The following is a 60,975-nucleotide window of genomic DNA, read 5'->3' as shown; positions in this document are numbered from 1 at the left end:
ATTACATCTTCAATTGTCGACAACTTTGATTCCAATTGCAACAAATTTTATGCAGTTTCAGCATTTTAGGTTCCACAATTTTGAGTTCCATAACCTGATCGAAGATGATTATGCCTCTTTGAGCTCTATAATTTTCATCTGATTTCAAATTGCAGATGACATGGCAACTGATTCAATTATCATTTTGGATTTGGATGTTTTTCCAGTAGCTGAGCAATTACAAGTTGTTGACGTTTAATTTTCTCTGTTTTCAACAATTATTGGTTGATTTTGTTAGGTTCTATCTTTCTTTGATTAGAACTTGTTCAGTTGAGTATGTTCCGATTTGTGTTGAAATTACATGTTATTTGCTATGAATTGAGTTTGTTTTATTTATAAACCTACTGATTATTGTTAAAATTTATTTTGATTCGCTTTCGATTAAGTTCTTATGGCCATAATTTGTTTTTTACCAGATTGCTGCATTATGAGGTACATGTTGCAGTCCACCATATGGTCTATTGCAGGATCGCAAAGCAGTTCTGCAAGCTGATTGGTGTCCATGAAGGAGAAAGACCATGAAGTTGATGACCAAACCATTGCGTTGGTGTGGAAATTGCGGATAAATGTGTCCTCGTGACTCTATAAATTTGGCACACAAAAGGAATAAGAGAGCACTTAGTTCGTTTTGAAGTACTTGAAGATTGTAATCATATTTGTTTTTACCTTCTCAGATTGCAATTTAAAGTAATGAATATTGCATTGTTACCACATAGTGTTTGCAGTTGACATATTACTTTATTGAATTTGTTCATGATAGAGTTCATTGAAACAATTGCATATTTGTTCTCACAGGATTGCTTACTATTGCTTTGTGGTGTGTAGTCTTCAGTGAATTACATTATTACTTGCACAATACAATACAACTGACTGATAATTTTATATGATTGGTCCGAGATTGCATTCTCATTAATTGGTTATTGCTTCCTAATGAGTTCAATTTTGCAAGCGTCGTAATTGCAGCGCAATGTTTCACATATTGCAGTACAAAACATAAAATATTGATGTTTATTCCCTCATTCATCTTAAGCATGCAAAAATTATAGAATTTATAGGTCATCAAACAAGTACGCAACAAAGAACATTCAAATTACGTCACCATCATTGGCTGCACCAAAATAAAACCGTCTTGTTTTAAGTACGAGTAGTCATCAAATCAAAACATCAGTCATCATCTATACAAAAAACCAATACAGAAACCAAACTTTATATTTGAAGACAGCAAAAGTTCAATAATCGATCACAGTTTGTGGTAGTATTTGAACATCTTCTCAACATCTATTGCCTATCGGTCTTTTCTTTTTCCGCCCCTCAAAGTGCTTTGACGTAATAATTATGAGAGTAATTTCCAAGATTGTTGTTGTTGTACAACATTGTTGTATAATATTCGCTACAAAGTAGCTGGAATGACTTGGATTTCTTGTTTGTTAGATCGCATTTCTATTCGCTGACCTTCATGCCAATATATGTCTCCATATGATGCGAAATGCAAATTCTGTAACACAAAACTGCAAGATTTAGTTTAGTAGAATGTATTGCACAAGGTAGACACTTGAATAAACTTGTAATGTTATGTAGTTCATTTTGAAGTTGAGTAGGGCACCGAAGCCAATTTCTATAATACTGCAATATTTGGTAATAAACAATACTGCAATGTTGTAAATGAAGTACTGCAATATATAACCAGCAATAATGCAATATCCGTATCACATATATAAATAGCTCAACTCAGTATAGTATAGGCGTGCAACTAAACAAATTTGTAACAACACTATTTATGAAACTAGAATTCCAAGATGCACATCACAATACATATGAATGCAAGATATGGTACAATGATGCACTATACAATATTTGGTGATAAACAATACTGCAATATTATAAATGATGCGCTGCAATATATAATCAACAAAACTGCAATATCAGTATCACATATATAACCAGCACAACTCAGTATGGTTTAGGCGTGCAACTATACAAATTCGTAAAAGATGAAATATATTAAACTAGAATTCCAAGATACACATCACAATACACATGAATGCAAGATAGGGTACAATGATGCACTGTTATCTTTGGTGATAAACAATACTGCAATATTGTAAATGATGCACTGCAATATATAACTAGCAAAACTGCAATATCAGTATCACATATATAACCAGCACAACTCAGTACAGTTTGGGCTTGCAACTATACAAATTCGTAAAAGATGAAATATATGAAACTGGAATTCCAAGATACACATCACAATACACATGAATGCAAGATAGGGTATAATGATGCACTGCAATATTTGGTGATAAACAATATTACAATATTATAAATGATGCACTGCAATATATAAACAACAAAACTGCAAACATTGAGAAAGTAAACAATTGAGTCATGAATCGAAATTGAGAAACCAAACATTCAAAGAATAAAAATTCTCAAAAAATATGCATGTTCAAAATTCATTACACATGATACCAACCACAAACATGGATTATATAATGCATTAGTATGCAATCGCTTAATGTAAGACTTGCGATTTTTCAAAACAAACATGAACGACACAAAATAGATTAACAAACCAACCAAAATGAACATAACATAAACAAACATCATCTAAATCAAAGTAATTAGCAGTCAGAAAAAACAGAAAAGAAGAAGAAGAATCAAGCACAAAATGCACAAAACATATAACCAGAAAAAAGCATAGAGCAAGCAACATAATTCATATTCATCAATGTTTAGTTATACTAAACAGATTACATAACCCGAATTCAACAATAGTTTGAAAAACAAGCAATTGAGTCATGAATCAGAATTGAGAAAGCATACATAATCAGAAACCAATCAAAATTAGAATTGAGAAGCAGAAACCCTCCAATGTTGTCGCTAAGCAGAGTAACTCAGAAAATTACCTAGGTGTAGTCGGAGAAACAAGCAGCTAAAGTCAGTTCACAATCGCCAACAAAATTCTTTCGTTTCACCAAGCAAATCCCTTCTAATCGTCGGTAAAATTCCTTGGTTACATCTGGGGTTTCATAACTGAGCTTCATCCACAAATCATCCATAATCAACCAAAAAACGACCAAATCATCCACAAATCAACCAAATCATCCACAAATCATCTTAATCAACCAAAAAAAGATCTCACATGGCTTGGTTACACTGATCTAGGGTTTCATAATTGAGCTTCATCTAGGTTTCCAAAAAATCAGCCAAAATGTCGGAAAAACCTCAGATCCAAACAATGGAATCTCTCAATAAAAAACAAATCAACATTAAACAAGACATAGATTGAAGGAATATTACTTAAATCTCTCAACATCAAGTAAACATAAACAAAAATCGATAAACAAACGACTAATCTGCATAAACAAACCAGCAATATTCTCGGAAACGTATTCCGATCAACATACCTTGTCGACGGTGGACTATTTTCGGCGATTACTGGTTGAGCGCTGTAGAGGCTGGAAATTCCTGAAATCGCCGCTGGAAATCACCTATTCACGGTTTAGAGGCAGAGGCGGCGAGGTTTTGGTCGAGATTTTCAGAAGCAGCGGCGATTTTCTGAAGCAGCGGTGAAAGAGAGAATGAGAGAAAATAGAGGAAGGGTCGCACGATTTTGTTAGGACTATCCCTAATCTGATTCCTTTTTAAAATTTATGAAATGACTATAATACCCCCGACTGCAATTTCTAATACCTTAGGCAGCAATATGTATTCTGTTTGTGAGATTAAATATCAGCCCTAGGATTTCCAGATCCAAGGGCTGATATTGGTGGTATGATGTCATTATATCTATGGTGTCACCATAGTGTTCCCTTATATATATATATATATATATATAGAGTCCTATTATCCACAAATCCACTCTTAAAGACCGAACCACCGAACCCTACCAAATTAGGGCTTTTAGATCAAGTTTTTTATGGATAAGATACAAAAATTTATAAATTATTTTCGTCTTCATCACGAGCCTATTTTAATTCATCCGAAGGTAAATAAGTCATACTAACATGTTACGAAGATTTAACTTCATTCCAGAATATATTACTTCATTCTAGTAGGTTTTTACTTCATTCTAGTAGGTGTTTACTTCATTCCAGTAGGTTTTTACTTCATTCCAGTACGTAAATGTGGTTTCACCGTCGGGTGCCGTTCTTTCTCTCTACAATATCTATCACCAACGCCATGACGCTAATATGGTTTAATAAACACATGGAATAATGTAATAAATTATTGGAATGAAGTATGTGTAGAAGTATTTGAAGTACAGAATGAAGTAATAAACCTATATAATGAAGTAAAATGGGTTTGTAATGAAGCCGAAAAAATTTTCACAGCAGCACATCTCATCAAAAAAACTAGATCTAATGGCCCAGATTTGGTCTCTAGTTCGGTCTTGAAAATTGGTTCGACATTGATCACAACTCTATATATATATATATATATATATACCTATAGAGTCCCATTATCCACAAATCCACTCTTAAAGCCCGAACCACCGAACCCTACCAAATTAGGGCTTTTAGATCTAGTTTTTTATGGATAAGATACATAAATTTATAAATTATTTTCGCCTTCATCACGAGCCTATTTTAATTCATTCGAAGGTAAATAAGTCATACTAACATGTTACAAAGATTTAACTTCGTTCCAGAATATACTACTTTATTCTAGTAGGTTTTTACTTCATTCCAGTACGTAAATGTGGTTTTGCCGTCGTGTGCCATTCTTTCTCTCTACAATATCTATCACCACCGCCATGACGCTAATATGGTTTAATAAACATATGGAATAATGAAATAAATTATTGGAATGAAGTATGTGTAGAAGCATTTGAAGTCCTACTGGAATGAAGTAAAAATCTTATCCAATGAAGTAATAACGTTTCTGAATGAAGTAATAAGCTCACTTGAATAAATTGCCTTTTTAAATGTTAATCAAGCAAAAACCCACGTCAATGATCTGAATGAAGCATATGTTGAATCATTTCAAAACCTACTAGAAGCAAGTAAAAACATGTTGTAGTTTTAAGGTATTACGTACAGAATGAAGTAATAAACCTATATCATGAAGTAAAATGAGCTTGTAATGAAGCCGAAAAATTTTTCATAGCAGCACATCTCATCAAAAAAATTAGATCTAATGGCCCAGATTTGGTCTCTAGTTCGTTCTTTTAAATTGGTTCGACATTGATCACAACTCTATACCTATATATATATATATATATATATATATATATATATATATAGTCTCATTATCCACAAATCTACTCTTAAAGACCGAACCACCGAACCCTACCAAATTAGAGCTTTTAGATCTAGTTTTTTATGGATAAGATACATAAATTTATAAATTATTTTCGCCTTCATCACAAGCCTATTTTAATTCATCCGAAGGTAAATAAGTCATACTAACATGTTACGAAGATTTAACTTCGTTCCAGAATATATTACTTCATTCTAGTAGGTTTTTACTTCATTCCAGTAGGTTTTTACTTCATTCCAGTACGTAAATGTGGTTTCGTCGCGTGCCGTTCTTTCTCTCTACAATATATATCACCACCGCCATGGCGCTAATATTGGTTTAATAACCACATGGAATAATGTAATAAATTTTTCATAGCAGCACATCTCATCAAAAAAATTAGATCTAATGGCCAAGATTTGGTCTCTAGTTCGTTCTTTTAAATTGGTTCGACATTGATCACAACTCTATACCTATATATATATATATATAGTCTCATTATCCACAAATCTACTCTTAAAGACCGAACCACCGAACCCTACCAAATTAGGGCTTTTAGATCTAGTTTTTTATGGATAAGATACAGAAATTTATAAATTATTTTCGCCTTCATCACAAGCCTATTTTAATTCATCCGAAGGTAAATATGTCATACTAACATGTTACGAAGATTTAACTTCGTTCCAGAATATATTACTTCATTCTAGTAGGTTTTTACTTCATTCCAGTAGGTTTTTACTTCATTCCAGTACGTAAATGTGGTTTCGTCGCGTGCCGTTCTTTCTCTCTACAATATATATCACCACCGCCATGGCGCTAATATTGATTTAATAACCACATGGAATAATGTAATAAATTATAGGAATGAAGTATGTGTAGAAGCATTTGAAGTCCTACTGGAATGAAGTAAAAATCTTATCCAATGAAGTAATAACGTTTCTGAATGAAGTAATAAACTCACTTGAATAAATTGCATTTTTAAATGTTAATCAAGCAAAAACCCACGTCAATGAATTTGAATGAAACATATGTTGAATCATTTCAAAACCTACTGGAAGCAAGTAAAAACATGTTGTAGTTTCAAGGTATTAGGTATAGAATGAAGTAATAAACCTATATAATGAAATAAAATGGGCTAGTAATGAAGCAGAAAAAATTTTCACAGCAGCACATCTCATCAAAAAAACTAGATCTAATGGCCCAGATTTGGTCTCTAGTTCGGTCTTTAAAATTGGTTCGACATTGATCACAACTCTCTCTCTCTCTCTATATATATATATAGGGTCTTGTTAGGTTGAGATTTATCAACCTAATTGAGAATTGAGATGCAATCTCAGCCACTGATCCAGAATATTTGTGAAATATCAACAGCATGTAGTTTATGTCAACAGAGGGGCATAATTGTGATTTTATTAATTTTATTTATTTTTTTAATGTTTTAAAATTTTTTATTATTTTTTTAATTTTTTAATTTTTTTTTAAAATTTTTTAATTTTATTTTTATTTATTTTTATTTTTTTTCGATTTTTTTTTATTTTTTATTTTAAATTTTTTTTTTCAACTACAAATACATTTCATGTCAACTACACATCAAATGTCAACAACTTTATTCAATAAATACTATTTGACATGAATTGTACATGTAGTTGACATTATATTGTGTAGTTAACATGAATTGTATATGTAGTTGACATGGATTGTACACATAGTTGACATTATATGTGTGTGGTTGACATGGATTGTACACATAGTTGACATTATATGTGTGTAGTTGACATGAATTGTGTGTATGGTTGACATGGATTGTACACATAGTTAACATTATATGTGTGTAGTTGACATGAATTGTATATGTAGTTGAAAAATAAAAATAAAAAAATAAAAAAAAATTAAAAAAAAAAAAAAAAAATTTTAAAAAAAAAATAAAACAAGATTTGAAAAAAAATTAAAAAAATTAAAAAAAAATATTTATTGAATAAAATTTACTATGATATTACCATTCTGCCATTTCATAATTAATTAATCTAAAGATATTTTCCATGTGGAAAAATCTGGACCACTCATTTAATAAAAATGAGTGGCTGATATTGCATCTCATTTCTCAATTAACATAAAAAATCTCAATTGATCACAATCCTATATATATATAGGGTCCTATTAGGTTGAGATTGAGAATTGAGAATTGAGATGCAATCTCAGCCACTCATCCATAATATTTATGAAATGTCAACAACATGTAGTTTATGTCAATAAGGGGGTATTATTGTCATTTCAGTTCTAAATGTTTAAATTATATTCAAAACCCCTCTAAAACTCTCGAACGTTTCTCTCCCAAGTTTCTCTCCGAAACAATTCTGCAAATCTTCAAAAATCACTTATACAATTATGCAAATCTTCAAAAATCAATCAAACATTGTTATTCATCTCCTAATCCTAGATCTACGAAGTCAATTTCCTACATCAATAATTTCCAAAAATGAGGATCGAAGAACTAAATGTAAGCGAATCGGATGGAGCTGAAGCGCCGATTGTTGCCGGAAAAAGGCATCCAAATCGGCGATCGTTGAAGCGACTTCTACAGGTTAAGAAATTTATTCAAATTTTAAGTATATTGCTTCGATTTTAGTGTGTTAAAACACATCTGGATTTGTTTTCTTATGAATTCGATTTCTGCTGATTTTTTTTTGTTGATTAGCTATGGTAAAACCGGAAGAGATGGAATTGAATATTGCTGCTGGTAAAAAAGGAAGAGAACAAACATCTCCTTCAAGTTAAGGATTTGTTTAAATTTTTAAGATTATTAACATTTTATACAATAGCTATTGACATGATATTGTATACTGTTGACATATGTAAGTGGCATCTTTCTGCCAACTGTTTGATGAAAGTTCTTAATGAAGTTGGCTACTGAAAGTTTGTCAAAGTGTTTTTATTTTTTTATTTTTATGATTTTGATATCAATTAATTTCGTCCCGCTGTAAAAACATGTTTCTCAGTATGAAATATCGGAATAATGTTTTTGATGCATGACTAAATTTAACAAATTTACTAAGTTCATTTGATATTCAACAGTAGTAAATGAATTATAGTTGAGGTCATGAACTGCTAGTAATCATGGAGAGTAAAAACTACCAATCAGACCACTATGCCACCTAGGGCGACGAGCAGACGTTGCTCCAGTGCCTGCATTAGGAGCTTTACAATCTCAAGTTTCTAATCGTTGATAGCCTTCCTTTTTGGTTCTTTCCCTAGTTTTTCGTTTGTAATTTGGAGTGTGTCCAACTGATCAGGAAGAGATTCCCGACCCAGCTGAGTCATTGGTACGACAACCGGGACCTGGCTTCAAACAAGTTTCCTCAACCCATTTCTACTGATTAGTATAATGGAGGTAAGGGTCGAATCCCACGAGGATGGACACGTTTTGACAACTGCGGTGACTTTCCTGGGTGTTTTGGTTAGCTACCACGCTTGGGTTGAGATTTTACCTAGACAAGAAATAAAGGTGGCACTCTACTGACTAGTAGGCGTGAAAATAACAGGCATGTGGTGGTGTTCGTGACAGTAGGGGACAAGGCGTCTCGAGACATATGGAAAGTAGACAGTTACTAAAAGAGACAAATTAGACAACAAGGTGTATCTGGTGGCTGGGGGCTCTCTGACAGGTCTGGATAGTACAACTGAAAAGTAGGGAACAAAAACAAAAGTAACTTAAAAGTAAAAGAGGTCCAACTAAAGTTGATTTTGACGTTTTCTTCTTCACCAAGTATTGACAAAAATCATATGAACACAAACACCATGACTAACTTCATATTCATAAATTCAAACTCAAGATCCATCGATTAAAATGCTCAAACTTAAATTAAACGGTGAAACTGCAACTTTACTTCTACTGACTGACATGCAAGGTGGTAATCACGGCGTAGAAAAGAAACTCATGCACAGAAATTTGACTAAACGTAACTGCAACTTCAAATCAACAACTCCAGAAAAGAAAGCACTCAGAAATTAAAAGCAATAACTAGATCTAACTTTCCTAGGCAGAATGAAGCAAACTCAAACCAAAGCGACATGCGAAATAGAAACTTCATAACGTAAATGTTGGAAAATAACAAAGTACTTCAAAAGAGCAACATCGATGAGTGTTTGCAACAAACCAACGATAAAAACAAGTAAATATTAAACTAGGAAGCAAGGTAACGATTGTTTTGCCACTCCGGGCGATGATACTACTATACTACTGCGATAACTGGCTGGAACGGCGGACTGATGACTTCTCCGGCAGACTCTTGGACGTCAAGTGACCATGGCTGTGGCGAGGAACGAGAGATTGGATAATGCTGAAGGAACTGATCTTCTAGAGAGAATTCTAAGTAAGTGTGGTAGCTAGACTCAAGGGCGAACTCCTTTCTCTCTCTCTCCAAGTGGCTTCTTTTATAGGGAGGCTTGCCCTTGCTTTTAGGGTAGACTTCCTTCAAGTTTTAACTTTTATGCCCTTGTTAATGATCATCCCAACTATCCTTCTCCATCTCGAGCCTTTCTCTCCGGCATGCATCCTGGTCAATATTGCACCCTTCTAGCGCCTTTTTCACTTGAGTCACCTGAATCGTCTCCTACTGACTTGGATCCTTTAATCCTGCACACTTGAGCAACTGTTTTGCAGATAATGCATGCATTTCACGACATACTCGACCAGTAACCAAGGCTTAGAATACGACTTATCAAACTGCTCACACTTACCACATGCTTGTCCTCAAGCGTGAAGACAATCAAAAAGAAATAAGTCGAATACGAGCCTGGTTACTCCCCCTGACCGACTCTACCTAACTAGACTCAAGACTCTGACGCAAAGGAAAAGAAAACAAACAACGACACAAACACATAAAACATATAGTTAACTTAAACACATCGAACATGCTATATTTTCAACCACCCTTCCCCTCGAGATCAGGTGCAATCCGGCCTTAGGCAACCTTGAACTTCCGCCTCTCCCCTTTTCTTCCCCAGTCAGTATATCTGCTTGTCAGGATCACCCAATCCTAGGCCAAACACTGGGTTCACTCAGTCACTCATTCCTCACAGGGGATGTTAGGACTGTTTTCTCTCAATGCTAAACCACAGATGTTTCGGACTCAGATCTCACATGCAGCTCCTGAAGGTCTTTAAGGTTTGTAATGGGGCTAGTGGTTTGTAATGTTTGGGGTAGTTGTCCCTAAGGCTCTAGGGTTCAAAAACTAACTACTTATTTGATGAGGGAGAACTGTGTGCATTCGGGCTTCTGGCTAGGGCTTCTTCTTCGGCTGGACAATTTCTGATATTGGCTTCCAACTGGTCAGTAGCTTCTTTGTGGCTTCGCCACCCTTATTCCTTCTTCCTCATTTCTCTTTTTGTGGTCAAGTATCTGCGACCATTTTCTTCAATTTTCTTTTCTGTGGCTTTGCCACCCTTATTCCTTCTTCTATTTTTCTTTGGATCTGGAAATTTCAGATCGATTTTCTCCTTCTTTCTTTGCTTTTCTTTTCTTCAGCTGGTTCCTTTTGTATGTCCTCCTGGGCAGTTGCTTCCTTGCCTCATGCCTTGCACGCACACAGTTCTAGTGGCTGATGGGTTATTTCGGGGTATAAGTCAGGCTAGAAAATGGGGTTCTAAGGGTAAGTTTTTTTTTTTTTTTTTGGGGGGGGGGTTTCCTACTGCCTTCAGGGTTTGCTACACGTGGTCACCTTGCCCTAGACATCATGTGGTAGCCTCTCTTCTTTTTTCAGTATTTAGTGGAAAGTAGTTCCACTTTGGGGTTTCTAACTCACCTTTTAAGAGGACTTTCGTGTCTGACCTAAGGGATGAGTTTTTCCTTCATACTTGCATCATCTATACTGACTAGGGGTTACTGGAGGGGTGGTTTCTGTTTTCCGGCATGCCTTATCTCCCTCAATTCCCCTCACCGTCAGTTCGAGGCAGTTGAGTTTTAAGCCCATTCATAAAAAAAACATGACACATAATTCCTAGACCTAACAAACCCTAAAAAAAAAAACTAACATGCACTGACTCAAATAACACATATATACATGTCATACTGGCCATTTGCTCCCCCCTCTCACTTCACAAGTGTCTGCCCCAGATACGGGCTGTGAAGTGAAAATTGGGAATGGCTAGTATGACAGACACACATTTATAAGAAATACATATTATATCTCAAAACTTCTCACACTTAGACTATGCAATAGGCTAAGTGGGAGAGTTTCAAATATATACCTAGATTTATAAACAAAGCAGAGCAAAATATTTACCAACATGAAATATAAACATATAAACTCCTCACACTTAGATTACGCAGTAGGCTAAGTGTGAGGTAACATGCCCACGATAAAACACAAAGATAAACATACTAAAATACATTCACCAAAGGAGCAAACCCTTTACTTCTCACACTTAGACTATTGCATAGGCTAAATGTTACGAATGAGGTTTGCTCACAATTAAAACACATAATTCTAACTATTTAATAAAAGTATGAAAACATAAACAAAAGAGAAAAAAACTTAAAAATTAAAAAGAAAACTAACTGGTCAGTTGGGGGTGGTTCGATCAGATGTTCCTCCTGCTCCTTCTTGGTGCAGGGTTCTGTGTAGGTGGGTCCGTTGGTTCTTCTTCAGTAGGTTCGGGTTGGTTGTCATCATCCTCCTGTTGTCCATCGCCTTCTTTTTCCTCAGGTCCGGTGGGTTCTTCCTCCTGTCCTCCACGTCCGCTTGTTCCAGCTCCACTGCTTGCTTTCCCTCTTGCCAACTCCTTTAAGATGCTCTCCATTAGGGTTGTCAGCTTTGCCATCTCTGCCCGCGATTGTCTATTCTCCTCAGCCAGCTCAGTCACTGCCCTCTCCAGGTTTTCTTGCCTCAGCCTCTGCGCTTGGTCGATCTGGACAGCTTGCACCTCCTGGCCTTGTTGTGCCCTTCCTCCAGGGGCTTCTCCCATTTGGTAGAACTGGGGTACTCCTTCTCTGTAGTATACTAAGTTGGCGCGGACGAAGAAGGGTATATCAAATAGGCCAGGAGCGTCGACCATGTACATTGGAGACATGTCTTCGGCCTCTGTTGTGATGATGTTGTTGCGCACGAAGGCTCCTAGTATGTGGCAGAGCGACAAGTTTCTAGCTGGGTAGGTGGCTATCAGGTGGCATTGGTAGGCTGTCCAAAATCCCAAGTGCAGTTTTCTTCCATGCTTAGCGCACCATACCATGTACAATTCGGTCATGGACGTTCTTGCAGCGGAGTTGCTCTGCCCCAGTAGGTTATAGCCTAAGTAGAGTTGCACCAATCGCAGTATGGAATTGTTGAAGTGGGTGGATCTGGATTTAGTGGAGGCGAACTGGCCAGCATCGGGGTGGGTTAGCTCCTCCCAGGCTTCCTGGGGCTCAAATTCTATATGTCGCCTCGGTACCCCCCTCTCACGGCTTCTCCAGTCCGGTCCTATAGCCTCCTCCAGGCTACACATACCCAGTCGCACAGTCCACTCTATCAGACTCATGGACAGTTCTCCACCGAATATCCTAAAGGAAATTGACACCTCGTCTAGGTCCGTAGTGAGTTGGAACCTAAACGTGGTGATGAACTCCTTCGCTAATCACACAGATATTTCCGGGTCTCTATTCTCTAACAGCCATTCAAAACCCAATGCTTCCATACTGGCCAGGAAGGAATCACGAAAAGACAACACATCCAAAGAGGGTATGTGGAATACCTTTCCGCACTTGACTTGCTTGCTACTGTCGTCCTTGTCGTCAAATGCGTCTTGAAGCTTTTTGGTGTCGTAGTGCTTCATGTCCTCCATAAGCTCATCAGTGAGCGTTACCCTCCACCGCCGGTACACGATCCTCTCTACCGGAGGATGGACTAGTTCAAGGTGGTTGTCGGGGAGCTGCTGCTCATGATATTCTTCTCCTTCCAGAGAGATATCACTCTCCGAGTTAGACTCCTCGCTGGAAGTGTAGTCGCTGTCGCTTGATCTCCCTTTCTCTTCCGGCTCTCTGATCACTATGCTGGCATTGGCAGTGCGCTGTTTCTTCATGACTTGTTTCTTCTTGACAGGGGCCTTCCCCTTTCTCTTCCTTTCTTGAATGTACTTGGTGTCTTCGATTTCCATTGCCTCTATGTCTCCGTCGGCTTGTGTTGAAACGTCCTCCTGGGTGGTAGGCTTGGTCACCACGCGGGTACTAGTATCACTTCTTGCTGCCTCTTCCCGACCTACTGACTCGATGCGAGGTCCGGACCCTCAGCCACCTTGTCAGTATTCTCCTCCTGGTCAGTCGGCCTTGCTGATACTGTCCTTGTTGCCATTTGGGTGTCCTCCTGGCTAGCTTTCGAGGGCTCCTCCCCAGGTTTTGTAGGAGTAGTCTTCTCGTCTTCACTCGAAACCTCCACTGCATCTGCTGCTGTGTTTGCTCCTGCCTTGTTGGACTTCCACTTTCCTAAGCATCTCTGTGACACTCTTTGGGGTTTCTGCCTTTCTACCTTGGGGTCGTTTTTCAACACTAGCCTCCTCTTTACTGGTTCCGGTTTAGTTACTACTGAGGCTTCCTCTTGATGTGTTTCTGGCTCTTGCTTCTCCTCTTCAAGTTGTTCGGCCTTTTCTGGTTGTACGTCTGTCTTCTCCTCCACTGATTGGCGGACTACCCCTTCCGACCTTTCTGCTTCCTTTGTTGCTTCCCCCTTCCCTACTGCCTGGGATGCGAGGTCCAGTACCTCAGCCACCCCTTCAGGGTTTACCACGATCCTATCCCCCTTGCCCAAAACCGCTTGGAATTTATCTTCCGTCATTAACCCTTGCCTCCTGGCCATTGCGTTCAGATCTATCTCCTCCCTCTCTGCTTCATCGATTTTGGCCTCAGTGGCCATTATCTCCTCTGCTTCCTCTTTTTCGCTCGCGCTTGCTCTCTCCCCACTCTCCTTTTCTTCTGTTTCTCCCCAGTTGGGATCTTGATAGGCGGAAAGAGGGCTGACGTCGAGCGGCTCTGTTTGTTGGTGTATGGGAGAAGGGTGGGAGGGTTCTGATTGTGCAGTTACTGTTGTGGAAATCTGTTCGGATGTCGGAATTGAGGTTCTTGGGGTGGTGGTGGGTGGGTTTTCTGTGGTTGCAGTTGGGGTAGGGTTTGATGTCGCCGGCATTCCTCCGGTTAGGCTAAATCCGGCTAGGGTTGTTGTCCAGTCTCTGTTGGGGTCTTGTTGCCTTAGAAACGCCGCCAGTGCGTCTAAAGGAACCATCGCCGGAATTTGTGTCGTCGGCGGTGGCTGTGATCGTTGTGGGCTTGGCGGCTGCGACTCGGCTGTTGCTTGGACTTCTGACGGGGCTTCGCCGGTGGTAGATGCTGGGTTGTTTGTTGCCTTTCTCTTTGCCATGACTGTACCGGTGGTGGTTCGCGGTGGTTTCTGTAGTGGGTGGTGGTTTTCGGAGTGGGGTGGTGGTTGTGGGTGAGAGAATGCAGGTAAGGGTTTGTAAAGTGAAGGGGAGTAGGCGGTTTGGTGTTTTATAGAGGGGTGGGTAGTTGAGGGTTTTGACCGGTTGTAGGCGGTCGCCCGGTTGAGACGCTTCGTGTGGAAGGCGGTTGCGCTTTCTGGCAGCTGATTGGACGTTGCCTGTCACGTCCTTGCTCCACGCGCCTCCCAGCCTCTGCACTCGCCTGCAAAGCTGCAACACCCCAAAATTTCAAACTTTACTCATCCCCCCTCTTCCAATTAGCTAGAAATAGTAGTAAAGCAAATAAATGGCTCTTTAATACAATTCAGAGTTTCACCCAAGTGGTATCCTCGTGGTCAGTACGAACTCCGAATTAATATTTAAGATCCGAAAAATCTTTTTGTTGTTTTTCCTTCTTAACTTAAGTTAAATTACTAAATATCTACAATATTTACATCATTACTAAGGGTATTTGAAGTTTTACCCGGTCAGTAAGTACAAATCATATGACATCAACCAGGTGGAACTCCAAATCCCTTTCCTACTGGTCATTTAGACGCTATTAAAGTGTAGTGGAATTTCTTCCACTACACACACCTCTTCATTTTCCCTATATATTTTCAATCTATGTCCATTAACGACAAAAGGTTCGGAGTTAGGGATACTCCCTGAAATCTCGACCGCTCCATTAGCACGTAATGCAGTGATAATGTAAGGTCCTGCCCATTTGGACTTGAGCTTCCCAGGCATTAGCTTCAATCTTGACTGGAAGAGTAGTACTTTCTGACCAACTTGGAGATCCTTGGTTCTCAGATTTTTGTCGTGCCACATCTTTGTTTTCTCCTTGTACCACATGGCTGAGTCGAACGACTCCAATCTGAGTTCTTCCAGCTCCTGTAGTTGTAGCTTCCTTTCCTCTTCACAGGCCTTAGCATCCACATTAACCTGTTGTACTGCCCAGTATGCTCGGTGTTCAATTCCTACTGGCAAGTGACACATCTTCCCAAAGACGATGCGATAGGGGGACATCCCGATAGGAGTTTTGTAGGCTGTGCGATATGCCCACAGAGCATCTTCCAACCTTGTGCTCCAATCTTTTCTGGAGGGGTTGACTGTCTTCTCTAAAATGCTCTTTATTTCCCTGTTTGAGATCTCTGCTTGCCCGTTGGCTTGAGGGTGGTAAGGACTGGATAGGCGGTGATGAACTCCGTACTTCTTCATCAATGCTTCGACCGTTCGGTTGCAGAAGTGAGTGCCTTGATCGGAGATGATTGCCCTTGGTATTCCAAATCGGCTGAATATATGACTCTTGAGGAACTTGGTGACTTCCTTAGATTCACAAGTGCTTGTGGCTTTGGCTTCTATCCATTTTGATACGTAGTCAACTGCCACCAGGATGTAGGAGTTCCCATAAGATGAGGGAAAAGGACCCATGAAGTCCATACCCCAGATATCGAACACCTCACAAACTATTACTGGAACTTGCGGCATTTCATCCCTCGCGGAGATCCCACCGGTCAGTTGGCAACGGTCACAGCCCTTGCAGAACTCGTATGCATCTCTATTCAGGGGATGCACTTTTTATTTGCACTATAAATACCTGCAAGTATACAGAGTAGGTATAGTATAGCAAAAGGTTAGTACCGGGTATCGAACACGGGGAAGATGTACACAAAGTGTCTATCTTCTACTAGAACTCAATTACTATCTGGAGAAGCAAGAATTATTGGAAACTTTTTGAAAACAGTAAATATTAAAAACAGTAAACAACTAAAAACAAGCAAATCACGGAGAGAAAAGTATAGAGATAAGGGGAATTCCAGGGATGTGCTTTCGCTTTTATGGTTATACAAATTCCAAACTACAATACCCTAGCACAGTTAATACTTTGAAAGGACGAGTCACCTAGCTTATGCTCATGCGATACAAACGTTGATTACTAACATTAGGGTTGTCAATCCTAACACGTAACTCCAAAAAGCTCCTAAGACCCTTGAAAAGTCCTCACTCTCAATTAACAGTGCCGTTTTAAAGGAAGCTAACTGTAGTGTCTACTAAGTGGATCTAACTCGCTAGAACTCTGTCACAGTTATGAAGCAAGTTGTATTGAATCATACATAATTGTGTCACTCAATTATGAAGCATCATGATTAACTTAGGGAAGAAACAAAGTAAAAACAAAACGGATATTAAATAGAAAACGGAATTGTATAACCAAAGTTGCTACTAACACATCCCTAGAATCCTATGAGTTTAGTTACACATGACTGAATAAACTAAAAACATAGATTGAAGGGAAAGCAATTTGAACATAAAACTAAAGCAAATAAAACCCGTAGGTTGAATCCTTGTCGTTCTTGATGTTCTTGAAATCCTTCTTCAACTCCTTGCACAATTGAAGTACTCTAGCTTTTGATCTCTATGAATGTGTTCTTGTTGTGTGTCGGAAAAAAAACTCTCTTTTGATGAAGCTTGAGGTCCTATTTATAGGGGAAGATTATTCCTCATCATAGAAGGAAAAGATCTTCAAAATTTGGTAAATCTTGGAGCAAATCTAGGGCTGGTCGGATTCGCCGCCTTTCTCCGGCGGGCCGCCGCACCTTGGCCGGCGGTCGCCGCGTTGGAGTCCAGAGACTCTGACCCTTCGGTGGCGGACCGCCACATGTCCTCCGGCGGTCGCCGGGCGAGACTCTTCTCCTAGCGTAAATTTCCGAGGCGGGCCGCCACATAGCTCTGACCGCCGGGCGCCGGCGGTCGCCGTACAACTTCGCGGCGGTCGCCGGTCGCCGTCTGACTCCAGATTTCCAGACTATGCGTTTTTACTCCCCTTTTCGGCTCAAATATGCACATTTCTCACAAAACACGTCAAAATACCAAAATGTATAGAATATGCAAATAATGGACATGTAGAGTGATTTTGATAACAAAAACGGACCAAATAATGGCCTTAAAACAGTGCAAAATCCGAGCGTATCAACTCCCCCAAACTTACATTTTTGTTTGTCCTCGAACAAAACACTAAAGACACAAGAATAGACGCACGGAATGCACAAGGACTAGACGTCATAATTGCCTCAAAAGATGAAAGAATAGATTAAGCATGGATTAACACAATCAAATCAAGCAAGGCTTAATAGTGCACTTTCATTACTAACTCGTGGAACACCTTGAATTCAAGCACTCACATGTGGCAAACTTCCAAAGATGGGAAGTGTTCTTTCTCTCACTCTCAAAGTGTATAAAGGTAAAGTGTAAATCACTCAAATCATGCATCATGCAAAGTTTACCATAGGCTTGCTCAAAGTCTAATCCCTCCTCTACTCAATGTGATTAAGCATCAAAAGTCCGAAAGGTCTTTCTTTTCGGTTGTAACGTAGGCTCTTTGGTAGGTGAGGAATATTTGGCTAAAAAGTGACTCAAATATAAAAATATCCCAAGTAGAGTTAAGATGACTCCACTTTTCTAAAACTTAAGGCACTTCTAACACTTTATTTTTCTCCTTCAATTTACTTTCAATCCTTTGATTTTATTTTCTTTTCACAACCTTTCACACATTTTTTTTTTTTTTTTTTTTTTTTTTTTTTTTTTTTTTTTTTTTTTACATCCTTTCTCTTTTTTTCTAAGATCAAGCACATATTTGGAATTTTTCTCAATTTCACAACTTGTACTTTCTTAATATTAAGCACACTACTTTTTATACTTTCCTCCTTATCTCTCCAATTCCTTTACAAAAGAAGATAACAAAAACTATACTAACCCAAGGAATTGTTCCCCCATTTATTTTGGCTTCCAAAGAAAAGGCTTAAAGGCTCAAAATTGGCTCCAAAGGAAAAATTTGAGAGGGTCGAAAATTTTGGATATAAAAGTAGCTAAGAAAAGACGGCCTAACATCCTCCTAAATCAACTTAAACACTATGTAAACTTAGGCAGACTAGGAGCAAGTTCTAGAAACATATACATGCATACAGATAAATCACACAAGAAAGAATTTAAGGCTCAAATCTCACAAGGTAGAAGCACGATTCAAGGCGAACAAGCAATTCACTAATTATGCACCTTTTCACCCAACCATCATATCAAAACGTTAAGCCACACTTAAACATAGATGGAATATAATATCATTGGCAACTCGGTCTAATGTGTCCCTAAGCATGCGTGTTTCTAAGTTCTTCATGTTATGTTCATGACATGGATTCAAGAAAACATTTTTAGAACACAAAAATCTCCTACGGGTTTTTGGAAAATTAAAGCAAAAACAAACAAAAAGAAAACCCTAAACTCACGGTCCACCACTTCATCCCCCCAAACTTATTTACAACAAAGTGTAAAATAAGTTTGTAGAGTCGGTAGGGACGTGAGTATACTACTGAAAACAAAAACGTACCCTGAAAAATTTCGCGTAGAGGTTGAGCGGGGCGAAATTTCGAAGAATTTCGAAAAATCGCGCTGGAAAATTGTGCCCAGGTGGCGGTCCGCCGCAGCTGTTCGGCGGTCGCCGCACGTCAAAGATGATTTCCAGCGTTCAGGTGGCGGACCGCCGCAGAAATAAATAAATCGTCTCAAAAACATCCAAAAACATGGTACAAATGCTCATTTAAAGTCATCGAGCTTGACTTCTTCAATCTTGAGGAGGTGGAGGGAAACGGGCGCTAAGATCCTCGAAAGCTCCAACGAGGTACGTGATATCACTCCTCATTGTCTCTCGTTCCTCTCTAGCTTCGGCGGCCATCATTCGGAGCTCTTCATATTGTTGACGCCGATGAGCGTCTTCCAAACGTTGTTGCTCCCAAAATTCTTGTTCCGCCGTGCGCCAATCGCCTTGAGCCGTCCACCCTTGGCGGTTGTAGGCATTCTCCGCTTGTTGCTCCGCCCATCGATTGTCCCAAGCGTTGGACATGTTTTGCATATAGGAGAAAATTTCTCCTAATTGGGCGGAGGTGTTGACTTGAAACTCCTCTTCCGGATTTGGCCTCCCGCGGCGGCGGTTCGCTCGTGTCCGGCGGCGATGTCCTTCCACTTCCTCTTCTTCTTCTTCCTCTTCTCGTCGTGGTTGGGATTGCGGTGGTGGCGGTGCTGCACTCCTTTGAGCTTGTGAATGCTCCGCGCCTTCTTCATAGTTATCAATGGCATCAAATGCGGAATCCTCATCGGGCTCAAATTGAGGAATGCGAGAGGGAATGTTCCTCTTTCTAAATTCCCCATTGACGGGGTTAGCCTCGATAGCTCTCCGGTGGGCGGGTGTGTCGAGCTTCCAATTTGCTTGGTTTGCCCAAACATCGACCTTGGTCAATTGCGGGAGTGGAACGGGAAAGTGATCCCCCGCTACTTGCATAAAATACCCTTGACCCCACTGATCGGTCTTCAAAAGCCCCACCGAAAATAGCACCTCATAAGTGATAAACTTTTCTCCACCATCCTCCGTCATACCGGCAAAAGAGACCCCCAAATGTTCGCCAATTGCCGTAATCAATCCCCCACAACAAATGACGCCCCCGTCTTTCTTCGTGATCCTATCCACATAGTAAGTAAAGAGGGTCCCATAATCGATTCCCTTCTTGTTGAGTAGGCACCACATCACGTTGAGCTCCGTTTGGGAGACACTTCCCCCATCGATACGAGCAAACATAAGCTGAGTCATAGCACGATGGAGGTACCTCAAGACGGGGTTGCGAATTGATGAAGACTTGGCATAGCCCGCTGCATGCTCTTGCTCATTTGTCATCGCCCCCCAAACCTCTGAAAATTCATATTCATTGTCCTCTTCGGGGTTGGGGTCGAAGCAATGGAAGATCCCACTAAGCTCTTCCATGGTGAGCGAGTGCCAACGGTTCCCTAGGCGGAAATCGATGCTAAGTGGAAAATTTTGGCGGCGATCCTTAGTGACCTTTAGCGAGCTGAGGAACTCGAGAGTATACTTTCGAAACGATGGCCACTTCCTTTGGAACATGTAGGCGAGGCCATTCCCATCACCCACGTCGCACAACTTCCAAAAATCCTCCATGATCCCCAAAGTTTGGAGAGGGAAATCGTGGGGATATCTAGAAGGTGCCGTTTCTCGGGCCGACACTTTCTTCCACATAGCCTTTTGCTCTTCCGTGGCAAGGCTAATGCCATAGTTCTTCGCATTCTCCGGTTTCCCTTTTGATCCCATTATCCTACAAAAGAAATTACACTCTTAAAAGAGCATCAACAAGTGGGAGATCAAAAGTTCCCCCAAACTTGCATTCAACCAAGTAAAAATGAAGAGATAAGAACTTATATGCAAGCTTGGGTACAATAGCATCCTAATTTTTAGCATAATAACATGTTAAGCAAAATCAACAAAATTAGGACACAACAAATCATCCCCCAACGTGAATTCATCCCCCATGCAGAGACGTATCAACCAAATATCCATAAAAACCAACAATCTCTACAACATCACAAATATTGCAATTCATGGAAGTAATAATAGCCTCACAATGCTATGAACATGATTGCAACTTTTAAACACTATAAACCAAGAGAGAATCATCATTCACAACTTAATAATCACCAATCAAGCAAATTTTAAACCATAGAATTCAAAAATTCATACACATAATCATCCCCCATCATGAATTAAGAGATTCTACCGAACAATTCACCCAAAATAAAGCACAATCCATGGAAGAAGTAAAGAAAAACCCAGAAATTGAGTTAGGATTCATACCTTTTTGTGGAGAGAATTTGTAGAAGAAGAGCTCTAGACTTTGAGAGAATTGAGAGAATGATAGTGTGGGTGTGTGAATTTGGTGATTTATATAGGTGGGGGTTGTGTGCAAGGAAGGAATTTGAGAAGGAATGTGAAAAGGAATGGAAAACATACCTTTTATGGTGGAAATCCCGTCTCTGGACTGCGTGTGGCGACCGCCGCGTCTCTCGTGGCGGGCCGCCACACGGGCCTTCGTAAACAGCAATCCTGGCGGGCCGCCGCGGCCCGTGCAGCGGTTACTCTGGCCCGCCCTAAGCCCGATCCTTCCTGCACATGTTAACACACGTGTGGCGACCGCCGTGCTTTAAGTGCGGCGACCGCCACCAAATTTATTTATTTATTTATTTATTTATTTTTTTTTTTTTTTTTTTTTTTAACAAAAAAAAAAACGAGAAAATAAAAAAAATAAAAGAAAATTGGGTTGCCTCCCAATAAGCGCTTTTGTTAAAGTCGTTAGCTCGACTTGAAGTGGCCCACTAGTTGGGCGGATCAATAACTCGAGTGTTGAAAATTGGCATAGGGAGCAATTTGGTCCCTAGCTTCTTCCACCACTTGTACTTCCCCTCTTTCGTTTTGATGACGTATATCTCGGGGTCCTCTTTGGGTGTTTTCTTTCTCTTCTGTTTCTTCTTCTGTGGAGCAGATGTAGAAGAATTAGCATCACCCTTTTTAGAAGAGTGTCTTACCTCTTTGATAATGTAGATAGTGGAGGTAGAAGGATCCTCCGCTTCAAAGGGATCTTTGGACTTGGTCAAGTCGGTAGCCATGACTGCTCTGCACTGTTGTTCCATTTTTGCCCGCTTTGCCTCCTCAAACTTTAGCATTTCGCTCTCGATCTTATAGGTGGATTGACCATGATTATCACTGATTGTGATCTCGCCACGACCTACATCAATCAAAGCTTTGCAAGTGGCAAGAAAATCTCTCCCTAAGATTAGAGGGACGTTCTTGTCTACTTTCATGTCGAGCACAATAAAGTCGGCAGGAAAAATAAAATCATCGACTTTAACTAAGACATCCTCAATCATACCTACAGTCTTGATGGACGAGTTATCGGCCAACCTGAGTGTTACATCTGAAGATTTGAGTGGCCCGATGTTGAGCTTTTCGTAGTACTTCAGTGGCATGAGATTGATGGACGATCCTAAGTCGCACAGTGCTTTGTCAACCTTCCCTTCTCCAATTCGGCACCTAATGATGAACTGGCCCGGATCTCTTTGCTTCACTGCCCGTTCCTTTTGGATGATCTCGCTGCAATGATGCGGTAGCTTAAGGTCGGCTTTAGTCGGCTTTTTCTTCCTCATTACCGCCTCCCTTAGTAGCTTTGCATACTTTGGTATCTCCTGCAACGATTCAACAAGTGGAATGTTAGTATGGACCTTGCAAAACATGTTAAGGAATTGCTTGAACTGCTCTTCAAGCTTGAACTTCCTCTTTGGCTGAAAAGGGAGTACAATCCCGTTGTGCCGCACAAGCTCCTGCTTAGTGGACGATTCTGCCTTCTCAGTGGCGGGCCGCTGCGGGGTGTGCGGCGGTCCGCCGGCGACTGGGCAGTCCTGCCTGGTTGGTGTCTCTGCCGTCTCAGTGGCGGGCCGCTGCGTGGTCTGCGGCGGTCCGCCGGCGACTGGGCAGTCCCCAGATTTCTGCTTTGCCACCCACTTCTTGTTAATATCATCCACTCTTGCTGCTGCCTTTGCTCTATCCTCATCTAACTTCTTCTGAATTTGCTCCATTTGAGTGGTAATATTGGTTACAGCTGCCGAGATTGTGTTCATTCCTTGCTCGAGGTTGTTTATCCTTGCTTCGACCACTCCGATCTTGGTGTCATTAATCTTCCTATCTTGCGTAATTACTTCCAAGATCTTCGTGATTCCTTGTTCATACTTGTCTTCCTTCTTCATCGGCTCAACCACTCCTCCTTTGCTAACATTAAATCCTGCAGGGGGTTGCAAGTAATTATTGTTAGAATAAGAAAGATTTGGGTGCGGACGGTTCCCATTATAATTATTGAAATTGCCGCCCCCCTGATTAGGGCGATAATTGTTATTGTAGTTTCTGGGACCGCCTCCTTGCACGTAGTTTATTTCTTCCACAGTTGATATGGCAGTTTCGGGTGCATTGACCGCCACTATGGAAGTTGCCGGAATTGGATCTTCCTTCCTCGAGATGTCCATTTGATCAATCCTGACTCTAAGTTCTGCTAACTCCTTAGCAAAAGAACTTTCTTCGGCCTCTTCTATGGCTGCTACTCTTCTCGTGGCATGCCTTTCCTTCGACCACCCCCGACTGTTGGTGGCGAACTCCTCGATCACCGCCATGGCATCCTCTCCTGTCTTTCTTAGAAATCCTCCATTTGCCCCTGAATCAAGCATAGCACATATTTTCTCGTTAAATCCATTATAGAGGATTCCTACCTGATGGTCTATGGAAAAACCATGGTTTGGGCACTTTCGAAGAAGAGCTTTGAAACGAGCAAATGCCTCATAGAGGGGCTCGTCATGGCCTTGTGTGAACTGAAAGATCTCACTTTTGAGCTTCAAAATAGTGCCTGGCGGGTAGTATTTGTCGAGGAAGGTAGCTACGATGTCCTTCCATGTGGAGACCTTTTCTGGTGGCATACACTCAAACCACTCTTTAGCAGAATCAATCAATGAGAATGGAAAAAGTCTTACCCGTATGGCATCGTCGTCGACACCATTTAATTTCAGAGTGTTTGCGATTTCCACGAATTTGGAGAGATGGCGGTTAGCATCTTCAGTCGCCCTACCTGCAAAAGGAGTTTGCTCGACCCTTTGGATAAGGGGCATGCGTAACTCAAAATTGTTAGCATCAATACGAGGGCCGTTAGGAAAAGTGATCATATTCCCATGATTGAACATGTTCATCACAGGTAATGTTTCTCTGTTCTTCTTTTCCATGGCTTCTCGGGCTGCTCTTTCCGCATCTCTCTCATCCATCAGCAACTTCACCATCTCCTGCAGCTTCTCAATATCTGTTCGGTCACCCATTGTTCCTGATCCTTTTTCACTTCTTATTATTCTACGAGTTCTTTCAAGCTCTAAATCAAGCGGCTCTAAGATGTACTTCCCAGAACGCGTTCGCATACAAAACCTGCAAGACTCGAAAACAAAAACAAATTAAACTAAAAAAAAAATAAAACAGAAAGCAATAAAAATCCAAAGTAGTAAAATTATCCGTTTGAAGATATCACTCCAAAGTGAATTGTCTTCCCCGGCAACGGCGCCAAAAACTTGATGCACTTTTTATTTGCACTATAAATACCTGCAAGTATACAGAGTAGGTATAGTATAGCAAAAGGTTAGTACCGGGTATCGAACACGGGGAAGATGTACACAAAGTGTCTATCTTCTACTAGAACTCAATTACTATCTGGAGAAGCAAGAATTATTGGAAACTTTTTGAAAACAGTAAATATTAAAAACAGTAAACAACTAAAAACAAGCAAATCACGGAGAGAAAAGTATAGAGATAAGGGGAATTCCAGGGATGTGCTTTCGCTTTTATGGTTATACAAATTCCAAACTACAATACCCTAGCACAGTTAATACTTTGAAAGGACGAGTCACCTAGCTTATGCTCATGCGATACAAACGTTGATTACTAACATTAGGGTTGTCAATCCTAACACGTAACTCCAAAAAGCTCCTAAGACCCTTGAAAAGTCCTCACTCTCAATTAACAGTGCCGTTTTAAAGGAAGCTAACTGTAGTGTCTACTAAGTGGATCTAACTCGCTAGAACTCTGTCACAGTTATGAAGCAAGTTGTATTGAATCATACATAATTGTGTCACTCAATTATGAAGCATCATGATTAACTTAGGGAAGAAACAAAGTAAAAACAAAACGGATATTAAATAGAAAACGGAATTGTATAACCAAAGTTGCTACTAACACATCCCTAGAATCCTATGAGTTTAGTTACACATGACTGAATAAACTAAAAACATAGATTGAAGGGAAAGCAATTTGAACATAAAACTAAAGCAAATAAAACCCGTAGGTTGAATCCTTGTCGTTCTTGATGTTCTTGAAATCCTTCTTCAACTCCTTGCACAATTGAAGTACTCTAGCTTTTGATCTCTATGAATGTGTTCTTGTTGTGTGTCGGAAAAAAACTTCTCTTTTTGATGAAGCTTGAGGTCCTATTTATAGGGGAAGATTATTCCTCATCATAGAAGGAAAAGATCTTCAAAATTTGGTAAATCTTGGAGCAAATCTAGGGCTGGTCGGATTCGCCGCCTTTCTCCGGCGGGCCGCCGCACCTTGGCCGGCGGTCGCCGCGTTGGAGTCCAGAGACTCTGACCCTTCGGTGGCGGACCGCCACATGTCCTCCGGCGGTCGCCGGGCGAGACTCTTCTCCTAGCGTAAATTTCCGAGGCGGACCGCCACATAGCTCTGACCGCCGGGCGCCGGCGGTCGCCGTACAACTTCGCGGCGGTCGCTGGTCGCCGTCTGACTCCAGATTTCCAGACTATGCGTTTTTACTCCCCTTTTCGGCTCAAATATGCACATTTCTCACAAAACACGTCAAAATACCAAAATGTATAGAATATGCAAATAATGGACATGTAGAGTGATTTTTATAACAAAAACGGACCAAATAATGGCCTTAAAACAGTGCAAAATCCGGCGTGGCAGTGCGTTAGTACATCCCGTTGCTCCCAGTCAGGAACACATCTCCTAATGACCTGGTCTGTTCCTGCCTTCCACAAGTATGGGTCGTCCCAGAAATAATACTTTGCTTCGCTCTTGATCTTCATCCTCTGAGCCTTTGTCACGTTTGGCACCATCGGTAGCTCTCCCGTTACTAGGTAGTTTGCCAAGTCCGCATACCAGGGTTCCTGTCCCACTTTCTCCTTGCCCTTGGTTGTTGCGTCCTGACCAGTAAGTCTCATCACTTCTTCCCAATCGATCTTTCTTGCGGAGAAAATCACTTCACATAAATGCTCTTCCGGGAATCGATCCCTCACATCCTCACTGTTCCCTTCTTGTATTATTCTGCTCAAGTGGTCCGCTACCTTGTTTTCAACTCCCTTTTTGTCTTCTACCTCCCAGTCGAATTCTTGTAAAAGCAGCACCCATCTGATCAGTCGGGGCTTTGACTCCTTCTTCGCAATGAGATACTTGATCGCCGCATGATCAGTATAGACGATGACTCTGGATCCCAGTAGGTACTGCCTGAACTTTTCGAAGGAATAGACAACCGCTAACATCTCCTTTTCGGTGGTGTCATAATTCCGTTGGGCTTGATTCAAGGTCTTGGATGCATAGAATATAACGTACCTTTTCCCATCGATCTTCTGACCTAGTACGGCCCCCACTGCATAGTCGCTAGCATCGCACATCACCTCGAAGGGGTGATCCCAGTCAGGAGCCTGAATGATCGGTGCAGAAATCAATTTTTCCTTAAGGAGGTTGAAGGCAGCCTTGCAATGCTCATCGAAGACGAACTCCACCTCGTTCTGGAGAAGTCTGGTAAGGGGTTGGGCAATCTTTGCGAAATCCTTGATAAATCTTTGATAAAATCCAGCATGGCCCAGAAAACCTCTTATTCCTTTCTGATCAGTAGGGAAAGGTAGTTTGGATATGACATCCACCTTAGCTTGATCCACCTGGATTCCCTTTTCTGACACCACGTGTCCTAAGACAATTCCTTCTGTAACCATAAAGTGGCATTTCTCAAAATTTAAAACCAGACTCTTTGCTTGACACCTTTCTAGCACCACATCCAAATGTTGCAAGCACGAGTCGAAAGAGTCTCCATAGACAGTGAAATCATCCATAAAGATCTCTATACAATCTTCAATCAAATCCGAGAATATGCTCATCATGCACCGTTGGAAAGTACCGGGGGCGTTGCATAGGCCAAATGGCATACGCCTATACGCATAGGTTCCAAACGGGCACGTGAACGTGGTCTTATCCTGGTCCTCCGGGTTCACATAGATTTGAAAGTACCCACTGTACCCATCCAAAAAGCAGAAGTACTTCCTCCCAGCCAGTCGCTCCAGCATTTGATCGATGAATGGCAGGGGGAAGTGGTCCTTCCTGGTTGCAGTGTTCAGCTTTCGGTAATCTATACACATTCGCCACCCAGTAACTAGTCTGGTGGGCACTAGCTCATTTCTCTCATTCTTAATCACCTGGATCCCTGACTTCTTGGGGACCATATGGATTGGGCTAACCCATTCACTATCTGGTACCGAGTATATAATGCCCAGTGAGAGCAACTTCAAGATTTCCTTCAGTATCTCTTCTCGCATGTTTGGGTTCACCTTTCTTTGAGAATCTCTATGCGCCTTGGCTCCATCCTCCAGCCTAATGTGGTGCATGCAGACGTCCGGGCTTATACCCACCAGGTCCGTAAGGCTCCATCCAATAGCCTTCTTGTTTTTGCCCAGCACAGTTAGTAGTCTTGCCTCTTGCTCTTCAGTCAGCCCGCTATTGATGATTACAGGGAATGAGTCTTCCTCCCCTAGGTAGGCATACTTAAGATTCGCTGGCAACTTTTTCAACTCCACTTGCGGGGGTAGTGTGTCTGTAGGTAAAGGGTTCTTCTTTGAATCCTCCTCTTGCTCTTGTTCAGCATCTGATTTTTCCTCCATACTGGCCGGTACCACGGCCCCTACGGATCCTGCTAGTTCTGACTTCTGACAGAATTCCGTAATTGCTTCTTCGATCTCTTCGTCAGTCAACCCTCGGCTACTGATCAGATCACACCATGCAGCTGCTTCCACATCAGCCTGGGCATACACATCCAAGGCTTGGAGCTTTTCCTGCAATAATTCGGTCTCAAGAAATTCTTGGACTAGGGGGTCAATTACATCAACATAACATAGATTTTCAGAATCTATTGGTTTTTTCATGGCTTCATTGATGTCAAAGACAAATTTCTCACCATTAAAGTCAATGCATATTGTCCCCTCGGCCATATCCACAATTGTCTTAGCCGTTCTTAAAAATGGTCTTCCTAACAATATCCCGCTAGACTCCCTAGCTTCCGGTTCACTCATTTTAATGACATAAAAATCAGCGGGATAGGTGAAGTTTTGTATCTTGACCAACACATTTTCTAACACACCCTCAGGATTGATACATGACCTATCAGCCAGTTGGATCAACACCCTAGTATTTGACAACTTTACCCCCTTTAACCGATTATAAATGGATAACGGCATAACATTGATAGATGCTCCTAAATCACACATTGCATGCTCGATTTTCACATCTCCAATTGTTATGGGTAGGGTAAACATACCTGGGTCGGCTCTCTTGGGTGGTAGTTTCTCCTGTACAATGGCTGACGCTATTCCTTCCACCATGATCTTTCCATCCTCCTGGGCCTTTCCGGCTATAAACTCCTTTATAAACTTCCCTAGAGGGGGCAGCCTCACGGCTTGGAGGAATGGTATGGTGACATCCAGCTTCCCAAAGATCGACATGAAATCCACAGGGTTTTCCTTCTTCCTCTTCGTCACAAACCGATATGGAAACGGTTTTTCTCCCTTAGCCTCTCCAGTCAATCCTTGTGGATTTTCCTTTGGTGCCTCCTGGGTTTGAGGTTCCGATGTGGGCATTTCCAGGTTATGTTTCTCCCTCCTTTCTTTCCACAGGAGGCTTCTCGTTTAGAAAAAACGGATCCTCCATCTGAGGCAGAGGCCTCTTGAGTTCTTCTGCTGAGATGGTGTCGCCCAGCACTCTTTCTCTACTTGACTCCGCAACAGGGTTCTTGAGTTGAGGTCCATTGTAAGCTGTTCCGGACCGCAGTGTAATCTTGCTCACATTTGTCTTTTCAGGTACATGGACTGTAGATGGGAGTTTCCCTGAGTTCCCTTTCATTTCGCCCACCGAGTTAGCGAGCTGGGCCAACTGCCTGTTCATCATATCCATATTTGCCCTATGCTCCTTCTGGGCACTTTGCATCCCTTGCATTGTTTCATTACTGGACTGCAAGTCATTTTTAATGCTTTGCTGCGAGGCAAGCATCTCTCCCATCATGTCTTCCATAGACCTCCTCGACCTGTTTGGCTGATGGAATTGGTTTGAGCTCTGGTGCTGGTTATACTGAGGTGGTGGGTTTGATTGGTAGCCTGAGAAATTTTGTTGGTTTTGGTTCGGTGGGTACTGGTTATACTGGGCAGGAGGGTTATACTGGTCGTGGTTGTGCTGGTACTGACTTTGATTTTGGTGGTGGGTGTTATGTTGAGGCCCTGGGTTCAATTGGTTCTGGTTATGGTTCTGGTTTTGGTTTTGGTTCTGGTTTTGGTTGTTTCGCTGATGGGGTGGCACATAGGTAGGGTTCGGGTTCTGGTTTTGAGAGTTTTGGTTCTGAGGTTGCTGGTTTCTTCCTACCCAGTTAGATTGGTAGTCAGGGTTTGTTGGGCCACGGTTGGGATTTTGGTTCGGGTGGGGGTTGGGTTGATTTTGAGCCTGATTTTGGTTCTGATTCTGATTTCCATCTCCCCATCGGAAATTTTGGTGGTCCCTCCATGGTGCATCCCTTTGCTTCCCCGGAATCCAATTGCCATTGGAATTGTAGTATCCTGCGGCATTTGCTTGCTCCACATCCAGCGAGTTGTCCGGCTAGTGCTGGGGCTTCTTGGCCTCCAGTCGGAGAAGGTGGTGGAGTGTTCTGCTTTGATTGCAGTCAGCAACTCCTTCTTTAATTCCTCCATCTTCAAATCCATCCGTTCCTCCTGGTCAGTAGCCGAAGCACTTGCTACCCTTTCTCTGCCGTACGTCTTCTTCGCATTCAACAGCTTACGTAATACCTTTTTGGCTTCACTTACTCCCAATTGGGTGAAATCACCTCCAGATGATGAATTCGCCAGATCCTTGGTTTCCTTGTTCATCCCCTCATAGAAGGTGTGGTGCACCTCTATCTCCTTCATGCGATGGTTGGGGCATGACTCCAGAAGGCTCATGTACTTCTCCCAGTACTCGCTCAGGGTTTCATCATATTCTTGCGTTATGCACGATATATTCCTCTTCAATGCGCTTGTCTTTGAAGATGGGAAGAACTCGGCTAGGAAAACTGACTTGAAATCGGCCAATGTATTGATAGAGTCGGCTGGCAGGCGCATGAACCAAGTGTTGGCCTCTCCCTTTAGGACAAAAGGTAGGGGTTTCAGTCTGTAATCATCCTCGCTCGCTCCTGCTGGCCGCCTCTGTGCCTTACAGATTTTGCAGAACTCATTTAAGAATTCGTATGGTCCCTCGTAACTTTTCCCACAGTACGTCGGTAGGATTGCAATCACGTGGGGCTTCACATCACAGGCGGTCTGGCTTGGGGTGACCACTATGGCTTGTGGGGGATCTCCATCGGCGTGTGCGGTAAGTGTTGTGAGCTCGGGATCGTCCTCACCTTGGTCAGCCATTCTCACTAGTGTTCTTACTGGTTGGGGTGGGAGTTCCGGGAGTTGGTACTCTAGATCTTCTTTCTCCTCGTCGCTGCTCGTGCCTAGGTCGGACAGTGCTGTCGACAGGCCAGAACGAGTGGTAACGAGTATTGTTCCTCGGGGAAGTATCCTTGGTCTCCACTGGCCAGGAGCCGAGCCACTTCTCATAAACTGAAAACAAAAACAAAAAGAAAAGGAAAATTATAAACAATATGTACACCAAAAAGATCACACACAATAACAGATATGAACGCCATCCATCCCCGGAAACGGCGCCATTTTGATAGCCTTCCTTTATGGTTCTTTCCCTAGTTTTTCGTATGTAATTTGGAGTGTGTCCAACTGATCAGGAAGAGATTCCCGACCCAGCTGAGTCGTTGGTACGACAACCGGGACCTGGCTTCAAACAAGTTTCCTCAACCCATTTCTACTGATTAGTATAATGGAGGTAAGGGTCGAATACCACGAGGATGGACACGTTTTGACAACTGCGGTGACTTTCCTGGGTGTTTTAGTTATCTACCACGCTTGGGTTGAGATTTTACCTAGACAAGATATAAAGGTGGCACTCTACTGACTAGTAGGCGTGAAAATAACAGGCATGTGGTGGTGTTTGTGAAAGTAGGGGACAAGGCGTCTCAGAGACATATGAAAAGTAGACAGTTACTAAAAGAGGCAAATTAGACAACAAGGTGTATCTGGTGGCTGGGGGCTCTCTGACAGGTCTGGATAGTACAACTGAAAAGTAGGGAACAAAAGCAAAAGTAACTTAAAAGTAAAAGAGGTCCAACTAAAGTTGATTTTGACGTTTTCTTCTTCACCAAGTATTGACAAAAATCATATGAACACAAACACCATGACTAACTTCAAATTCATAAATTCAAACTCAAGATCCATCGATTAAAATGCTCAAACTTAAATTAAACGGTGAAACTGCAACTTTACTTCTACTGACTGACATGCAAGGTGGTAATCATGGCGTAGAAAAGAAACTCATGCACAGAAATTTGACTAAACGTAATTACAACTTCAAATCAACAACTCCAGAAAAGAAAGCACTCATAAATTAAAAGCAATAACTAGATCTAACTTTCCTAGGCAGAATGAAGCAAACTCAAACCAAAGCGACATGCGAAATTGAAACTTCATAACGTAAATGTTGGAAAATAACAAAGTACTTCAAAAGAGCAACATCGATGAGTGTTTGCAACAAACCAACGATAAAAACAAGTAAATATTAAACTAGGAAGCAAGGTAACGATTGTTTTGCCACTCCGGGCGATGATACTACTATACTACTGCGATAACTGGCTGCAACGGCGGACTAATGACTTCTCCGGCAGACTCTTGGACGTCAAGTGACCATGGCTGTGGCGAGGAACGAGAGATTGGATAATGCTGAAGGAACTGATCTTCTAGAGAGAATTCTAACTAAGTGTGGTGGCTGGACTCAAGGGTGAACTCCTTTCTCTCTCTCCAAGTGGCTTCTTTTATAGGGAGACTTGCCCTTGCTTTTAGGGTAGACTTCCTTCAAGTTTTGACTTTTATGCCCTTGTTAATGATCATCCCAGCCTATCCTTCTTCTCCATCTCGAGCCTTTCTCTGGCATGCATCCTGGTCAGTATTGCACCTTTCTAGCGCCTTTTTCACTTGTGTCACCTGAATCGTCTCCTACTGACTTGGATCCTTTAATCCTGCACACTTGAGCAACTGTTTTGCAGATAATGCATGCATTTCACGACATACTGACCAGTAACCAAGGCTTAGAATACGACTTATCAATCGTTGTGGATGATGTCTGGGACACTAATGCTTGGGATCGGATCGCGCACACCTTGCCGGATAAGGGGAATGGCAGCTGGATTCTTCTCACCACTAGGCCTCGGGAGGTCGCTCATAAAATTTTCGAAAAATCTAGTTTACTTCATGAGATGCAGCTGCTCGGGCTGGAGCACAATTAGTAGTTGCTCTGTTATCTTACCATCGGTGATATGATGAAAAATGATAATGATGATGTTACATTGCATTGCCCTCCTCATTTGAAGGAAATTGGAAGATCGATCGTCGAGAAATGGAAAGGTCTTCCTCTGTCACTAGTTGTGGTTGGTGGTCTTCTCATTAGGAGACAGAAAAGATTGATTTCTAGAAAAGGATTGAAGAAAATACTGCTGATGCTGCAATGGGGGAGGGTTCCTACATGGAGATCTTGGTTCTCAGCTACATTTACTTGCCCGCTAGACTTCAAGGTTGTTTCCTTTACCTGGGTGCATTCTCGGAAGATTGTGAGATATGTGCCTCTAAACTCATCAAATTTTGGGTTGCTGAAGGCTTCTTCCTAAAACCTTCACTTCCAACACAAACCATGGACTACTATTGTGGATTCTGACTTTTGAACTTAGTAGTAAGTAATATATATCAAATGTCAATCAGTTCAACAACTTGTATTGAAATGTCAACAACGCAAATACAATTCTTATAATTTAAAAAAAGAACAACTATTTTCTCTTAATTTTTTTATTTGAAACAAGTTCAGGTATCATGTCAACAACTTTCATATCAAATGTCAACAACTTATATAAAAATGTCAACAACTTGTATATAGTGTCAACAACTCAAAAACAATTCTTGTAATTTAAAAATAACAACTATTTTATCTTAATATTTTTTATTTGACACAAGTTCTGACATCATGATCATACAACACATGTCAATAGCTTGCATATCAAATGTCAACAACTTATAGTAAAATGTCAACAGCTTGTCAACAATTTGTATGAAGTGTTAACAACTCAAAAATAATTCTAGTAATTAAAAAATAACAACTATTGTATCTTAATTTTTTTATTTGACACAAGTTCTGACATCGTGGTCATACAATACATGTCAATGCATATCAAATGTCAACAACTTATAGCAAAATGTCAACAGCTTGCCAACAACTTTTATAGTGTGAACAACTCAAAAAACAAATCTTATAATTAAAAATGAACAAGTATTTTTTTTCTTTTTTTTTCCTTTTTACCACAAGTTCTGGTATGATGATCATACAATACACATCAATAGAGAGCAAAATCAAATATCAACAACTAATAAGAAAATGTCAAAAACTTGTAGTATATGTCAAAAACTAAAAAACAACTCTAATTATTAAAAAAGAACAATTATGTCTTCTCTTTGCCACAACTTCTGGCATTATGATCGTTCACTTTTTGACATTTTCCACAATGTCTATGAGGTTTATTTGCCTTTTCAATTGCTTTCTCTATGTATGTAGATATATGTAGTTGACATTATATGTATGCGGTTGACATGGATTGTAGTTGACATTATATGTATGTAGTAGACATGGATTATATATATATAATTGACATGGATTGTACACTAGCTGACATTAATGCGTATAGTTAACATGAATTATATAGGTGATTTCAACATCTTCAATGACGGTCTCTGCAAATGGTTTGTCATTTATTTGTCATAAAAAAAACTTGATTCCCCAATCCAGCTCACATCCAACACAATTGATAATCCAAACCCTAAAACTTCCAATTCCATAAACGAATCAATAATTGATTTTCTTTCGTCTCGCTCTTCGATGGCGCATTTCTAGAGCTGGATCAGTTGGTTCACGTATTCTTTGTTTTTCTGCATTTCTTTCATCGCTTCTAATTTCAGCTTCTCCAGTTCCAGGCTCGTGTACAACAGCTTCTGCCCCAATTCATCCATTTCTTCATGCTGCCATTAATTCAAACATCATTAATTTACACTGGACAATTGATTGATTAATTAAACTGAATGAATCATCATACATTTACTTTTTTTGTGAGATAAAAATTAAGAGATTACATACCTCTGCGTAACTTCAAAGAGAAGCCATCTCTCTCATACTCCAGAATTTTGAATTTGTATGTATCGAATGAAATGTTGCACAAGAACACAACCTTTACGAGTTTTGTTGAGAGACAAAGAATTTAATGATTATATAGAATGGAAGGAGCAATAAAAGACAAGAAATCAGCAAGAAACTTTACTGAATAAAAACAACCTATTCAATTCACATTCAATAGCGAGAATATCGAATGTCAACAACTCGTATTAAAATGTCAACAACTAAAAAATAACACTTAAAATTCACATATCAATACCGAGAATATCGAATGTCAACAACTCGTATTAAAATGTCAACAACTCACAAATAACACTTATTATTCACATATCAATACCGTGAATATCGAATGTCAACAACTCGTATTAAAATGTCAACAACTAACAAATAACACTTATAATTCACATATCAATACCGAGAATATTAAATGTCAACAACTAAAAAATAACACTTACTATAATTCACATTTGAATACCGAGAATATCAAATGTCAACAACTCGAATTAAAATGTCAACAACTAAAAAATAAGACTTATAATTCACATATAATTCACATATCAATACCCAGAATATCAAATGTCAACAACTCGTATTAACATGTCAACAACTAAAAAATAACACTTATAATTCACATTTGGATACCGAGAATATCAATTGTCAACGCATCCTCAAAATCAGCCTGCCACATCAAATCCCCAATCACAATCTCTGTGTTGGAAAATATTTTCAATTCAATCAAGTTCATCACAACAAAATGATTAAAATTGGGGAGAAACGCACACACACAAACACACACTAGCATTTCAATTCAGTGATACAAAATTTCATCAAATTGAACCTCAAAAACTTAAATACTACTAATAACTACCAAAGTTAAAGGAGTATGAAGGAATTAGCATTCTTCATGAATTCAAATAATTCCAAATCAATCCAACCTAATCATGAAGAAGAATGCACAACCAAATTTGCTAGATTGCATCACTGCATTTTACTGTAACCGATAATATAAACAATTGGAGGTGAATCAGCAAAACCTAATCAAATTAGGGGAAAAGAGAAAACAACTAACCACCGAATACGGCAGCACAATCAATTTAGCAACGACATCAGCGCCGCTGACGTGGTGTCTCTTCCGGCGAGGATGAAGCAGATCACGACGTCGATGATGAATTCCTCGTCGGATTGACCAAATCTGAGAGAGCTAGAGAGTAAATCCTCCAATTCAAGCGTCGATTGCCGCCACAGCTCCGATTCCTTCTCTCTCATGATTTTCTTCGCGAATTCACGAACCTCATCGATTTTCCCCCTTAGCTTCTTCTCCTTCCCCAAACCTTCCTCATCGATTTGAGAGGGTACGCCGACAAGAAACAGCGATGGCGTTGTGAAACACCAGAAAAGAAAAGAAACAAGAGAGAGATACGCGAGGGGTTGACTTCGGCGAGCAGCAATGGCACTGTGGTGCCAGGAACGAGAGAGAGGCGCATCGGCTGGAGAGAGATGAGAGATGGAGAGAGAGATCGAGAAGCAGAGAGTAAGAGATGGGAGTTGCTGTTCAAGTTTAATTACTATGAAATTACCATTTTACCCTTTCATAATAAATTAATCTAAAAATATTTTTTGTGTGGCAAAATCTAGACCACTCATTTAATAAAAATGAGTGGCTGATATTGCATCTCATTTCTCAATTACCCTAAAAAATCTCAATTGATCATGGACCTATATATATATATATATATATGGGGTGCATTATAATGATAACCCCAATTTGTGTGATAACCCTATAACTAAATCTCCACCACACATTTTTAAAATATGTGGTCTAGATTTAATCTTACAAAACTATCATTTTATCAAATAAAACTATCATTTTCGGATATATTAAGGGCAAAATTGTCATTTCATTTTAAAATTTGGTGGGAAAGAAGAAAACTTGACTCAAACGCTCCATTCAATTTCTCTCACACTCAAACCCTGCATTCAATTTCTCTCACACTAAAACCCTTTGAATCTCGTTACAAACCCTACGAATCGAAGGAAAAATCATCAAAATTCTGGAATATGTCGAAGGAAAACGCTCGAGCATCATCGATGAAAGGTTGGATGAAGTTTATTACTTATTTCACTTTTGATTTTGCTCGATTTATCATTTTGCTGGAGATTTTCTCGATTTTTTTTAGATTCTGTAGTTTTTTAGTGTAGATATTTCTTATATTTATACAATATCGTTCATGCATGACAATATTGAGAACAATCTATATATTTAGATTTACATTTTGCTGTGTGTGCTGCTGCTGTGTGTTTTTCTGTGTTTGTGTATGTGTTTTGCTTTGTTTTATGTGTGTTTTGTTGTGTGTGTGTGTTTGTGTGTGTGTGTGTTTGGATGATCTGTTTAAATGTAGAAATTATGCTTTTGCTTGATAAAATGATACTTTGGGTGCATAAAATGATAGTTTCTGAATAGTGTTTTGTTCTACTTAAGTGACAAGTTATGCCCTCTCTGCTTTTTTGAACTCATTGAAATTTAGAAAATGATAGTTTCAGAAGATTAAATGATAATTGCCCATGATAAAATGATAGATTCAGATTATAAAATGATAGTTTCATGGGATAAAATGATACTTTATGTTTGTGTGTGTGTGTCCTGATGCTACTGCTGCTGTGTTTGTGTGTGTTGTTGTGTGTGTCTTTATGTTTTTGTGTGTGTGTGTGTTGCTATGTGTTTGGATGATCTGTTTAAATGTAGAAATTGTGCTTTTGCTTGATAAAACCTCAATGTTGGAGATTGTTGATGTCCTTGAAGCAGCACCGGATAAACTCAGGAATCTCAATAGCTTTAAGATAATCTATGATACAACGAGAAATGCAATGGGATTGAGAGAGGAAGGTGTGCAACATGTTATAGAAAGTCAGAATACAATGACACAAGCTATAAACAATGATGAAACTGATGATCCTGAATGGATTGATATCATGATTGAGCTAACTAAAGCTGCTGAGAGGACATATATACTGAAAAATAGGAATGAGTTCCCTACCTTCACTCTGATACCTGAATGTGACGACAGTCCTAATGAGAATCAAGAATTTAATCGGGAAAAGGATATGGAGAAGGAAAAAGATGATGAGGTGCAAAATGAGCAAGAGAAACAGAATGAAAGTGAAAAGGAAATGGCTGATAAAGCAGCTCGAAAAGAAAAGGAAAAAGTTTCAGAGAAAGAAGTTCAGAATGAAGAATATGAGGTAACTTTTAAAAATGATAGTTTAAGTACATAAAATGATTGTTTATATGGTTAAAATGATATAGGTTTAATGATGTTTTTTGTTGGTTCTGTTTTATTTGAAAACTGATACTTTTGCATCATAAAATGATAGTTTAAGCGGATAAAATGATACTTTTGTTTCATAATGATAGTTTTAGCTGATAAAATGATACTTTTGGCTGATAAAATGATAGTCATAGCTGATAAAATGATACTTTTCAGACGTGTCATAGCTGATAAAATGATAGTCATAGGTGATAAAATGATACTTCTGAATTATATAATGACAAAATGATACTTGCAGCAGATAAAATGATACTTCTTACTAATAAAATGATACTTTTGGCTGATAAAATGATAGTCATAGCTGATAAATATAATTCATTTTTATGTTATATTCTGAAGGTATTGCATGATTTTTGGCTGATAGTTTTAGATTTTTGGCTGATAATATGATAGTTACTATGGGTAAAATAATATCTCTTCTGTCAATAACAATTTATATTTTTTTTAAATGAAAGCTTGACAGAGTTGATAACATAATATCCACTGTCATGGAGGATATAAATGGTGAATCAGGAGATGATGAAGTTTTAAAACAGAGAGAAGAAAATTTGAATAAGGACAAAGGGAAGAAGATGGTTTCTCAAGAACCTCCAGTCGAAAAGGAGAAAGTGGTCAGAACAACAAAGAAAATTGTTGAAGCAATGTGCTCTCCCTACAATGTCAGAGCAGTAAATCTGAAAGGAAAGCTGAATAAAGAAGAGAGAGATATAATGTACTGGTTGATGACACATGAAGAAAGTGAATAGTAAGTTTTGAATTACATAATTATATTCTTATTCAGTTCTTTTAACTAACATTAAATATGAATTTGAAATCAGTTATGAGGTAGTTTATGAGAACGACAAGATCACAATGTTCAAGATTGACTTCCACAGCCTTGCTCCACGTACATACGTCAGGATCAACATCATAGATGCATGGGTTGTGTTCCTCAACTACAATGAAAAATTCAAATCAAAGGCATCACCGAGTCGTCTTTTCATCAACACCGCACCTACGGTACAGTAAACGAGTAAATAAATAATAGTATTACATTAAAAGTTAAATATATTTACAAAAATGTAAACATGACAGATTTACAACATTACTGCAAGGAGATCTGGTTGGACTGAAGCAGAGAGTCGAGAAAGATTTTGCTCAAACTTGAATGAATTTGTGTCAAAGATTGAAAATTTCAAATGGGAAAATTATGACCTGGTAAGTCATAATTAGATATACATTACAGAACAGGGGTGCGTTATAATGATAACCCATATTTATGTGATAAGCTAATAACCCTATCATTTTATGGGTCAAAAGTATCATTTTTACTAAAAATTATATTTATACACGATAAAATGATACTTTTAATCCATAAAATGATATTCTGTTCTATAAAATGATACTTTTCGTCCATAAAATGAGGGTTATTAGGTTATCACCATAAATATGGGTTATGATATGATCACATCCCTTACAGAACAACATACCTATATTTTTGAAAATGACATTTGTATATAATGTTTTGAAAATTAGATATTCTTTCCGATCTGGGCGTACGAACATTATTATATCATCTGCTTCAATCTCAAAATGCAAATGATGGATGTGATTGACAATTCTCTGGTTAGTGAAGAGTTAATTGAGAAGAAATATGAAGATACACCAAGTACTCTGGTATGTTTAGTTAAATGCATTCAATATTTATTAGTTAAAATGCATTGAATATAATTCAGTACGGAACATAATATCATTTTTAATCAACCTCATGTATGTTTTGTGTTATTTGAATAGAAAAATTTCTTCCGAATTTATCTTGGAAATGGAGTCAATCCATCAATGGGGAGAACTGTCAAACTGTCAAAAACCAGATACATGAATATGCCATGGCAGAACGATACAAATAAAGTTGACTGTGGAATTTATGTGATGCGCCATTTGGAGACTTACATGGGTGGTCCTGTTCGTAACTGGAATTCGGGTTTAACGAAGAAGGGAACAGAGTCTTTCATAAAACTCCGTGCCAGATATACTGAAGCATTGCTTATTGGAGATACTAACAAGAAGGCTTTTGACACATTTACAATGATCCAGAAGAAGTTTGAGAATGACAGCAAAAAAGGAGAAATTGATGTTGAAAAGATGATAAGAGAATTTAAACCCCCTGAATACTAGCTTGTTTGACTTGAGAATAACGTTTTGTAATAGTGGTTTCGAATATAATCACCCAAGATTATCATTTTGTCATTATATAATTCAGAAGTATCATTTTATCTGCTGCGAGTATCATTTTATAATTTTATCAGTCAGAAGTATCATTTTATCAGATTATATATCATTTTGTCAGGTTAAAATATCATTTTATCCGTTGATAGTATCATTTTATCAGCTTATACATCATTTTATAAGGTTATTGTCATTTTATTTGCTGCGAGTATCATTTTTTCAGGTTAAAGTATCATTTTATCAGTTTATAAACAAAAGAATCATGTTATCAGCCAAAATGTCATTTTATAAGCCCAAAGTATCATTTTATTAAACAAAAATGTCATTTTATACACCAAAAATACCTAAAGAATATAAATGGCTTCAATTTGTCTTCTCATTGACTCTACCACAATTTCTTGAATCATGACGACCCAGCTCATGACATTTACCACACCGTCGTAGAGGCTTATTTGCTTTCCTTATTGCACTCTCCCTCCTTGCTACTCTGCCACTAGCTGATCCTTTGGTACTAACAACGTCTGGAGGATGTACATCAATTACATCAGGTACTGCCATTCCATAAAAATCCTCAACCATCTTCTTCTTTTCAATGACTGAAGGTGCTGCACAATTTCCAAATATATGCTCTTCCAAATCATCAAGACCAGCACTTAACAAAGACAAATGATCCATACTTCCCTCAGACTTTTGGACTAATCGATAAAAGTTGGAGAACAACTTTTTCTTAACTTCCTACTTTTCATCCAAATATGCAAGATAAAGATAACATTATTACAATAAATACTATCATTTCTCTGACTGAAAAATAGAATTTTTACAAATAAGGTTAAAAATGGAGCACACGTTCAAATGGTTGTTGTTCCTCAGATGGTAGACCATGGGCTGCCTTTAGTAAAGAGCTCTTCAACCACCTTCGACCAAAATATTTCTCAGGAATGAGATTAGCAGACTTATTCTTCAACAAACAAAATATATGACAACATAACAAACCAATTCTGGAAAACTTCTTGCAACTACAGTCGAATGTGTCTTGCTTACAATCATACTTAACATCCCATGTTCTACCATATTGGTCCTTGACCTGATGCATCTTGATGTTATCCTCAACAGTAGTTATAGAAACAATCTCACATACCATACTTATTTCCTGTTGTACATGTTTGAAAATAGAATCAGTGTAGATTGTAGATGCATGCTTCTCAATAGGCAATTGGGTTGACAAATCAGGAATAGTTGAGTAATCCAAGTAGTTCAATCGTGAATTGGCATTCCTTTGATCTCCCACAGCATAATTAAAGAAATTGATGAACTGTACAAGATTTGCACGTGGCTTTGTGTAGTTTTTAAAAAAGCTATTCTCCGATTCAGACATCGATGTAGTCCTAAGAAGCGACCCCATGGGAAAATCTCGAAAATAAGCAGGAACCCAGAATTCTCTATCTTCAAACATTGATCCAAACCAGTGCACGTCTTCTAATCCATACCGTTCCATTATATCATTCCATATTATATCAAACTCATCAGGCTCTAACAAATCAGACCAAACACATGCATTCAACTCTTTTTTGAAATCTTCATTACCAAGTAAAGATTTGGGCAACTTATCTGACACCTTAACCATGATATGCCACATACACCATCGGTGCCTTGTTTGTAAAAGTACTTGTTGAACAGCAAGTTTGATCCCCCAATCTTGATCAGTGATAATCAATTTGGGTGCTACCCCCATGCATCGAACAAAACAGCCAAACAACCAAGAATAGGATTCTCTACCTTCACTTGATAACAAGCCAGCTCCAAATGTAACTGGTCTAGAATGGTTATCTTTTCCAGTGAATGGAGCAAAAATCATGCAATACCTTCAGAATATAACATAAAAATGAATTATATTTATCAGCTATGAGTATCATTTTATCAGCCAAAAGTATCATTTTATCAGCAATGAGTATCATTTTATCAGCCAAAAGTATCATTTTATCAGCAATGAGTATCATTTTATCATTTTATCATGCAAAAGTATCATTTTATTAGTAAGAAGTATCATTTTATCTACTGCAAGTATCATTTTATCAGCTATGAGTATCATTTTATCAGCCAAAAGTATCATTTTATTAGTAAGAAGTATCATTTTATCAGCAATGAGTATCATTTTATCAGCCAAAAGTATCATTTTATCAGCAATGAGTATCATTTTATCAGCTATTGACAGAAGGGATACTATTTTATGATGCAAAAGTATCATTTTATCATTTTATTATGCAAAAGCACAATTTCTATCATTTTATCATGCAAAAGTATCATTTTATTAGTAAGAACTATCATTTTATCTACTGCAAGTATCATTTTATCAGCAATGAGTATCATATTATCAGATATGAGTATCATTTTATCAGATATGAGTATCATTTTATCAGCAAAAAGTATCATTTTATGTCTATTAGCAACAAAAGTAATATACCTGTTAGTGTTGTATGTTGAATCAAATGAAATTACATCTCCAAACATATGATAATTTCGTCTTGAAATAGCATCAGCCCAAAAGAGTCTAGTTAACTTTCCATGAGATCCTATCTCAATTTCATAATAGAAGGCATCAGATGATTCCTTTTGAGAACGCATATAATCAAAAATCATTTGAGCATCTGAACCATCAATATTGGACATAATATCACGATAACCATTTCTAATATCAATAATATCACATCCAACATTTTCAGGTCCACCCATTATCTCCTTCAAAAGTTTGAATGTGAGAGTGGGACCAATATTACACCTGCCACAATCCTCCATAAACCTCCGATGAATAGGATCCAGATTGCGATTGGCCATCATAAAATGCCTATGCTCATCCGCAACCATTAAGTGATTATGATACTCAACAAACTGATAAACCTCATATCCTCTGCTCTTGCCATCTGAATAATATCTCAAATTGAGCTTAGCAAGACATTCACACCTAAATGACCGACACCTACGCTTCTTAAAAGACACTTCAGTTGATTGGGATGCATGACCAGGTATAAAATTCTTAGAGCCTTGTCTGTTGCAAGCCAAATACTGCCACTTAGTAATACCTTGAACTGATTTGTTACCCATTTTACGAATGCCAAAACCAACTGAACGAGCATAATGTTCATAGAAACCAACTGCTTCTACTAATGTATTGAATTTCATACCAATCATTGGCTTCAAAGCATCATCACAAACAGGAATGTACATACCTACAAATCAGTAAAAGTATCATTTTATCATAGTATCATTTTATCATATCATGTTATGCAGTGAACCTAACATTTATAAGCCAAAAAGTATCATTTTAACACATAACGCAAAATTGAAAACATCTTCCCGATCACAATTATGGAAACAAAATCTGGAGACTACGGAATAATGAACAAATCGAAGAAAATCTGGAGATGTTGAAATAAAATAGGCGAGAAATATGGAAGATGAAGATGAGAGAATCGATCTGTTAATTGTGAAGATGAAGATGAAGGTGAGAGAATTGAGTTCAAACATAATGAAACCGTGAATCGCGCGTTTGGAGTAAAATTCAGAAATTAAATGAAGAAATTACATTTTTACCCCTCTGCGCCTTTTTTATGAAGTAAATCTAAGTTTGAATCTCAACCACAAGATTATCAAATATGTGTGGTCCAGATTTGGTTATAGAGTTATTATGTGATTTGGGGGTTATGATATGATCACATCTCTATATATAGGGGAGTGATCAATTGCTAACTAATTAGCAATCCCAAACTAAGACTAAATCTTAGTCATTAGATTAGAAGATCTAGTGGTTGAAATAATGCCACATGGATTATATTTTTAATTAAGAAAATTAATAAATAAAATTAGAGGATATTAATGTCAATTCTCTCTCATTAAAATCATCTTAAAACTTTAAATTTATGTAACTCTCTCGATTTAAATTATTTTTTCGCAAAAAATATATCAAATTAAAGATAATTTTATAAGAATTCCAACGAGATCTCAATTGCATATGTTCCGACGACGTTCGGATGATGAAATTTGATATTTTTTATTTTAGTTTTCGTAAATGTTGATAACCAGATTTTTATCAACAAATACATCAAAAAATCTCAATAAAACCATGTAAAAATCTCAATAAATATGTGTTGATATTTTCTTGTACTAGTGTTGATATTCTTATGTCATATTGTTGATATTTGTAATACACTATGTTGATATAAAAAAACATTCACGAAAATTATCATATGATAACATAATGACGATATTACCCTTTTGTTGATATTTTGTCTACTATTTATTGAGATTCGTAAGATTTAATCTCATCCACTCATTTTAAAATCTAAGGATGTAGATTTGGTCTTGATTTTGGATTAAGTGCTATAAGCATTAGAATATGACCCTATATATATATATATATATATATATATATATATATATATATATATATAAATATGTATATATATATAGGTTTGTGTTAAAATGACAACCCCTCTTAAAGTGACACTGTGACACCAATTATACAACAATATTATAAACGCTACACATCAATATTCAATACGCTAGACAACAATCTATAGATTGATCTTGTCTAGCGTGTTGGATATTGCTGTCCAAGAAAAATTGTTGTACAGTGTACAACATATTGCTGGCCATCTTTTTAAACCTTTTTTTTGCCACATGGCAGCTTATTATTCGTCACATGTACAAATGATTGACTAGGAATGGTGGTATGGTGTTATTTTAAGAGGTGGTGACACCCTAACATGTCCCTATATATATATGTCTATTTTAAACATTTCGTAGATGTTAAGTTTTGCATACTTAGTTATTTTAGTTTTCAAATTTACGTAAAAATAGTGTAATGTTGAATTAGTTTTCGAAAAATTAACTGAGTCGTACGTTACATGGGGCGGATACTTGTGTGAATAGAGTAGGAGATAGAACTAGGGCCTGTCAAATTGGGTACCTACGGATACCCGATCCGAAATTTTCGGGTACTCGATCCCGAAATTCCCAAAATTCAATACCCGATACCCGACCCGAATTTGATTTTGGGTACCCGAATACCCGACTCGGGTATCCAGTCCCGAAAAATCGGGTATCCAGTCCCAATTGTGATTTTGAATTTTTTTTTTTGAAAATTAACTACAAACTTTTAGAATTTATTTAATATTATTTAATCCAAATTTAATCAATGTTGAAGTACTAATATTCAAGTAAAAATAACTACAAACTTTTAAAAATACAAAATTCTTATAGTAGCTCGAATTTAAGAGAAAATAACTACAAACTTTTAGGAATACAAAATTCTTGTAGTAATTCTAATTTTAAAGAAAATAACTACAAACTTTTAAATATACAAAATTCATAAGTTATACATATTAAAAATTTTATCCATCCACAATAAGTCAATAACTATCAAAATTCAAAAGTTCAAACATTCATCCTTTATAAATATCACAATTCAATAATTCATAAGAATCAAGATCTAACGATAATATTATAAAAAAATTCAAAATTATAAATATCACAAGTCAATAAAATTAAAATTTAATTAAAAAATTAAATTACATATCTTATATGCTAACTATTAAGTATTAATTAAATTATAGTTAAGAAGTAAAATTACATTTAGTTATAATGAAAATATAATTTATTAATTTTAGAAAATAAATCGGATAATTCGGGTATACCCGATCGGATATCGGATAACCCGATACCTGATAATCCAAAATTCTCACTACCCGATCCCGATCCGATGCCCGAAAAATCGAGTTTCGGATATTCAATTATCCGACTTTTTTGGGTTTGGATATCGGGTATCCAATACCCGATATCCATTTTGACAAGCCTAGATAGAACGATAAAAGGTGAGTAAACGGAGAGCTGCAGTTAATAGCAGTAGTAATTAGTAGTATTCGCAACGATGGATTTTTAGTAAAACAAACACACTGAATAAAGGTTGGGATGTCATCACATTTTGTAGTTCCGCCACTATATTATGTTGATCAATCGGTTCTGAGTCTAAACAAACCAATAAAAAACATGAGCCACATATAATTTCAAAATAATAGTAATAAATAAGGATTATATGATTTAGTATCAATGAATTAGTCAATACGTTATGCGTCTCTTAGATTTAGACACTTTGGATTTAATTTGCAAGTATTATTATAGTATAAAAATAAGAGTGGTATTATATAGTAAAAAAACACAGCAAATTTGTAACCGAAATGTGGGTGACATCCAACAAATGCTGAAAATAAGGTTAAACTTTATGGCTGGTTTAAACAGAGAAGCCGAAAAAAAGTGAGAATATACCTAAGTAGATTCCATCTGGCAACCTCATATATATAAATACATATTTGCATTTGCATACTTGATCTACACATAACTCGTTCCTTTTCTGACTGTACCAACTCTCCCTCTCTTAACAGGTGACTGATTTATTTTTATGATTTATGCATGTCATCTTATTATTTCGATCCATGATTCGTATCTATTTGTTCTTGGTGTCTTATAATATATCTATGATTCCATGCTGAATATAATGCTTTTTCATTAGATCTGATTACAAATTGTTATTGATCTGATTCACATGCATTGCGACGATTGATTGATAATTTCATCACAATTTCGTGTCTGGATTATTATTAGAGTGAGAATTTTGAGTATGAATTCATGATTATTGACGAATTTTTGAGTATGAATTCATAATTTTGAGTATGAATTCATGATTATTGATGAATTTTTTATAGGAAAAATGGCGGGCGACAGCAATCTAAAGGTGTTAAACGCGCTAGATGTGGCGAAGACGCAGTGGTACCATTTCACCGCCATCATAATCGCGGGGATGGGTTTCTTCACTGATGCCTACGATCTCTTCTGCATCTCTCTCGTCACCAAGATGCTCGGCCGCATCTACTACCACGTCGATGGCTCCCCCAAGCCCGGCTCCCTCCCTCCGAATGTCTCAGCCGCTGTCAACGGCGTCGCCCTCTGTGGCACCTTATTGGGCCAGCTCTTCTTCGGCTGGCTCGGCGACAAGATGGGCCGCAAAAAGGTCTACGGCCTCACCCTCATGATCATGTGCATATGCTCCATCGCCTCGGGCCTCTCCTTCGGCCGCGACGCCAAGGCTGTCATGGCCACCCTCTGCTTCTTCCGCTTTTGGCTTGGCTTCGGCATTGGCGGAGACTACCCCCTCTCCGCCACCATTATGTCCGAGTACGCTAATAAGAAGACCCGAGGCGCTTTTATAGCCGCGGTCTTTGCTATGCAGGGCTTTGGCATCCTAGCCGGGGGCATCTTCGCCATGACCCTCTCGGCTATCTTCAACGCCTACTACAAGTCCCCCTCCTACGAGGCCGACCCCTTCGCGTCCACCATCCCCCAGGCCGACTACCTCTGGCGTGTCGTCCTAATGGTCGGCGCCCTCCCCGCCATCCTCACCTTCTACTGGCGCCTCAAGATGCCCGAGACCGCTCGCTACACGGCCCTTGTGGCCAAGGACGCAAAGCGTGCCGCGGCCGACATGGCCAAGGTGCTCCAGGAGGACATCGAAGCAGAGCAGCAGAAGACTGATGCCATGGTCTCCCGTCAAGGGGACTACGACCTCTTCTCCAAGGAGTTCCTCCGCCGCCACGGCCTCCATCTTCTCGGAACAACTAGCACTTGGTTCCTCCTCGACATCGCCTTCTACAGCCAGAACCTCTTCCAGAAGGACATTTTCAGCGCCATCGGCTGGATACCGCCCGCCCAGACCATGAACGCCCTCCAAGAGGTCTACACCATCGCCCGTGCTCAAACGCTCATCGCCCTCTGCTCCACCGTGCCGGGATACTGGTTCACTGTGGCGCTCATCGATGTCATTGGCCGCTTCACGATCCAGCTCTCCGGATTCTTCTTCATGACCGTTTTCATGTTCGCCCTAGCCATCCCGTACCAACACTGGACTCAGCCAGAGCACAGGATCGGGTTCGTGGTGATGTACTCGCTCACATTTTTCTTCGCCAACTTTGGGCCTAATGCCACCACATTTGTTGTCCCGGCCGAGATCTTCCCGGCCAGGTTCAGGTCCACCTGCCACGGGATCTCGGCTGCGGCCGGGAAGTTCGGGGCTATTATAGGGGCATTCGGGTTTCAGTTACTAGCACAGAGCCAAGACCCGAAAAAGGTTGATGCTGGTTACCATCCAGGAATTGGGGTGAAGAATTGTTTGATTGTTTTGGGAGTAGTGAATCTTTTAGGATTGTTGTTCACCTTCTTGGTGCCTGAGACCAAGGGCAAATCTTTGGAGGATGTGAGTGGCGAAAACGAGGATTGATTTGAGACCATTTTTGTCTAATTCAGGTTAATTAAGTTTTTCCTTTGATTTTTATTTGATTTAGTGTTCATTTGAGTGATGATGTCTCTCCTAGTAATAACGGAGATGAAAGACTAGACTTGTATTAGATGTATACTCGTCCTGTTTTTCCATAGACTATGCCGGTTCAATATTTTCACTTTTATATCTTTCTGCATTTATGATTTGAATACAATGTTGCACAAGTCATTATGGAAGTAAAAAGTAGTAGTTGCAATTGAAGTTTACAGAGTAACATTTTTTCACCTTGTTGTTGTATGTGGATAACACAGATGTGGAGGTACATCGCGTTCAGTGGGCGCGATCCTTGATGACATCGAGCTCCATTTCAGCGGGGTCAGTGGCTTGGATGTCGTAATGAATGCAAACTGTTTTTGGAAGTAGCATAGAGCATCTTGGAACGAATTCTAGACACTGCAGGAGACCTGATCACATTTCATATGTATGGATGGCCTTATTATTATCTTCATGTTTGATACTGATTATGAAAAAGATAGTACTATTTCTCACTAACCAGGCAATGAAGAAAATCTTGCTCTTTCGACACTTGTCCGTAGTGACAAAATCGAAATCATAGACCGCATATCGACAATCGTTCTGCGGCAAGGATTCTGCAAAATCATGGTAGTCTTGAGCTGGGCCGCCGGTCTTGTCAACAACAACCTCGTTTTTCTTTTCATCGATCTTGAAAATCACGTAACGATAGCCCTTCTTTCTCTTAAGCTCCATGAATGTGTGCTTGCTCTCATCAGCAACTCCCACACCACAAGATGCATTTTGCTGACCAAGTATATATCATTCATTCTCTCATTATAGTACTATTTCTTAAATTCCAACTAATTTAATGAACAAGAGCACATCAGCCTATAACATTTAGCATACAAGACAAAAAACATGATTTCTTCACAACAATAATTGCATATCAGATTCAAATCAAGAAACATACAAGTATTATGTCTGATTCAAGGAAAAGAATATACTAAAATTCATGAAAATAAGCCATCCAAACTGGTAAAACTAAATTAAAAAATTTATGTCATGAATCAAATTTTGTAGGACTACTAGCTAGCTAATCCCATTTAAGTTATACACTTGAAAAAATGAATGATCACATAAGCAATGAAACAAAGAGTGATGGTCTAATACATTTATACATACCTCTCTGATTCTGAAGGACATGGATGAAATGGCGGATGAATCGAAGAGGGCTTCCAATTTTTTGCAAAGACAAAAAAAAAATCTAGTCTTTTTTCTGGTTTTGTGATAGGAATGGAATTAAGAATATGGTTAGAAAGTTTTCGACGGAAAGGCAGAATATATTCGACAACACAGCAAGCAAATGCATAAATATTCTTCACACGTCACTAGGAGATATTTTTGGGTACGACTAGAACTTTACAGCGTCTAATTGCTTTAGGCCATCATCATGCGTGCATCAATACCGTCTCAATATCATCCCTGCACATATTCATGGGTCCTACTATACTTTTTACCCCATCTCTTAACTAAAAGACAATATTTGCATCCATCCATCTCTTAACCATCTCATCCCTTAACTATTCATTCAATTTCATTTTTTATTTTTATTTCCAACAAATTCAACTAATAAAAACACACTTCATTAAATAAAATAAAATTATAATTTAAAATTCTAAAAAAATAAAAAAACACATAATTAAAATCATAAAAAAAATAAAAATGCATAATTTAAAATACGCTAAATTAAATTATAAAAACTACTCCGCCGGCGAATCATCCTCGAAGGCGATGGTCGTGCCCTCAAGCTAGGTGGAGGCGGAATACCAATTTGATTTGCCAGATACTCAATTCCGGCAAGATGGGCTTCATATTGGGGAGGCGTCATGCGGGCTGTGTCAGCCATCGTGGCGGTGAAGTACATGGACATTAGGCTGTTCAACTGCCCTTGGGTGCCCGAGCCCGAGCCCGCCTGGCTTGATTCTCCTCGATCCCCCACCCCCCCTCCCTGTAGCCGCCTTCGCCGCCTTAGTCCCTTGCGGCCGACGACGTGAACCGGAGGAGCCCCTTGCATCGGATGTCGGGAACTCAACCTCTTGTGAGGCGTTGCCTGACCCGCCTTCCCCGCCCTCACTAGACGAGTATTGGCCACCCGCCATATGCTTCGTGCGTTTCGACCTCGCACCCGCTGCGGAATCGATACCACCAACCCATCTATCAAGATGTTGCACCGCTTGCCAAACATCGGGATGTTTGAAATCTTAGCCGATGTCGGATTTAGACGTCCGCAGAGCCACTCTCAGAGTGTCGGCTCCACTGGGCTTCGCTTTGGTGTTGCTCCGCTTCCCTTCTGTAGATCCCACAAAATTTTTTGACATCTCTGTCGGCTCGCTCAAAATGAGTACGGGGCATCTTTAGGTTGCGGCTGAAGGTCTTGCTCGGCCTTGTTCGGTTGTATACCACGGTGACCCTTTCCCAAAAATCCTTGCGGTTTATTTTATTCCCGATGATGGGATCGTTCGACGTGCTGATCCACGCGTCGAAAATCGCCATCGTCGCCGCTTGTGAGTATGGATTAAGGCCGCCGTCCTCATCAAGGTCCTCCACCGCTTCCGAAGTGTGTTCCTTCGGAATATCCTCCCTAATTTGGGATTATCCTTGCGTTTGCCTATGCCTCGCGGTGGAGGCACGATAGTATGCATCAACTGGAAAAGATGGCGTTTGATATATTGGCGTTGATGAGCCTTGGGTGCTCGGCGACGAACCCTAATTTGGGATTATCCTTGCGTTTGCCTATGCCTCGCGGTGGAGGCACGATAGTATGCATCAACTGGAGAAGATTGTGTTTGGTATATTGGCGTTGATGAGCCTTGGGTGCTCGGCGACGAACCGGAACCACCCAAGAAGTTGATCATGCCAGCCCAATCGCCAAACGCGTTCAAGTCGTAGCCGCCATCGCCACCAGAGCTTCCGTCACCACCGGACATTTTTGCACAAATTGGAGAGGAAAGAGAGATGGTTTTTGTGTTTGTGTGTGGAAAGAGAGAGTGTAGTGTTTATGTGTGGAAAGAAAAAATGGCAGGGGGGTTATTTATAGAACATTGTAGGAAAAAAGGGGAAACGGGCAGGAAAAAACGGTAATTTTTTTTAAAATTTCAGATTTAAAAAAAAATTAAAAATAGCAAAAAACAACGCCCACTCGCGGGACGGCGAGTGGACGTCACACCGTGCACCAGAGCTTGCTACGTGGCACTGGCGCGTGGCGAGATGGACCGCCGTCCCTCCCGACCGACCGAGACACGCGATGAGACGAGATGCTTGCAGTGACATCTCGCTACGGTCTCATCTCGCCGGAACGAGACCGAGACCGCAGCGGGATGCCGCTGTGGATGCCCTTAGTACTCTGTGTATCCCGTCACAAATGAAACATTTATTTTTTGGCATTAGATTTTATATAAGAGAAAAGTAATTCGCAAACCCGGTCAAACAAAAAAAAATATTTCCAACGTCCCCCAATAAGAGTCATATTTTGTCACTTCAGTCCGTCCGACAATAAGAGCATCCCCATCCGTGCTCTTAAATAAGAGCGCGGAGACCCACTTTTACTCCTTGTTCTTAGCTAAGAGCACAACACCCACATCCGTGCTCTTCCGCAAGGACAAGCTCAAGGGTCCCACCATTCTATTATTCAATTTAAATACTTCAATTACTAAAAACATTTCTACAATATAAAAATACATTAAAATATAAAAATTACATAATTAAAAGCCTAAAAATTAAAAATTACATTATTAAAATCTTAAAAAATTAAAACTACATAATTAAAATCCTAAAAAATAAAAATATGATGAATGCAGATGATTTGAGTGAGATAGGAAGATGTAGATGATTTAGTATAAATGTGTGTATTTATAAAAGATGATTTTGGGATTAAAAAAAAAAAATCCAAAAAAACGTCCATAAACGGCTCTATTTTTTGGGAATCCAAAAATATATTTTTTATTTTTAATTTTTGGAATTATTTCTGAATTTTTTTTTAAAAAAAGAAAAATTAATTTTGCCAATGGCTAAGTCGTTGGCCAATCACATGGTGCCACGTAGGGCTGCTCAGCGGCACGGACGTGCTCTTATTTAAGAGCAGCGCCGTGCCGTTGGCACAAACAGACGGCGTACATTGGCGGACGAACTTGTCCTTGCCAGCGGCACGAACGGACGGACGGCGATGCTCTTACCGCTGATGTAATATCCCAACTTTTCGTATTCTTTTTAGTTGTTCTTGAAGGGACGTAAATTTTGCAAGCCGAATTAAATCTTTGTTTACTTTCAACGCTTAAATGAGTATTGAACGTAGTATAGATGATCAAGAGGAGTTTAAGATTTCGTTTAGTATTTGGAATAACGCGGGAGTATTAAATTTTAATGAAATCATCTTAAGTTACTAAGCTTTGGGCCTAAAAATATATAAGACATGTTGGGCGATAGAAATTGCAAATTTAATTACAATCTTTTAGTTTGAGCCCACTTAGGAACCCAATATCATCCTTCTTCTATACTGCCACTTGTTAGTTTTCTCTTCCTACAAAATGTTATTTCAACCTCCTCCTTCCACCTCCTACTTCTATTTCATGTATATTTTAATTCACCGATCAACATCCCATTAAATCTCCCAGCAAATATTCACCATTTATTCATGTCTCCTTTCCATTTCCTCTTCCAAATTCACAAATGAAATTCAAGCAAAGAAACAAGGGAATGAGCAGAGAATTTCCATGAGGGTTTATAAAGCTTTCCCCTGAAGTTTCAATTTACAGTAGGCAATCTTCCTCTCAACTTTTTATTTTATTTCTATATCATTACATGAAGCATAACTTGCATAAATCACAAAGAATAAATCATCAATTGTCTCCGAACCACCAAAGCTACTGAACTTGACAGCAATAATAGAATAACTTGTCAGCAAGCTTGAAGTACCATAACTGGAACATGATAATTTCCAAACCTTAGTTATATGTAAAAGAAACAAAAAGAGTAAGAGTAAGGACGTAGCTTCTGGTCAAGGGGCTGACCGACGGCAGCGCAAATCTGAGCCAGCAGCAACAAGCCGCGACAATGATAGCTCGGCAGTGAGTTTCCACGGAAGGCGACGGCGACGAGCTTGCTGGAAAAACGGGCGCTCACTGCGAGAGACGTCGGGACCCTGTGCAAAGGAGATGGACGTGGCGCTGTGAACGGCCGAGCAGCTGGAGGCGGGTCGGAGACTTTGCAAATCCAGAATCCGTAATCGGCGAGGTGGAATTGGCTGGAGACGGCACTGGGATGCCAAGCGTCGAGAATCACCGAGAGAGAGAAGAAGAGACTTGGTTCTCTCTGAATTTCACATCTGAGAGAGATGAAAAACAGAGGTGCGCCAATGAGGGGTCGCCAACGGCCTGATGGCGTCGGCTGGAGCACTCGTCGGCGGTGGTGGTTGAGAGAAAGAGGAAGAGAAGCAGATATTCGATTTCTGTGGTTTTCAAAGTGTGGGAGAAGGATAAGACGACATGTAAAATTTGATGAACTAATTTAATTATGTTGGACTCCCTTTGGCAAATTAAATAAGTAATTGAAGGGAAGTTGGACCATGTAATGTTTCGAGTGAAAACTTAGGCTGAAGAATTAAAATATATTTGTTGAGATGGAAAAACAAAAAGAGCGATTGGATTAATCAATTACTCCCTCCGTCCCCGAATACTTGACACGGTTTGACCCGACACGAGTTTGAAGAAATGTAATGGAAAGTGTGTTGAAAAAGTTGGTGGGATGTGGGTCCTACTTTTAAAGTATTAGTTTTATAATAAATGTAAGTAGACATGAGTTAGTGGAATATGAGGTCCACTACCATAAATGAAAAAAGTGAACTATGTCAAGTATTCGGGGACAGACCAAAATGACAAACTGTGTCAAGTATTCGGGGACGGAGGGAGTACTTGTTATTGGAGTTATTACTCAATTCCCGAACAAGTAAATAATTTGCAAATTGTTTCTTTTTCGAAATAAATTATTGAAATGGATAGAGCGCTTAATTAAAATCCATGATCTAACTAATTGCATCTTTAGCCATGAGTGTGATGGGGCCGAGGGTGTAGGATTTTGGGGACGTGCGACATCAAGCGGCTGCGTAAATTGAAAGAGAAAGTAAGTATTTAACACAACTCTCTGATTTAATTATTGTACAAGAATTTTAGAACGTACCCAAGAAAGAACAAAGAACAAAACCAAAACACATGCATTCTAAGCAGATGTTTTCATGTTGTCTGATTAAGTATATGTTATTGTTTTCAAAAGGATATATTGACAAGCAATTTATAATCGGAGTAAGGAAAGTCAAGTTAAGGAATTTAAACCCACAAGGTGAACTTTTCTATCCTACATACTATGTGGATAAAATGTCAAATATTTTAAGATGATATTTAGTTATGCAAAGGATGTTGTCTTGCCATAAATGATTTTTTTATGTGTATGGAGCCTATCTGTCTGGTTGTAACGTAAGAATCGAATTCGGGTCCTAGTGAGGGTGGTGTTTCTACTCGGATTAGTGTATACAGGTGACCGTGGAAGGCGGCCACCTTCCACGGCACAAAGATGATATAGTGGAGGTCGTTGGGAGGTGGCCACCTCCCTGGCTGGAGAAAGATGTAGGTGACCGTGGAATAGCACCATCTCCACGACACTTGGTGTTCAGATATGGCTAAAGTATAGAAAGAACTTAGACTGATCAGTCGAACTTTAGCTCACAAAGAATTTAGTAAGCTCGGGCCTTTTAAGAGAAAACCCTCGAGTGTTACTGTAATGGCATGACAATATTCTCATTTTATGTATGTATATTTCGGCAATGTATTCACTGAGTATTTTTATACTCAACCCTGCATATATTTCTAAATGTGCAGGTTGAGCAGTGACGGTGGAGAATGCTGAGCAGAGTTATGATTTTCTTTTTATTTGAAGTAGAGACTCTCGGAGGTGCATGTCTCCATATATGTGACTCTGTTCTTTCCGCTGTGTAGTAAAGTTCTACACAATATCGACTGTTCGTTTATACTCTGATAAATAATTATTGAATAGTAAGATTTCATTCCAATGCTAGTGATCAAGAGTTAATTTGAAGTTGGTTCCACATTATTTCTGAATGAGTATTGAGTCACTATATCCCCTTTTTGTCCCCTCTTCTAATCTCCCACCCCTAGTCACGGTTTCCCGGTTTTGATTTCCTTAGCAAAGTGCGGTCGTGACATAGTGGTATCAGAGCAGTTTCTTTAATGCTTTGAACCCCCAAGAGTCTCTTTCAGTTACCAGTCTAGACTTGTTCCACTAGACTATCTAATTAGTAAAAGAACTATCAGCATTCCCACTAATCCTGCTCAACGAGGGAAAAGGAAATTTGTCTTTTCTTTTAAAAGCGAAGTAGAGGTGTTCAAAAGGTTTGGAAAGAGAAAACTTTACGAACCGTCGGTCAAATGAACGGGTCTGGTATGAAAATATGAGATTTTAGCAAAAGAGATGATGAGTTTTATGAGGCACTTGTTTCAAGCGAATGAAATTAAAAAAATAAAAATAAATAAAAAAAAAGAAAGAGAGTTTTTGAGTTGCGAAAGAAAGGTATTTCCAGAAACTTTAGAAACTAGATACTCCTCTTCTCTGTCCAAACAAAACTGAACAAAGTACGCGATCTAAAATAAAGTTATACATGAGAAAAACATTTGAGTCAGGAATGAAAGACATTTTCATGAAAAGACAAGAACTAGACACCCCGCTTCTAGCGTGGGTAATGTAAAGGTTATTGTGTGTCTCTGTCATGTTTTTATTTCTAAACTCGTCGTAGTTTGACACACATAATTTCCCTTCAAATGTGATGGTGTTATTTGCTCTCCCCCTCGAACTTTTTTTTTTTACCTGTTCACAGTTTTGCTAGAACCTTCTCTAAGGTATCATACAGTCTTTGTGCAATTAATATACCACTTGTTTGAATCCGACCTTGAAATGATTTATGTTTGCAAATAATCACCACAATTTCTCTTCATCTTATGTTAATTTATGACTCAGCTTCGGTCCACATAAATTTGAACCCACCCTCATATTTTTGACACTCTTATTTGACTGCTATCTCCTTTGACTCATATGTGGTGAAAGCAATATTTTGACATTTTGAATTCTTACCACCAAATTTCATCTTGAAAGCTACTCAAATTATGGTTTTTAGATTAATCATTCGTCTTAGTCAATTTTAATCTTTAAAGGACGATATATTATTATAGACCACTCATAAACCATTTGTGTTCTTTCAAACATAATTGTTGATGGTTGCCTTTGCAATTAGCTCGATTCCTCTCATTCTGAGTTTGTTACCTCTGGTTGTCCATAACCTAAAGATATTATTGATGTGGTCTGTCATCATGATTTATAAATCAAAGATCGTCGCAACTCAGAACATTTTGCGTGTTTTCAAATCCCATTGCGATTAATCATTTCAGGCCCTACTATATTGAAGTTCCCTTGCGATGATACCTTGAAATCTTTAGCTTGACGACAATCACGGGAACACTTATTTGATTCAGTATACCTTGATCCTATGACTTACAAGCTATTTCCCTAATGAATTTCTCAAGCTCAAAGATTATAGCTAAGACCTTTGAAATAAACCGCTTAAAATTTCACAAATTTCGGGACGAAATTTTTGTTAAGGTGGGTAGAATGTAATATCCCAACTTTTCGTATTCTTTTTAGTTATTCTTGAAGGGACGTAAATTTTCAAGCCGAATTAAATCTTTGTTTACTTTCAATGCTTAAATGAGTATTGAACGTAGTACAGATGATCTAGAGGAGTATAAGATTTCGTTTAGTATTTGGAATAACACGGAGTATTAAATTTTAATGAAATCATCTTAAGTTACTAAGCTTTGGGCCTAAAAATATATAAGCCATGTTTGGCCATAGAAATTGCAAATTTAATTACAATCTTTTAGTTAGAGCCCAATCTCATCCTTCTTCTATATTGCCACTTGTTAGTTTTCTCTTCCTACAAAATGTTACTTCAACCTCCTCCTTCCACCTCCTACTTCTTCCACCTCCTACTTCTATTTCATGTATATTTTAATTCACCGATCAACATCCCATTAAATCTCCTAGCAAATATTCACCATTTATACACGTCTCCCTTCCATTTCCTCTTCCAAATTCATAAATGAAATTCAAGCAAAGAAATGAGGGAATAAGCAGAGAATTTCCAAGAGGGTTTATAAAGCTTTCTCCTGAAGTTTCAACTTACGATAGGTAATCTTCCTCTCAACTTTTTATTTTATTTTCTATATCATTACATGAAGCACAACTTGCATAAATCACAAAGAATAAATCATCAATTGTCTCCGAACCACCAAAGCTACTGAACTTGACAGCAACAATAGCATAACTTGTCAGCAAGCTTGAAGTACCATAACTGGAACATGATAATTCCAAACCTTAGTTAAATGTAAAAGAAACAAAAAGAGCAAGAGTAAGTACGTAGCTTCTGGTCAAGGGGCTGACCGACGGCAGCGCAAATCAGAGCCAGCAGCAACAAGCCGCGACAATGATAGCTCAGCAGTGAGTTTCCACAGAAGGCGACGGCGACGAGCTTGCTGGAAAAACGGGCGCTCATTGCGAGAGACGCCGGGACCCTGTGCACAGGAGATGGACGTGGCGCTGTGAACGGCCGAGCAGCTGGAGGCGGGTCGGAGACTGTGCAAATCCAGAAACCGTAATCGGCGAGGTGGAATTGGCTGGAGACGGCACTGGGACGCCAAGCGTCGAGAATCACCGAGAGAGAGAAGAAGAGACTTGGTTCTCTCTGAATTTCACATCTGAGAGAGATGAGAAACAGAGGTGCGCCAATGAGGAGCCACCAACGGCCTGATGGCGTCGGCTGGAGCACTCGTCGGCGGTGGTGGTTGAGAGAAAGAGGAATAGAAGCAGATATTCGATTTTTGTGGTTTTCAAAGTGTGGGAGAAGGAGAAGACGCCATGTAAAAGTTGATGAACTAATTTAATTATGTTGGACTCCCTTTGGAAAATTAATAAAGTAATTGAATGGAACTTGGGCCACGTAATGTTTCGAGTGAAAACTTAGGCTGAAGGATTTAAATATTTGTGTTGAGATGGAAAAACAAAAAGTCTGATTGGATTAATCAATTACTTGTTGTTGAAGTTATTACTCAATTCCCGAACAAGTAAATAATTTGCGAATTATTTCTTTTTCAAAATAAATTATTGAAATGGATAGAGCGCTTAATTAAAATCCATGATCTAACTAATTGCATCTTTAGCCATGAGTGTAATGGGGCCGTGGGTGTAGGATTTTGGGGACGTGCGACATCAAGCGGCTGCGTAAATTGAAAGAGAAAGTAAGTATTTAACACAACTCTCTGATCTAATTATTGTACAAGAATTTTAGAACGTACCCAAGAAAGAACAAAGAACAAAACCAAAACACATGCATTCTAAGCAGATGTTTTCCTTTTGTCTGATTAAGTATATGTTATTGTTTTCAAAAGGATATATTGACAAGCAATTTATAATCGGAGTAAGGAAAGTCAAGTTAAGGAATTTAAACCCACAAGGTGAACTTTTCTATCCTACATACTATGTGGATAAAATGTCAAATATTTTAAGATGATATTTAGTTATGCAAAGGATGTTGTCTTGCCATAAATGATTTTTTTATGTGTATGGAGCCTATCTGTCTGGTTGTAACGTAAGAATCGAATTCGGGTCCTAGTGAGGGTGGTGTTTCTACTCGGATTAGTGTATACAGGTGACCATGGAAGGCGGCCACCTTCCACGGCACAAAGATGATATAGCGGAGGCCGTTGGGAGGTGGCCACCTCCCCGGCTGGAGAAAGATGTAGGTGACCGTGGAATAGCACCATCTCCACGACACTTGGTGTTCAGATATTGCTAATGTATAGAAAGAACTTAGACTGATCAGTCGAACTTTAGCTCACAAAGAATTTAGTAAGCTCGGGCCTTTTAAGAGAAAACCCTCGAGTGTTACTGTAATGGCATGACAATATTCTCATTTTATGTATGTATATTTCGGCAATGTATTCACTGAGTATTTTTATACTCAACCCTGCATATATTTCTAAATGTGCAGGTTGAGCAGTGACGGTGGAGAATGCCGAGCAGATTTATGATTTTCTTTTTATTTTAAGTAGAGACTCTCAGATGTGCATGTCTCCATACATGTGACCATGTTCTTTCCGTTGTGTAGTAAAGTTCTACACAATATCGACTGTTCGTTTATACTCTGATAAATAATTATTGAATAGTAAGATTCCATTCCAATGCCAGTGATCAAGAGTTAATTTGAACTTGGTTCCACATTATTTCTGAATGAGCATTGAGTCACTATTTATCTCCCCTCTTCTTATCTCCCACCCCTAGTCACGGTTTCCCGGCTTTGCTATCCTCAGCAAAGTGCGGTCGTGACAGCTGCGGATGCTCTAAAAGTCTTATTCCACTTTTATCATAAATGGTAAGTAGGCCATACATTCCACCAACTTATTTGACTCCATTTTGCTATATATAAGTGAGACTCATATTCTACTAACTTATTCAAGTTACTTTTCTTTACATTTTTTAAAACACGTGCCATAACTAAATAAAACTCCTATTTTGGGACAAAGGGAGTAAAATAAGAGAGACGAAAAAATAGAGATAATTTTATTCATTTAAGAAAACATTTCATATTTAATATTCCCTCTGTTTTTTAAAAATGACAACTATTTCCATTTTGGGTCATTCCTTAAAAATAGAAACTTTAGAATTTTAGGACATGGCCCCACAATCCACTAACTCTACTTTCACTATTTTTTTCTCTTCATATCTCTTACTTTACTCATTTTTTTTTTCTGTCTTACTTTACCAATTGTGCAAAAGACTCTTGCCGTTTCAAATATTCTATTTTTTCAATACGGAGGGAGTAGGACTATCTAAAAAGAAAAACATTTCATTTTTAATAAGACATAGTTGTAAGTTGTACTACTAATATAAAAACTTCCCAATATGTCTATATAATAATTATTGGAGCAATCGTAACTGAAATCAATATAAATAAATTAAAAGATTTTAATCGCTATTGAAATAAATACTTCCCCCATCCAATTAAAAATGAAACCCGTATTAAATAACTTTATCTCTATGCAAAATGACGAGAGAGAGTATTTATCCTTATACGAACCAACACTACGTAATAATGACCATTGTTATTGTTATTTGCATGGATAGAATTGCATTATAAGAAAAATAAGCAATATTTCATCTGTTCCATAAAA

General features: G+C 39.0%; 6 protein-coding genes, 4 long non-coding RNA genes and 1 other non-coding gene across 14 annotated transcripts; 4 read left to right on the top strand and 7 right to left on the bottom strand.

Moving 5' to 3' along the window:
• Positions 1-1,230: 1,230 nt before the first annotated feature.
• Positions 1,231-3,597, bottom strand: LOC125186390. Of its 4 annotated transcripts, none has more exons than XR_007170428.1 (4): positions 3,450-3,597; positions 3,185-3,228; positions 2,949-3,080; positions 1,231-1,547 (listed from the first exon to the last, which is right to left on the bottom strand). It is a non-coding gene; the product is annotated as an uncharacterized LOC125186390 (long non-coding RNA). The 4 variants fall into 4 exon arrangements; XR_007170429.1 differs by having other exon boundaries at positions 2,949-3,075; XR_007170426.1 differs by lacking the exon at positions 3,185-3,228 and having other exon boundaries at positions 2,949-3,075.
• A 9,917-nt stretch (positions 3,598-13,514) lies between these two features.
• Positions 13,515-14,666, bottom strand: LOC125189905 (microtubule-associated protein RP/EB family member 1-like). Its single transcript, XM_048087127.1, has one exon. The coding sequence runs from the start codon at positions 14,664-14,666 to the stop codon at positions 13,515-13,517; it is 1,152 nt and encodes a 383-aa protein (XP_047943084.1).
• A 7,267-nt stretch (positions 14,667-21,933) lies between these two features.
• LOC125189904 lies at positions 21,934-24,465 on the bottom strand. Its single transcript, XM_048087126.1, has one exon. The coding sequence runs from the start codon at positions 24,463-24,465 to the stop codon at positions 21,934-21,936; it is 2,532 nt and encodes an 843-aa protein (XP_047943083.1).
• Positions 23,888-23,994, top strand: LOC125191505. The gene has a single exon (XR_007171178.1). It is a non-coding gene; the product is annotated as a small nucleolar RNA R71 (small nucleolar RNA).
• A 4,597-nt stretch (positions 24,466-29,062) lies between the features above and the next one.
• Positions 29,063-30,855, bottom strand: LOC125189903 (GATA zinc finger domain-containing protein 14-like). The gene is made up of 2 exons (XM_048087125.1): positions 30,195-30,855; positions 29,063-30,021 (listed from the first exon to the last, which is right to left on the bottom strand). The coding sequence occupies exons 1-2, from the start codon at positions 30,853-30,855 to the stop codon at positions 29,063-29,065; spliced, it is 1,620 nt and encodes a 539-aa protein (XP_047943082.1).
• A 10,252-nt stretch (positions 30,856-41,107) lies between these two features.
• Positions 41,108-43,553, bottom strand: LOC125186385 (protein FAR1-RELATED SEQUENCE 5-like). The gene is made up of 2 exons (XM_048082740.1): positions 42,755-43,553; positions 41,108-42,155 (listed from the first exon to the last, which is right to left on the bottom strand). Exons 1-2 carry the CDS (start codon positions 43,513-43,515, stop codon positions 41,123-41,125), a joined length of 1,794 nt encoding a protein of 597 aa, XP_047938697.1. The 5' UTR covers positions 43,516-43,553; the 3' UTR covers positions 41,108-41,122.
• A 3,131-nt stretch (positions 43,554-46,684) lies between these two features.
• Positions 46,685-48,877, top strand: LOC125186386 (probable inorganic phosphate transporter 1-7). The gene is made up of 2 exons (XM_048082741.1): positions 46,685-46,727; positions 47,049-48,877. Exon 2 carries the CDS (start codon positions 47,054-47,056, stop codon positions 48,614-48,616), a length of 1,563 nt encoding a protein of 520 aa, XP_047938698.1. The 5' UTR covers positions 46,685-46,727; positions 47,049-47,053; the 3' UTR covers positions 48,617-48,877.
• On the bottom strand, positions 48,845-49,974 carry LOC125186387 (actin-depolymerizing factor-like). The gene is given in 4 exon segments (XM_048082742.1): positions 48,845-49,019; positions 49,021-49,080; positions 49,170-49,435; positions 49,814-49,974. Coding segments are annotated over 4 exon segments (420 nt in total). The 5' UTR covers positions 49,835-49,974; the 3' UTR covers positions 48,845-48,946.
• Positions 49,975-53,373: 3,399 nt separating this feature from the next.
• On the top strand, positions 53,374-54,221 carry LOC125186391. The gene is made up of 2 exons (XR_007170430.1): positions 53,374-53,441; positions 53,690-54,221. It is a non-coding gene; the product is annotated as an uncharacterized LOC125186391 (long non-coding RNA).
• Positions 53,385-53,831, bottom strand: LOC125186389. The gene is made up of 2 exons (XR_007170425.1): positions 53,698-53,831; positions 53,385-53,607 (listed from the first exon to the last, which is right to left on the bottom strand). It is a non-coding gene; the product is annotated as an uncharacterized LOC125186389 (long non-coding RNA).
• Positions 54,222-57,738: 3,517 nt separating the features above from the next.
• Positions 57,739-58,749, top strand: LOC125187540. Its single transcript, XR_007170623.1, has 2 exons — positions 57,739-57,937; positions 58,128-58,749. It is a non-coding gene; the product is annotated as an uncharacterized LOC125187540 (long non-coding RNA).
• Positions 58,750-60,975: the final 2,226 nt, after the last annotated feature.

Source organism: Salvia hispanica, chromosome 5 (genome assembly GCF_023119035.1).
Source record: "Salvia hispanica cultivar TCC Black 2014 chromosome 5, UniMelb_Shisp_WGS_1.0, whole genome shotgun sequence".
NCBI classification, from domain to species: domain Eukaryota; kingdom Viridiplantae; phylum Streptophyta; class Magnoliopsida; order Lamiales; family Lamiaceae; genus Salvia; species Salvia hispanica.
This window is presented reverse-complemented; position numbering and strand designations above follow the sequence as displayed.

What these genes read in the sequence shown, in the direction of transcription:
- LOC125189903 (XM_048087125.1), bottom strand. Translation starts at nt 30,855, where the DNA reads ATGGCTGACCAAGGTGAGGACGATCCCGAGCTCACAACACTTACCGCA. An exon ending in CGGCAGAGAAAGGGTAGCAA is followed by an intron (nt 30,022 to 30,194) that starts GTGCTTCGGCTA and finishes CAAATGCCGCAG; the next exon opens with GATACTACAATTCCAATGGC.
- LOC125186386 (XM_048082741.1), top strand. Translation starts at nt 47,054, where the DNA reads ATGGCGGGCGACAGCAATCTAAAGGTGTTAAACGCGCTAGATGTGGCG.
- LOC125189904 (XM_048087126.1), bottom strand. Translation starts at nt 24,465, where the DNA reads ATGGGTGACCGAACAGATATTGAGAAGCTGCAGGAGATGGTGAAGTTG.
- LOC125189905 (XM_048087127.1), bottom strand. Translation starts at nt 14,666, where the DNA reads ATGGCAAAGAGAAAGGCAACAAACAACCCAGCATCTACCACCGGCGAA.
- LOC125186385 (XM_048082740.1), bottom strand. Translation starts at nt 43,515, where the DNA reads ATGTACATTCCTGTTTGTGATGATGCTTTGAAGCCAATGATTGGTATG. An exon ending in TCAACATACAACACTAACAG is followed by an intron (nt 42,156 to 42,754) that starts GTATATTACTTT and finishes TATATTCTGAAG; the next exon opens with GTATTGCATGATTTTTGCTC.